General features: G+C 37.5%; 3 protein-coding genes across 5 annotated transcripts; all 3 read right to left on the bottom strand.

Moving 5' to 3' along the window:
- Positions 1-28006: 28006 nt before the first annotated feature.
- Positions 28007-29826, bottom strand: LOC104086453 (HMG1/2-like protein). The gene is made up of 7 exons (XM_009590705.4): positions 29634-29826; positions 29359-29463; positions 29148-29205; positions 28904-28948; positions 28668-28745; positions 28448-28522; positions 28007-28325 (listed from the first exon to the last, which is right to left on the bottom strand). Exons 1-6 carry the CDS (start codon positions 29681-29683, stop codon positions 28448-28450), a joined length of 411 nt encoding a protein of 136 aa, XP_009589000.1. The 5' UTR covers positions 29684-29826; the 3' UTR covers positions 28007-28325.
- A 5315-nt stretch (positions 29827-35141) lies between these two features.
- On the bottom strand, positions 35142-40998 carry LOC104087510 (protein DETOXIFICATION 40-like). Of its 3 annotated transcripts, none has more exons than XM_009592005.4 (7): positions 40506-40992; positions 39399-40030; positions 37014-37070; positions 36677-36915; positions 36409-36527; positions 36239-36325; positions 35142-35375 (listed from the first exon to the last, which is right to left on the bottom strand). In XM_009592005.4, exons 1-7 carry the CDS (start codon positions 40845-40847, stop codon positions 35310-35312), a joined length of 1542 nt encoding a protein of 513 aa, XP_009590300.1. In that variant the 5' UTR covers positions 40848-40992; the 3' UTR covers positions 35142-35309. The 3 variants fall into 3 exon arrangements, with proteins under 3 accessions (XP_009590300.1, XP_033509658.1, XP_033509657.1); XM_033653767.2 differs by lacking the exon at positions 35142-35375 and adding an exon at positions 35382-35587 and having other exon boundaries at positions 39474-40030; positions 40506-40998; XM_033653766.2 differs by lacking the exon at positions 35142-35375 and adding an exon at positions 35382-35587 and having other exon boundaries at positions 40506-40996.
- Positions 40999-57284: 16286 nt separating this feature from the next.
- Positions 57285-61275, bottom strand: LOC104087509 (uncharacterized GPI-anchored protein At1g61900-like). The gene is made up of 8 exons (XM_009592004.4): positions 61107-61275; positions 60038-60223; positions 59344-59928; positions 58844-59089; positions 58693-58704; positions 57990-58133; positions 57798-57848; positions 57285-57512 (listed from the first exon to the last, which is right to left on the bottom strand). The coding sequence occupies exons 1-8, from the start codon at positions 61159-61161 to the stop codon at positions 57442-57444; spliced, it is 1350 nt and encodes a 449-aa protein (XP_009590299.1). The 5' UTR covers positions 61162-61275; the 3' UTR covers positions 57285-57441.
- Between the last annotated feature and the right edge of the window lie 10814 nt (positions 61276-72089).

Here is a 72089-nt window from a genome sequence, read left to right as displayed (position 1 = left end):
AGTACATTCTGAGGGAAATTCATGAAGGCACCTACGAAAATCATTCAGGCGTCGAATCATTGGTTCGAAAGGTAATCAGAACTGGCTATTACTGGATCAATATGGAAAAAGACGCAAAGGAGTCCATACGAAAATGTGATGAGTGCCAGAGACATGCTCTGATGATCCATCGAACCGGGGAGATGTGGCATTCAGTTCTATCACCATGACAATCATGAAGTGGGGAATGGACATCGTTGGCCCCCTTCCATAAGCACTCGGTAAGGTCCAATTTTTACCACATCATATGCCGATTCGGAATACCGGCTGAGATCGTGTGCGACAACGGGAAACAATTCATCGACAGCAAAGTAAGCAAGTTTCTCGAAGACCACATGATCAAAAGGATCCTATCAACACCCAATCACCCTAGTGAGAACGGACAAGCAGAATCGACTAACAAAACCATACTCCAGAACCTAAAAAAGAGGTTAACTGACTCCAAAGGGAAATGGAAGGAAATCCTGCCCGAAGTCTTATGGGCATATCGTATGATCTCGAAGTCCAATATCGGGGCCACCCCATTTTCACTGGTTTACGGCGCCAAAGCTCTGATACCGGTCGAAGTCGGAGAACCAAGTCTCAAGTTCTGATATACAACCAAGGAATCAAACGACGAGGCCATGAATACAAAACTAGATCTAGTAGATGAAAGGTGTGAAACCGCCCTTGTTCGATTGGCCCCCCCAAAAGCTATGGATCAAGAGGTATTACAATTGAAGAGCTAACATTCGACACTTTAATGTCGGGGACTTGGTGTTAAGGAAGGTTACACTAAACACAAAACCTGAACGAAGGGAAATTAGGGCAGAACTGGGAAGGTCCATATCAAATTATTGAGATCTCCTACAAACTCGGTGCAGTGAGCAGCAAGCAACTACCGAACAACTGGAATATAACTCACTTGAAATGATATTACTGTTAAGGTACGACCCCATTCATTTCTTTTATTTTGAACTAACACTTGCAGGTAACAAAAAAGGAATGACATAACTTTTAGGCCTCAAAGCACGCGTTGAACTCTTTTCCCTTGAACCAGTTTTGTCCCAAATATGTTTTCCGACAAGGTTTTCAATGAGGCAACAGTAAATCGTGCTAACTTAGAATTGAAGTCCGGTTACGTACCGATATCGAAGATCACAACAACAGTATTTGAGGCCTCTCTACGATCGGCCCCGAACACCTGGGGGCATTGTCATCGGATAACGATTTTAGCAAGGAAAGAAACTTTATGATTGAATGGTCTCGGCTCGATCGATACGATTTACTGTAAGGGCAAAACGGTCAAATGAACCGTGCCGCACAGACTGCTCGAGCCCTGACGCAAATCTTGTACACATGTGTAGCTATTACGCATAAGAATAAAAAGAAGTCTCTACCTTGCAGATAAGTATCTTGTCCCTTAAGAAATTTCTCTTCTTTCTTAAAGGAATTTCATATATACGATCCCCTAAAGGTATCGAGCCCAAGGGCCTCCTTATTCGGGTTCAAATGATCACTCCCAATCGGGGACTGCGATCCAAAAATAAACTCGGACAACTCTGGCTATCGGAGCCCGGGGGAACAAGACCTATTAGGCAGCGCTCGAACCTTAAAGGCTACGTCCATCCCCATTCGGGGACTGTTATCTTAGGCAAGCCCGTATAATTCGGGGTAAAAAATCCACTGGGCAACACCCGAACTAAAAAGGCTACAATCATGTTTAAATGGATCGGAGACGTCCGAGACCCGTAACAAAAAATAAGGCCTTCATAATTTCATAACCGGTTCTCAAGGCTACCCTCGGCAAACTATAATCTAAAAAATCATAAATACTTTGGGGGGGAAATTCTGGTCATGCTGAACCCCCACGATGCCTTAAATAAAATAATGTCGAATGCAAGGCTTGTTCGAACCTACGAACATGACCTAACTATTTTATGCTAAGGCATTTCGATCTTTGCAAACATAAAGAATAAAGTAAAGGGAAACAAAACTCATAAATTGTCGAAGGGAAAAACAAGCCTTATATTATATATACAATCTTTACAAAGGCCAAATGGCCTTAACAAAAAATATAAAAGTACACAAGTACAAAAAAGTAAAAAACTTCTACAAAGGCGTCTAAATAGCCTAGTCTTCTCCACTCCCGGATCTATCGAAACCCTTGGAATCTTCTTCTTCTTCTTCGGGGTTGGCCAACTTCCCAGCCTTGGCCTCGAGCCCCTTAGCGGTTTTGATATCGATCAATAGATCGAAACCTCGAACATGAATCTCCTCGAGGGCCTCTCTTCATGATTGTCGCTTCTCATATTCAACAACGTCCTTCAAGCGATTTTGGGCCGCCTCGGCATCAGCTTTATATTGGGCCACCATCTCGTCGGCATCAACTTTAACCGCCACGACCGCTGACTTGGCCGTTTCAAGCTCCTTAGCCATAATATCTCGCTCAGAGGCGGCTGAGCTTAGCTAGGACAAGAGCTTTACAACTTTTTTTTCCTGCACCTCGACCTTTTCTTTTGCCGCTCGAAGTTAGGCCTCAGCCGAATCCAGCTGCACCCGAGCAGTCTCATTTTCCGAGGCCAGACTGTCCATCCTTCCCCTCCATTCATCGGTCTCGTCCTTGACAACGTCCATCTTAGCTCGTAGTTGATCGACCCGATCGATTGTTTGTTGGACTTGCGGATTCCTACCATTAGTTGCCAAGTCTATTTCATCGTCACTAACCTCAAAGAATTTTACCTCTTCCACCAGGATGACATGTTATTTCTGAGCTACGTCCAACACGACCCGAAGACTCTTAGCCTCTTCCTCGCATTGCTCACTGAGAAGTTTGTGCATATATCTTTTCTCATTAAGCTCTTTGGATTCGGCCTCGAGGAGACTCAGCTCTTCTCGGTATCTGAGGAAGGTCTTGTGGTGAAGTACCAAGGCATGTGAATACAATGAAAAATATTACGATCATTAAGTAACCAAAGTTCGAAAATGAAAATGTTTGGTAACACCTTACTCGATTCAACGCCTGTTGTGCTTCATTGAACAAGCATAGAGATTCCACCTCGTTCAACTTTTCCTTGTCTTCTTTAGTCACCAGGCACCGGAGGTAACTAGCTACCCCAGTAGGCGCGAAAAAGACCCGAGCGTCCTCCGGAACAGAGATAATGATCGACCGCTTCCGACCGGGATTTACACTTAGGGCAGGGGACCAGTTGACTAATCTCGGTCTCGAACTAGACCCACCTGTCCCCAAGGGTGGACTTTTTCTTGGTACTTCTAAATTACATAATCCGGTGACATCCTCCGTAGCAGTAGAATCCATGCCATCAAAAAGGCTTTAGAGGGGATCGTTCGCTCCTTGGACCCCCTCATTTGAATGCTCCTTCGCTGCCTGAGCTTCACCGAACATTGAGTTCATGAACAAAGGCGATCCTTGTATGTCGATGACATCGAGTGGTACAGAACCGACGTCTTGAGGGTTCTCGACCCTCACTAATGCATTGGACTCATAAGTTTGGGAGGGATTGCCCTCTATCGTCCCTCCTTCGGTTGATGCCCGTTCTTTAGAGATCTCACCGAATATTACTCATGAAAGAGATCTCACCGTGCGAACGGGCCTCCCATCGGCCCTTTGAAAGCTCGCGCCACGAACGCTCAGAATAAGGCCTTTGTAATACGATGCCCTTGACCCACTCCTTGAGTCAAGAAACTGCATTCGGTATCCGAGCAACAGTTGCACCACCACAGAACACCAATAAGAAGAAAGGAAAAGAGCGATAAATTAAATCTTGGGAGCAAAATTATACTTATGTGACATGTTTCACTTCTCAGGGAATGACATGTGCTCGTCCAGGATCAAGTCTGAGGTCCTCACTCGGACGAAACAGCCTTGCCAACCTCGATCCATATCTTAATCGATACTGAAGGACGAGGCTTTACTGGACCGATGGGCGAGCTTGATCAGTCCCCCCGGTAGAGTCAGGGACTGTATAATCGCATGAGGTGATCGATAGTGAAGGGGCACCCTTCGATCTTGCTTACAAAGAAACGGAGGAGGATTACGATCCTCCAGAAAGAAGGGTGAATTTGACCAAGGGTTACCTCGTATCTTTTGCAAAAGTCGATGATAACCGGGTCCAAGGAACCCAGCGTGAAGGGATAAGTGTAAACACTTACAAATCCCTTGACGTGGATGGTTATGGCTTCGTCGGGTTCGGGAATCACCACATGTTTGTCAACCCAGTTGTAATCCTTTTTGACTTCGTCGAGAACATCCTCGGTGATTGAGTAGATGTACCTCGAGACCTCCTCACACCAGCCTGGAACGGAGGAGGGTTTTTCGATTTTAAAATCAGCATTAACCGGGCATCCCCCGAGGATGAACATTTTCAGAGGAGGTTCCGGTACCGGTTCCTCGACAGCAGTACGCGAAACGACTACCTCAGTAGTCGGCCGTGAGGTAGAGGGAGTTTCTTTTTGGGGAACGGATTTTGAATACTTCGCCATTTCTTTGAAAGATGGAGAAAAAATGAGGAAAAAGAAGAAGTTACACTTGATGGTTTGAGATGAAAACGAATGAAAGCTTTTATAAAAGATCTCAAAGTGACCAGAATATATGTGATGACCCAGAAGGCCATCTTATATTTTAGAACTCGAATCTGTGCTTTTAAGCCTTAAAATCTCATTTTTACCCTCCTTGATTTGCGTGCGCAGTCCAGGCAGGTTTCTGAAAAGCTTTTATGTTGAAAACTAATGAAAATAAGAATTTTTATCTTAAAAGTTGATTTTAGTTGACTTCGATCAACATTTTTGGTAAACAGGTCCGGATCTGTGCTTTGACGATCCCGGTAGGTCCGTATCGAATTATGGGACCTAGGCGTATGCCCAGAGTCTAATTCGGAGGTCCCTAACTCAAGTTATGAATTTTTGATGAAAATTAAAAGTCTGAAAATTAATTATTTTTAAGAATTGATTGATGTTTGGCATTGTTAGTACCGGGTCCGTATTTTGGTTTCGGAGCCCGGTACAGGTTCATTATGATATTTAAGACATGTCTGAGAAATTTGGTGAGAAACGGAGTTGATTTGACGTGATTCGGACCATCGGTTGAGAAAATAGTAATTTTAAAGTGTTCTTGTGAATTTCATTCGATTTGGTGCTAAATTCCGAGTTCTAGGTGTTATTTTGGTGATTTGATCATGCGAGCAGGTCCGTATGATATTTTTAGACTTGTGTGCATGTTTTGTTTGGAGCCTCGAGGGCTCGGGTGAGTTTCGGATAGGCCACAGGGTGTTTTGGACTTTGAAAATCTGGTATTTTGCTGCAGCAGGTGTTCTGGCATGTCCTTCTTCGCGTTCGCGAAGGTACTCTCGCGAATGCGAAGAGTAAACTGGGCAGCTGAGGATTTTTTCTTCGCGAATGTGAAGGCTTGGTCACGAACGTGAAGAGATGGGGGTGTTACCCTTCGCGAACGCGTAGTGTTAGGCACTGGGGAGGGGCAGACAACTTTTTCTTCATCGCTAACACGAACAATGACTCGCGAACGCGAAGACCAGGGAAGGGTAGCCTATGCGAACGCAAACACTGTCTCACGAACGCGAAGGCTTGGCAGCCCATACACTTCGCGAACGCGGCAGTACTCTCACGAACGCGATGAACACTATCGCCCAGCACTTAACAGAACCCAAAATTAGGATTTTAGCCAAAAACTCATTTTTCTCAAAAACCAAACAGTGAGATGTGATTTTTGAAGAGTCATTTCTTTCCCAAATTATTGGTAAGTGATTCTAAACCATTTTATTTCAATTACTCATTACATTTCTTGAATTTTCAACCTAAAATCTAGAGTTTTCATGGTAAAATTAGGGGTTAGGGTAGAAACTAGGGATTTCGAGAATTTTGGGATTTAAACCTCAATTTGAGGTTGGATTCCAAAACTAATTACATATTCAGGCTCGGGGGTGAATGGGTAAAAGGATTTTGGTCCGAACCTCGAGTTTTGACCAAGCGGGCCCGGGGTCGATTTTTTGACTTTTTGGAGGAAAATTTGGGAAATTTAATTTATGAAATACAATTGATTCCTTTAGCAATATTGATATTATTGAGTCATTTTTGAATAGATACGAGTGGTTTGGAGGTGAATTCCAAAGGAAAAGCTATGATTGAGAATTAAGTGGCCTTCGGAGCGAGGTAAGTGTCGTGTCTAACTTTGGCTTGAGGGAATAGGCATTGTGTGAGTATTTGCTACGTGTTTTGTTATTGAATACGATGTATAGTTGAGGTGACGAGCATCTATGCGTTGTGGTCGAGTCATAGCATGTGAGTGAAATTCCATTCTTGCAAATTTGTAGTCTTAAATCTTGTTATCCATGCTTATTGTTGTTGTTGAAATGTTGGGAGACTTGTATCCGGTTCCACCAAGGTTGATAAAATTGTGAATATTGATTCGAGGTTAAGATGTTAAATTGTGAAAGTAATCATTGATGAAATATTGATCTCTTTGTGAAACTTCTCTCTATCCATTGTTATTGATTCTGTGAATTGTGAGAAAGAGTGTAAAGCATGAAGGGTGATGCCGTGCATAATTTAATTATATTGTAAGGAAGAGTGTAAAGCACGAAGGGTGATGCCGTGCATAATTTAATTATATTTTGAGGAAGAGTGTAAAGCACGAAGGGTGATACCGTACATAATTTAATTATATTTGTGAGAAAGAGTGTAAAGCACGAAGGGTGATGTCGTGCATGAATTATTTATATTGTGAGGAAGAGAGTAAAAGCATGAAGGGTGATGCCGTACAGCCTTATTTGTTATTTGGTGAGGTTGAGAGTAAAAGCACGAAAGGTGATGTCGTGCAGTTTTTCTTTGTTGTTTTAATTGCTCAATTCGTTTAAGGGATTTTTTTTTTAATTCTGTCTTTTCATTATTCTCACTCGTTATGTTGTATTCCCCCACTGTATGTTCCCTCCCCATTATTTCTGCGTTATTTCTTTATTTACTATTGTTTCCACTAGCATGATTATATTGTTCAGGTTATATGTGGGTGTCTTGTCCTAGCCTCGTCACTACTTCACCGAGGTTAGGCTCGACACTAACCAGTACATGGGGTCGGTTGTACTGATGCTGCACTCTGCACTTTCTGTGCAGACTTTGATACCGGTTCGGGTTGATCGAGAGCTTGCTATTGGTCCGCTGTCCGGAGACTCAAGGTAGATCTGTCGACGTACACAGACCTTGAAGTCCCCGCCTATCTTTTTTGTTCTACTATTTCTTTCATTCAGACAATTGTATTTCTTTTAGATTAGTACTTGTAGTAAATTCTAAAATGCTCGTGAATTGTGACTCCAGATCCGGGTGGTAGTAATTAATATAGTTTTATGATATTCCGCACTTATTATATTTTATCTTAGTTAATTATTGTAAATTACTAAATGGAAATAAGGAATAGGTTTAATGATCGTCTAACGATGGCTTGCCTAGCAAGTGAAATGTTAGGCGTCAACACGGTCCCGTCGGTGGAAAATTTTGGGTCGTGATAGTTGGTATCATAGCATTAGGTTATATAGATCTCACGAGTAACGAGCAAACTTAGTAGAGTCAGAAGGATCGGTACGGAGACGTCTGTACTTATCTCTCAGAGGCTATGAAGTTAGGAACAATATCACCTTTTTCATTCCTTATCGTGCGACATTGATTTTGCTTGAAACCTATATCTCACATTCCTTTGTATCTACTCATGTATGACATTGCGCACTCGATATCAGTTGTTCGCTGATGATTCATGATGCCGCAGATGAACTACGAGGGAGCCAGAGATGCTCAAACAATGCCTCAACATGTGATTACGACTAAAGATGCAGACGTATAAAGGGATCACCCAGTGAATAATGTGGGGGGTGCAACGTACCTTGGCATCTGGTTGATTTATACGAGTTGTGAAGTTTAGTATTGTGGACCATCGGACATGGTGAACTATGACTTCACGCCAAGTGGGAGAGTCCACTATCAATGAATGGATTGCAGGGTCATATGTTACATCAGTTTTGGCCTGAAATGTATATAAGTGGTACTGAAAGGTTCCCCAAAAATTTACACATGTTTAAGGCCTGAGATTTTGTAGAGGATAAAGTTGGTACTTGTGGTATATCCGCCTAATTAATAATCCTATACTTCAGTACCAACGGAGTTAGAGAAATAACTGTAAATTTACAGAAGATCTACTCAGCGTGGACGTCATGGTTGCAGATTTTGGGATACTTCGAAGGAAGTACAGTGGTTGATGAGATTCTGGACTATGTGGTTTGTGCCAAGATTTGTCTGTATAGAGCTCTACTTTTGTGATCGTTGTGTATAAATAGAGGTAAGGGTTACCTCTGAGAAGAATCGAAAAGTATGTTAAGAAATGGGTCAGCTCAACAGTGTTAAGTCAGCATAACAAAAGAAGAAATTAGCCTTGGGAGAGATAATTCTCCACAGGTGTCCGTGGCAAGCCTATGAAGAGGGCAGACCAGCCAATGCAACACTTCCCACTTGGCTCAGTTCTCAGAAATGCTTTTGAAAGAGTTTGTTCCCGAACTCTCCGTAATGCATGGCGCATAGGGTTTGAACGATTGCATCAGGTCACCATGACGGTGTCATAATATGCCATCGGGTTGAATAAGTTAGCCCGTCATATTCCTACTTTGCTTCCTACAGCCAGAGAGCGAGTCCACAGACTCATTAAAGGACTTAATTATGATCCTAAAATTTTGTATGACTGGGGAGCTACAGGCTGATACTTCATTTCCACTAGTGGTAGAAATTTCTAAGATATTATGACGTGTTTGGGGTGAGGAAAAAGGAAACTAAGGAGACCAAGACGTCTCGAGGTTCTGGGGGATTCGGTGGATTCTACTATGCAAGTATAAATCATTATGGCGGGGGCTTGGGTAGTCAGCCAGCCTTGTTCACACATCGGATTAATCGAGTTGCTCCAGTAAGTTCTTTTAATGCACCACTAGCATGAGTTTCCTACAATGGTTATTCCAATTATTTGGCACAGACTCAATATGAGCAACCAAACCCGCAAAAGGGTTGTTATAAATACGGCGATACTAGGCATCATGAGAAAATTGTCCCAAACTTGGGAGAGATATATTTCAGCAAAGCACTCAGGCTACATGCCCCATTGCAGTTACCACACCACCCACACGATCAGTTAGGGGTGGAGGACAGGCGGGTAGAAGGCGTCCTAGAGGTGGAGACCCAGCCGTTGTTATATTTGTTTAATGGTATGGTGGAGGTCGTTACATCAGATGGAGTTGTTATAGGTACGACCTCGATTTAAAATAAAGAAATAATTTCCTTAACTTGATTCGGTTCTGAGTATCAAGACGAGTCGTGCTCCACTTATGAGTGAGCTTCGTAATTATATAATCTACTTATGTGTCTACTTCTGTGGGGAGGTTTTATGGAGATAACTACACCTATCATTCCATGATGGACTCTAATAAGATCTGTGAGGCTAAAGGTTCCTTTCTAGTACTTCTTTCGGTATGTTTTGATGTATTTCCGGATAATTATTTATAAATTGTGAATTATATGCCCTACCGGTATGGGGTTCATTATGTGTTGTGATTTTGTTTAACGAAAGTTATTTAAAAGGAGAAAATGGAAAGTTTCAATTGGCAAGATGTGCATATTACTTGTGATTCAGAACTGAGACCGAGGTCCTCGTATTTTTAAAATAAATTGATATGCTTAAACTGGGCTATGAGTTGTGGTGGAAGTCATATAAGGACGAGATCCTTATGATAAAAAATTCTTGTGTTTAAATTCTCCCTTGTGAAAATTAAATTTATACTATAGTACTAATAGGGAGTCATGCCTGCTAGGCTTATTTGAAATTTTTTTGTATGATATTCTCTGTGCATACTTGCCAAATTCGTGTTGTAATATTGAGTTGTAACATACGAGGTAGGTGCCCTCCCAGGTGGCGTTAAATGTGACTCGTTAATTCGGGTAAATAATTATGAGGTCTTCATGTCTCGCATCTTGTTATTAGTATTGTGAAGGTTTGAAATGAGATTTTTGTTAACATGAAGTTAATTGGCGATTCTGTAATTGATTATGAACAACTATTAAGACCAGATTGACCCAGAAGGGTGCCCCATTTAGATGGTCAGACAAATGTGAGTTGAGCTTTCAGAAGCTCAAGACCACTTTGACTACAACGCTACTGTTGGTATTACCCATAGGTTCAGGATCGTATACGGTATATTGTGACGCCTCTCACATTGGGCTTGGTGCAGTATTTATGCAAGACGGCAAGGTAATTGCATATGCATCACGGCAATTAAAAGTTCACGAGAAGAATTATCATATTCATGACTTAGAACTGGCAGCCATTGTTCATGCGCTGAAGATTTGGAGGCATTACCTCTATGGTGTTTCGTGTGAGTATTTACTGATCATCGTTGCCTTCAGTACATGTTCAAACGAAAAAATCTTAATTTGAGGCAGAAAAGATGGTTGGAGTTGTTGAAAGACTATGATATCACCATTTTGTATCACCCCGAAAAGGCCAATGTGGTGGCCGGTGCTTTGAATAGAAAGGTTGTGAGTATGGAAAGTCTTGCGTGTATTCCGGTTGGTGAGAGGCCATTAGCTGTATATGTTCAGACTTTGGGTAGTCAGTTCGTGAGGCTAGATGTTTTGGAACCCAGTCGGGTTCTAGCTTGCACAGTCGCTCGGTCTTCCTTATATGAGCGCATCAGAGAAAGGCAATATGATGATCTTCAATTACTTGTCCTTAAGGACACTGTGCGACACGGTGATGCCAAACAGGTTGTTGTGGGGGAAGATGGGGTTCTGCGAATGCAAAGTAGTATTTGTGTGCCTAATGTGGATGGGATTCGTGAATTAATTCTTGAAGAGACACACAGTTCCAGGTATTCTATTCATCTAGATACCGTCAAAATGTATCAAGATTTGCGGCAACATTATTGGTGGAGGAGAATGAAAAAGGATATAGTTACACATGTAGCTCGGTGTCTGAATTGTCAGCAAGTTAAGTACGAGCATCAGAGACCTAGTGGTTTGCTTTAGAAGTTAGAAATTCCTGAGTGGAAGTGGGAGCATATCACTGTGGATTTTGTTGTTGGGCTCCCATGGACTCAGAGAAAATTTGACGCAGTTTGGGTCATTGTGAACAGGTTGACCAAGTCAGCACATTTCATTCCAGTGGAAGTTACCTATTCTTCAATGAGGTTAGCTGAAACTTACATTCGTGAGATTGTCCGCCTTCAAGGTGTGCCTGTGTCTATCATTTCTGATCGAGGTACGCAGTTTACCTCTCACTTTTGGAGGGCAATACAGTATGAGTTAGGTACACAGGTTGATTTGAGCACAACATTCCATCCTCAGACGGACGGATAGTCCGAGCGTACTATTTAGATCTTGGAGGATATGCTCCACGCCTGTGTTATTGACTTTGGAGGTTCTTGGGATCAGTTCTTGCTGTTAGCGGAATTTGCCTGCAATAACAGCTACCAGTCGAGCATTCAGGTTGCTCCATATGAGGCATTATACGGAAGGCGATGCCATTCGCCAGTTGGCTGGTTTGAACCGGGAGAGGCTCGGTTATTGGGTACCGATTTGGTATAAGATGCCTTGGATGAGGTCAAGATTATTCAGTATCAACTTCGCACAGCTCAGTCTAGGAAAAAGAGTCATGCCGACCGTAAAGTTCATGATATTGCATTCATGGTTGGAGAAAGAATATTGCATCGGGTATCGCCCATGAAGGGTGTTATGAGATTTGGGAAGAAGGGTAAGTTGAGCCCTAGGTATATTACACCTTTTGAGATTCTGGAGAGAGTGGGAGATGTGGCTTACAAGCTTGCGTTGCCACCTAGTTTAGCAGCTGTTCATTCGGTATTCCATGTGTCCATGCTTCGAAAGTATCATGGTGATCCATCCCATGTGTTAGATTTAAGCTCTGTTTAGTTAGACAAGGATTTGACTTACGAGGAGTAGCCGGTGGCAATTCTAGCCTGCAAGTTCGCCAATTGAGATCAAAGAGTTACCCTTCATTTCTAGTGCAGTTGAGAGGTCTGCCTATTGAGACGGCTACTTGGGAGTCCGAGTTCGATATGCGAAATAGATATCCCCACCTTTTCACCAACCCAGGTACTCTTCTATGTCCGTTCGAGGACGAACGATTGTTTTAGAGTTGGAGAATGTGATGACCCAAAAGGTCATCTTATATTTTAGAACTCGAATCTGCGCTCTTAAGCCTTAAAAATCTCAATTTTACCCTTCTCGATTTGCGTGCGCAGTCCGGATAGGTTTCCGGAAAGCTTTTATGTTAAAAACTAATGAAAATAAGAATTTTTGCCTTAAAAGTTAATTTTAGTTGACCTCGGTCAATATTTTTGGTAAACGGGCCCGGATCCGTGATTTGATGGTCCCGATAGGTCCGTATCAAATTATGGGACCTAGGCGTATGCCCGGAATCGAATTCGGAGGTTCCTAGCTCAAGTTATGAATTTTTGATGAAAATTAAAAGTCTAAAAATTAATTATTTTTAAGAATTGATTGATGTTTGGCATTGTTAGTACCGGGTCCGTATTTTGGTTCCGGAGCCCGGTACAGGTTCATTATGATATTTAAGACTTGTCTGAGAAATTTGGTGAGAAACGGAGTTGATTTGACGTGATTCGGACCTTCGGTTGAGAAAATAGTAATTTTAAAGTGTTCTTGAGAATTTCATTCGATTTGGTGCTAAATTCCGAGTTCTAGATGTTATTTTGGCGATTTGATCACGCGCGCAGATCCGTATGATGTTTTTAGACTTGTGTGCATGGTTGGTTTGGAGTCCCGAGGGCTCGGGTGAGTTTCAGATAGGCAACGATATGTTTTGGACTTTGGAAATCTGGTATTTTGCTGCAACAGGTATTATGGCATGTCCTTCTCCGCGTTCGCGAAGGTACTCTCGCGAACACGAAGAGTAAACTAGGCAGCTGAGGATTTCTTCTTCGTGAAGGCTTGGTCGCGAACGAGAAGCGATGGGGGCGTTACCCTTCGCAAACGCGACAAGCCCATCGCGAACGCGTAGTGTTAGGCACTAGGGAGGGGCAGATAACTTTTTCTTCATCGCGAACGCGAACAACGACTCGCGGACGCGAAGACCAGGGAAGGGTAGCCTACACGAACACGAACACTGTTTCGCAAACGCGAAAGCTTGGTAGCCCATACACTTTGCGAACACGATAGTGCTCTCGCGAACGCGATGAACACTGTCGCCCAGCACTTAACAGAACCCAAAAACGGGATTTTAGCCAAAAACTCATTTTTCTCAAAAATCAAACGGTGAGAGGCGATTTTTCAAGAGTCATTTCTTCCCCAAATTGTTGGTAAGTGATTCTAAACCATTTTCTTTCAATTACCCATTACATTTCCTGAATTTTCAACCTAAAATCTAGAGTTTTCATGGTAGAATTTGGGATTAGGGTAGAAACTAGGGATTTCGGAAATTTGGGAATTTAGACCTCAATTTGAGGTCGGATTCAAAAACTAATTACATATTCGGGCTCGGGGGTAAATAGGTAAAAGGATTTTGGTCCGAACCTCTTGTTTTGACCAAGCAGGCTCGAGGTCGATATTTTGACTTTTTGGAGGAAAATTTGGGAAATTTAATTTATGAAATATAAGTGATTCCTTTAGAAATATTGATATTATTGAGTCATTTTTGAATAGATACGAGTGGTTTGGAGGTGAATTCCAAAGGAAAAGTTGTGATTGAGAATTAAGTGGCCTTCAGAGCGAGGTAAGTGTCGTGTCTTACTTTGGCTTGAGGGAATATGCATTGTGTGAGTATTTGCTACGTGTTTTATTGTTGAATACGATGTATAGTTGAGGTGACGAGCATCTATGCGTTGTGGTCGAGTCATAGCATGCGAGTGAAATTTCATTCTTGCAAATTTGTAGTCTTAAATCTTGTTATCCATGCTTATTGTTGTTGTTGAAATGTTGGGAGACTTGTATCCGGTTCTACCAAGGTTGATAAAATTGTGAATATTGATTCGAGGTTGAGATGTTAAATTGTGAAAGTAATCATTGATGAAATATTGATCTCTTTGTGAAACTTCTCTCTATCCATTGTTATTGATTCGAGGGTGATATCGTGCATAATTTAATTATATTGTAAGGAAGAGTATAAAGCACGAAGGGTGATTCCGTGCATAATTTAATTATATTATGAGGAAGAGTGTAATGCACGAAGGGTGATGTCATGCATAATTTAATTATATTGTGAGGAAGAGTGTAAAACAAGAAGGGTGATGTCGTGCATAATTTAATTATATTTGTGAGGAAGAGTGTAAAGCACGAAGGGTGATGTTATGCATGAATTATTTATATTGTGAGGAAGAGAGTAAAAGCACGAAGGGTGATGTCGTGCAGTCTTATTTGTTATTTGGTGAGGTTGAGAGTAAAAGCATGAAAGGTGATGTCGTGCAGTTTTAATTGCTCAATTCGTTTAAGGAATTTTCTATTTAATTTTGTCTTTTCATTATTCTCACTCTTTATTTTGTATTCCCCCACTGTATGTTCCCTTCCCATTATTTTTGCGTTATTTCTTTATTTACTGTTGTTGCCACTAGCATGATTATACTGTTCAGGTTATATGTGGGTGTCTTGTCCTAGCCTCGTCACTACTTCACCGAGGTTAGGCTCGACACTTACCAGTACATGGGGTCGGTTGTACTGATGCTGCACTCTGCACTTTCTGTGCAGACTTTGATACCGATTCGGGTTGATCGAGATTTTGCTATTGGTCTGCTATCCGAAGACTCAAGGTAGATCTGTTGGCGTTCATAGACCTTGAAGTCCACGCCTATCTTTTCTGTTCTACTGTTTCTTTCATTTAGACAGTTGTATTTCTTTCAGATTATTACTTGTAGTAAATTTTAGAATGCTCATGAATTGTGACTCCAGATCCGGGTGGCAGTAATTAATGCAGTTTTATGATATTCCGCACTTATTATATTTCATCTTAGTTAATTATTGTTAATTACTGAATGGAAATAAGGAATTGGTGCTCTAACGATGGCTTGCCTAGCAAGTGAAATGTTAGGCGCCATCACGGTCCCGTCGGTGAAAAATTTCGAGCCGTGACAATATAAGTGCTTGGAAATATTGAAATTTCTTAGACACGAGGGTAGAAGATTTGATATAAAATTTGAATGAACAAAGGAGAGGGTATTTATAGTTTTCAGTGATGGTTGGCATCCATGAATGGTCGACCGGCAACTGACAAGCGTTTAATGCTTTTAGACTTGACTGACGAGACGTTTCCCCTATTTTGTCATTTCTGTCGCGGGGTTTCGAAGTAAAAATCAGAAGCTCATGTCGTTTCTCGTCGTCTACTCTCCGAAAAATGAGGGGACTATCTGTATACGATCGAAATCGAACTCGCCTACGACATGGAGTGACATGCTCAGAACATGGTTGAAGATCGATCCCAAGTCCTACCGAGCTAGAACCCGGGATCAGAACGTCTGCCTTTGAGACCATTGAGTTCGTGATCCCAGAATCGACCTCAGCCCCGAACGAGCTCGGAGAAATGTTATTAGCATAACCAATAGAAGACCAAAATATTCGTGACCGGTCGGATATTGCGGCGGGAATCTCGGCTCGTATCAATAGAGAACCGGTAATTAGCAAATCAAGGGACTTTTACCTTTTATAGAATTGTACCTAAAGTATGACTCATCTACTATATAAAAGGGATCTGATTACTTGTAAAAGGACATGGTAATACGCATTCCAAAGCAATACATTATTTTTCTCTTTAAGTTCTTATTCTCCTGTCTTGATATCAATCGAAATACGTTCGGCTCAAGGGTGTCTAACCTTCCAAGGCTAAAATTACTCAATTCGTGTGGTTTGCATTTATTTTATCATTATTTATTTCAATTTCAATCTGATTTATCATTTTGTGTCAAGTTAATCCACGTATCCTTAAAACCACTTATAAATTCAATTGTTATCCGATTTTGAGGGTAAATATTTAGTACAAATTAAAATAATTATGTATTAAATAATAAGAATTTTAATAAATTTTAGTTCAATTATTTCTATGCTACAATTGTATGTTTAAAAATAATTATTAAAGCTAATTCTTTGTCACAATCTTTAGTTTTGAAAAATTTATTAGGAAATAATTTAAGGAAACAGATTTTGTTACATTTGCCAAGGTATTAAAACTAACATTATCCATTGACATTCTTCATTAAGCAATTTTTTATCTAGCTATAAGCATTTAAAATTAGAGGAGCAATCTGTATGCTAAGGGTATTATGAAAAAAGTTATCCAATTTATAACTAACATTTTTTTTTTTACTATTTAGCCGGGTCTATCAGTGTCACGACCCGAAATTTTCACCTTTGGAACCGTGATGGCGCCTAATATTTCACTTACTAGGCAAGCCAACCTTAGAATAATATTTATCCATTTTTTTAAACAAATCAAATTAAATGAAAGTTAATTACTGAAATAAAGTGCGGAAGACCATAACAACCGAATCATCCAAATACATCCCTAAATCTGGTGTCACAATTGCACGAGCTACTAGAATAATACAAATAGAAGTCTGAATAAAAATTCAAGTTGTTTGAAAGATAATACACAGCTAAGATAAAGTAGAAGGAGACTTCAGAATTGCGGACGTTCTGCAGTTATACCCCAAGTTTCTTCTAGGTAGCTGAATCCGAGCAAGTCTATGGTACGCCGCTCGAACCAACTCCAAAATCTGCACAAGAAGTGCAGAGTGTAGTATAAGTACAACTGACCCCATGTACTCCGTAAGTGTCGAGCCTAATCTCGACGAAGTAGTGACGAGGTTATGACAAGACACATACGTAAACAATATGTATAAGTATATACAAATGCGAAGCAATAATGAACACAATAATTAACAATTTACAAATTTGAGAGGGAACATGTGAAGGGGAATGATATAAATATCTCAGCATGAGAAGTATCACATAGCAGCCAATTAATTCATCAACAATAAAATAAGTAGTTGATAATAAAAAAATACCACGGCACCACCCTTCGTGTTTTTACTATCATTCTTCCCATGAAATGATAAATAAATAATATGAACGGCAAGACATCAACCTTTGCGCTTTTACACTCTTCCTCACAAATGACAATAATAATATAATTAGTATAAATGTCACGACATCACCCTTCGTACTTTTACACTCTTCCTTACCATAAAAATTATAATATAAATTCGAAAGAGTATTTTAAATGCGGGGATATATACTTATCAATAAATTCATTAAAAGAATATCGATCTCACCTTCCAAAATATTCAACAATAATTTCATGAAATATGATCAAATAAACAATAATAAACTTAAGCAAGAATATCTTAGTTAAATAGGTAATTATTTAATGAACAAATTTCACCCGCCTGATTTGACTCAACCACAACACGTAAGTACTCTTCACCTCATATATACAGTGTACCCGCACATTAAATCACGTAGCAAATAGACAAACAAGTCCTACTCCCTCAAGTCAAGGTTAACAACGACACTTACTTCGATTTGCAAGCAACTCAAGATTACAATAAACCTTTACCTCGCGAATTGATATCTGAACGCCTCGAATCTAGTCACAATTAATTTGATTCAGTCAATACAAATCATAGGAATTTATTGCATATGAAAATACTAATTTTTCAACAAAATTTGAAATTTAACTCAAAAATTGCTCGTAGGGCCCACGTCTCGAAATTTGACAAAAGTTACAAAATATGAACATCCATTCAACCACGAGTTCAACCATATACATTTTACCAAATTCCGACATCAACTCGACCTTAAAGTCCCCAAATCTTATTTTCAAATCATTATGCTCAAATCCTCGAATTTCACCTCAAAAACACATAATCTAGTCGGAATAACCGATGATAATTTAATATTATTGGCTAACAATGATCATAAGTGACTTACCTCAAGTTTTTCCGTGACTTCTCGCTCAAATATCGCCTCAACCCGTGTTGAAAATGTCCAAAAATAAGAAAATCTCGGACCCCTCTGTTTTTGTACACTGCACAGAGGTTCCGCTTATGCGGAATTTTTAACTGTATCTGTGGTTCCGCTTTTGTGGTGAAGCTTCCGCTTCTGCGACTGCCTTTGCTTCTGCGGACAAGGAGTCCGCTTCTGCGATAAAGTGTCTGCTTCTACGACGAGGCTGTCCCTTACCTTTTTCTGCTTCTGCGATGTGTGTGCCGCTTCTGCGGTCGCGCTTCTGCGAGGCATCGTCTGCTTCTGTGAGGCATCGTCTGCTTCTACGAGGCATCGTCTGCTTCTGCGTACCTCACGCCTATGCAATGTAAGGCTCGCTTCTGCAAGCTCACACCTGCGAGCTAAATTTCGCAGGTGCGATTGCACCAGAAGGCCAAAATTTCTAGCATGTGTTTAAATCTTCAAGCATTTAAGCTTCTTGTTTTCGTCAAATGGCGATAATTCAAAATAGGGACTTTCAAATTTGATTCTAGGCATACGCCCAAGTCCCAAATCACGATGCGGACCCACCTAGACTGTCTAAACATCGATCCGGGTCCGTTTGCTAAAAATGTTGATCGAAGTCAACTCAGTTGAGTTTTAAAGCATTATTTCCCATTTTTATCAATTTTTCACATAAAAGTTTTTCGAAAAAATATACGGATTGCGCACGCAAGTCGGGGAATGCTAAATGGTGATATTTCAGGTCTCGAAACTCAAAAATGAATATTAAATTTAAAGATGACTTATCACGTCATCACATTTTCCACCTCTAAAACAAACGTTCGTCCTCGAACTAATTTAGAAAAAGTACGTAGGCTGGTGAAAGGGTGTGGATATCTACTCCGCATGTCTGACTCGGGCTCCCATGTAGATGCTTTAACCTACTGACCTCTCTATTGCACTCGAACTGATGGATAACTCTTAGACCTCAACTGTCGGACCTGCCGGACTAGAATAGCTACCGGCTCCTCCTCATAAGTCAAATCCTTGTCCAATTGGACTGAGCTGAAATCTAACATATGGGACGGCTCACCATGATATTTTCGGAGCATAGACACATAGAACACCGGATGAACTGTTGATAAACTAGGTGGTAGTGCAAGCCTGTAGGCTAATTCACACACCCTTTCAAGAATTTCAAAGGGTCCGATATACCTAGGGCTCAACTTGCCCTTCTTTCCGAACCTCATTACACCCTTCATAGGTGAAACCCGGAGCAATACTATTTCTCCAACCATGAATGCAACATCACAAACTTTACGGTCGGCATAACTCTTTTGCCTAGACTGAGTTGTGCGAAGTCGATCCTGAATACCCTTGACCTTATCCAAGGCATCCTGTACCAAATCGGTACCCAACAACCGAGCCTGTCCCCGTTCAAACCCGCCAACTGGCGAACGACATCACCTCCCATATAATGCTTCATATGGAGCCATCTGAATGCTCGACTGGTAGTTGTTATTATAGGCAAACTCCACAAGTGGCAAGAACTGATCCCAAGAACCTCCAAAGTCTATAACACAAGCACGAAGCATATCTTCCAATATCTGAATAGTGCGTTCGGATTATCCATCCGTCTAAGGATGAAATATTGTACTCAATGCAACCCGCGTGCCCAACTCACATTGTACAACCCTCCAGAAGTGCGAGGTGAGTTGTGTACCTCAATCAGAAATAATAGACACTGGCACACCGTGAAAACGGACAATCTCACGGATGTAAATCTCCGCTAACCGCTCTGAAGAATAGGTAACTGCTACTGGAATGAAATGTGCTGACTTGGTCAAACTGTCCACAATGACCCATACTGCGTCGAACTTTCTTTGAGTCCGTGGGAGCCCAATAATTAAATTCATAGTGATACGCTCCTACTTCCTCTCAGGAATTTCTAACTTCTCAAGCAATCCACCTGGTCTCTGTTGCTCATACTTGACTTGCTGAAAATTTAAACACTGAGCTACATTTGCAACTATATCCTTTTAAACACCAAGTTACATATGCAACTATATCCTTCTTTATTCTCCTCCACCAATAATGTTTCCACAAATCGTGATATATTTTGGCGGTACCCGGATGAATAGAATACCGGGAACTGTGGGCCTCCTCAAGAATTAATTCACGAAGTCCATCCACATTAGGCACATAAATACGACCCTGCATCCGCAGAACTCCATCTTCCCCCACAACAACTTGTTTGGAACCACTGTGCCACATTGTGTCCTTAAGGACAAGCAAATGAGGATCATCATATTACCGCTCTCTGATGCGCTCATATAAAGAAGACTGAGTGACTGTGAAAGCTAGAACCTGACTGGGATCTGAAATATCTAACCTCACGAACTGATTGGCCAAAGTTTGAATATATGCGGCTAGTGGCCTTTCACCAACCAGAATATATGCAAGGATGCCCATACTCACAGCCTTTCTACTCAAAGCATCGACCACCACATTGGCCTTCCGGCATAATACAAGATGGTGATATCATAGTCTTTCAACAGCTCCAACCATCTCCTCTGCCTCAAATTGAGATCTGTTTGTTTGAACAGATACTGTAGACTACGATGATCAGTGAATACCTCACACGAGACACCGTAAAGGTAGTGCCTCCAAATCTTCAGCGCATGAACAATGCCTGCCAATTCTAAGTCATGAATAGGGTAATTCTGTTCATGAACCTTTAACTGTCGCGACGCATATGCAATCACTCTACCATCTTGCATTAATACTGCACCAAGCCCAATGCGAGATGCATCACAATACACAGTATAAGATCCTGAACCAATAGGCAAAACCAATACTAGAGCCGTATTTAAAGCAATCTTAAGCTTCTGAAAGCTCAACTCTCACTCGTCTGACCATCTGAATGGGGCACCCTTCTGGGTCAATTTGGTCAATAGAGATGCTATAGATGAAAACACCTCCACAAACCGGCGATAATAACCTGCCAAACCCAGGAAACTCCGGATCTCTGTAGCTGAAGTAGGTTTACGCCAATTCTAAACTGCCTCAATCTTCTTAGGATCCACTTTTATGCCTTCTGCCAATACAACATGCCCCAAAAAGGCAACTGAGTCTAACAAAATTCGCATTTTGAAAACTTGGAATATAAATGATTATTTTTCAAAGTCTGAAGTACAATTCGAAGATGTTGTTCATGCTCCTCTTGACTGCTAGAGTAAATCAAAATATCATCAATGAATACAACCACAAAAGAGTCGAAATATGGCTTGAATACCCGGTTCATCAAATCCATAAATGCTGTTGGGGCATTTGTTAGTCCAAATGACATCACTAGGAATTCGTAATGCCCATATTGAGTCCGAAAAGCTATCTTAGGGACATCGGATGCCCTAATCTTCAACTGATGGTAACCAGACCTCAAATCAATCTTTGAAAACATCTTGGCACCCTGGAGCTGATCGAATAAGTCATCAATTCTTGGCAACGGATACTTATTCTTGATAGTAGCCTTGTTCAACTGTCGATAATCTATACGCATCCGCATTGAACCATCTTTCTTCTTTACAAATAACACTAGTGCACCCCAAGGCGAGACGCTAGGTCTAATGAACCACTGATCAAGCAAGTCTTGTAACTGCTCCTTCAATTCCTTTAGCTCCGGCGGGGCCATACGGTGTGGTAGAATATAAATGGGTTGGGTGCCCGGAGCTAAATCAATACTAAAGTCAATATCTCTGTCGGGTGGTATCCCCGACAAATCTGCAGGAAATTCATCTGGAAACTCACGGACAACTAGGACTGAATCCATAGAAGGAACATCCGCACTAGAATCGTAAATATGCGCCAAATAAGCTAGACAACCCTTCTCAACTATACGTCGAGCCTTTACATAAGAGATAACCCTACTGGTAGAAATGGCCAGGAATCCCTTTCCACTTTAACTGAGGTAACCTCGACATGGCTAAGGTCACTGTTTTGGCGTGACAATCCAATATAGCATGATAAGGTGACAGCCAATCCATACCCAAGATAACATCAAAATCTACCATATCAAGGAGTAGAAGATCCATGCTAGTCTCAAGACTCTTAATAGTAACCATACACGAACGATAGACATGATATGCTACAACAGAATCTCCCACCGATGTTGACACACACACAAAAACACTCAGAGAATCACGAGGCACAACCAGATATGAAGCAAAATAGGAAGAAACATAGGAATACGTAGATCCCAGATCAAATAGAACTAAAGCATCTCTATAGAAAACTGGAACAATACCTGTGATCACGGCATCGGAAGACTCGGCCTTAGTCCTAACTGGAAAAGCATAAAATCGGGGTTGGGCCCCACCGCTCGGAGCTACATCTCTGGGACGGCCTCTGACTGGCTGACCTCCACCTCTAACAACCTGACCTCTACCTCTAATGACCTGACCTCCACCTATAGTTGTATGTCCCCTACCTCTAGCTGGATGAGCGGGCAGTGAAGCAACCGGTGTCGAGACCATAGCACGAGAACCCTGCTGCTGTGAGCTGCCCGGTGACCGAGGGCAAAATCTAGCAATGTGCCTTTGATCACCACAAGTATAACAGGACCTCGACTGTTGTGACTGTTGACCTTGTCGACCTGAGTAACCACCCTGAAAACTCTGGAGCAGAGGTGCACTAATAGGAGCTGGTGGTGCACTGTAGGCTAGCTGGTCGGAATGAGACATATGAGGGCCGCGACCACCTGAAGCACTGTGGGATGCCTGGAGCGATGAATGAAATGTCCTAGGAGGATGACCTCTACCAAAATTACCCCTTCCTCCAGACGAGGTACCACTGAACCTACCGAACTGAGGAGGCATCTTATCAGACCCCTACCATCTCTCCTGTGTAAGAACCATCTCGATCCTCCTAGCAACATTAGCAGCCGCCTGAAAGGAAATCTCACTTCTGGTCTCCTTGGCCATCTGAAGCCTGATATGGTGAGTCAGTCCATCAATAAAACTCCATTATACTCACCAAACAGACTAGAGTGTCCTGAAGTACTGGAGTAGCTATGAATCCTTCCGGGACCTGAATTGGTCCAACATGTACAGTCTGAGCTGGAACCTCCGCTTCCAAATCCAGTAGAGGTTCTACAACAGGTGTTGTTGCTCGATCTCTAGACTGAGCTCCACCTCTACCTCTAGCTCTGACATAACCTCGGCCTCTACCCCTGGTCATAGTTGCCATCGGGGGCTTTGGCTCCTATCCGTCGGTAGATGTATTACGTGTTCTCGCAATTTGCGACAGAATAAGAACATAATGGTTCAATCATCAATGATAGAATAAAAATCGCACGACAGAATAAGAATGAAGTAATATTGTTCCTAAACTTCATAGCCTCTCAGAGATAAGTGCAGACGTCTCCGTACCGATCTCTCAGACTCTGCTAAGCTTGCTCGTGACTCGTGAGACCAAAGTAACCTAGTACTCTGATACCAACTGTCACGACCCAAAATTCTCACCTTCGGGACCGTGATGACCCCTAATATTTCACTTGCTAGACAAGCCAATATTAGAATAATGTTTATCCATTTTTTAAAAAATAAATCAAATTAAACGGAAGTTAATTACTGAAATAAAGTGCGGAAGACCAACAACTGAATTATCCAAATACTTTCCCGAATCTGGTATCACAAGTGAACGAGCTACTAGAATAATACAAATAAAGGTCTGAATAAAAATTCAAGTTGTTTGAAAGATAATACACAGCTAAGATAAAGTAGAAGGGGACTTCAGAACTGCAGACGTTGTGCAGTTATACCTCAAGTCTCCTTTGGGTAGCTGAATCTGAGCAAGTATATGGTACGCCGCTCGAACCAACTCCAAAATCTGCACAAGAAGTGCAGAGTGTAGTATAAGTACAACCGACCCCATGTACTCCGTAAGTGTCGAGCCTAATCTCGACGAAATAGTGACGAGGCTATGACAAGATACATACATAAACAACTTGTACAAGTATATACAAATGCGAAGCAACAATGAACACAATAATTAACAATTTACAAATTTGAGAGGGAACATGCGAAGGGGAATGATATAAAAATCTCAGCAGGAGAAGTATCACGTAGCAGCCAATTAATTCATCAACAATAAAATAAGTAGTTGATAATATGAAAATGGCACGGCACCACCCTTCATTCTTTTACTCTCATTCTTTTCATGAAATGATAAATAAATAATATGAACGGCACGACATCACCTTTCATGCTTTTACACTCTTCCTCACCATGACAATAATAATATAATTAGTATAAATAGCATGGCATCACCCTTCGTGCTTTTACACTCTTCCTTACCATGAAAATGATAATATAAATTCGGAAGAGTATTTTAAATGCGTGGATCTATACTTATCAATCAATTTATTACCAGAATACCGACCTCACCTTCCAAATTCAACAATAATTAAATTATGAACAATTTCATGAAAAATGATCAAATAAACAATAATAAACTTAAGCAAGAATATCTTAATTAAATAGGTAATTATTCAAAATGAACAAATTCCACCAGCATGATTTGACTCAACCACAACGCATAAGTACTCGTCACCTCACATATACATTGTACTCGCACATTAAATTATGTAAAAAATAGACAAACAAGTTCTACTCCCTCAAATCAAGGTTAACCACGACACTTACCTCAATTTGTAAGCAACTCAAGATTTCAATAATCCCTTGCCTCGCGAACTAGTGTCCAAACATCTCGAATCTAGTCACAATTAATTCGATTCAGTCAATACAAATCATAGGAATTTATTCCATATGAAAATACTAGTTTTCTAACAAAATCCAAAATTTAACTCAAACATTGCCCATGGGGACCACGTCTCGAAATCTGATAAAAGTTACAAAATATGAAAGCACATTCAACCACGAGTCCAACCATATAATGTTTACCAAATTCCGACAACAACTCGACCATCAAATTCCCAAATCTTATTTTTAAATTCTTAGGCCAAAATCCTCGAATTTCACCTCAAAAATGCGTAATCTAGTCGGAATAATCGATGATAATTTAATATTATTGACTAACAATGATCACAAGTGACTTACCTCAAGTTTTCCCGTGAATTCTCGCTCAAATATCGCCTCAACTCGTGTTGGAAATGTCCAAAAATGAGAAAATCTCGGACCCCTCTGTTTTTGTACACTGACCAGAGGTTCTGCTTCTGCGGAACTTTTAACCGCATCTGCGGTTCCGCTGTTGCGGTAAAGCTTCCGCTTCTGCAGATAAGGAGTCCGCTTCTGCAATAAAGTGTCTGCTTCTGCGACGAGGCTGCCCATTCCCCTTTTCTGCTTATGCGTTGTGTGTTCCGCTTCTGCGAGGCATCGTCCGCTTCTGCGTACCTCACACTTCTGCGATGCAAGGCTCGCTTCTGCGAGCTAAATTCTGCAGGTGCGATTGCACCAGAAAGTCAAAATTTCCAACAACTATTTAAGTCCAAGTTTCGATGTGTTAACCATCTGAAACTCACCCGAGGCCCCCGGGACCTCAACCAAATATACCAACAAGTCCTAAAATATCTTACGAACTTAGTCAAAGCCTCAAATTACTTCAAACAATGCTAAAAATATAAATCATACCCCGATTCAAGCCTAATGAAACTAATAAATTTTAACTTCTATATTCGATGCCGAAACCTATCAAATCAAGTTTGATTGACCTCAAATTTTGCACACTAGTCATAAATGAAATAACGGACCTATGAAAATTTTCAGAATTGGATTCCAACCCCGATATCAATAAAAGTCAATTTGTGGTCAAACTTTAAAATCTTTAAGCCTTTAAGCTTCTAGTTTTCGTCAAATGGCGATAATTCAAGCTAGGGACTTCCGAATTTGATTTCGGGCATACGCCCAAGTCCCAAATCACGATACAAACTCTCTAGGATTGTCAAAACACCGATCCAGATCCGTTTGCTAAAAATATTGATCGAAATCAACTCAATTGAGTTTTAAAGCATTATTTCTTATTTTTATCAAATTTTCACATAAAAGCTTTCCGGAAAAATATACGGACTGCGCACGCAAGTCGAGCAATGCTAAATGGTGCTATTCGAGGTCTCAGAACACATAAATGAATATTAAATATAAAGATAACCTATCGTGTCATCACAATTCAAAAAATATTATCTCTACCTTCGTAAGGTAGGATAAGGTCTGCGTACACCTCACCCTCCTCAAACTTCACTTTTACACTATTATTGTTGTTTTGTTGTTTATATTTTTACTATTTCCTTTTTTCGTAGCAAATTTAATACAAGTAGACTGTCCCACAAGAAATGTAAATGTTAAACATCATTCTCATTATAATATATTGTGTTATAATTATTGTAGTATAACGTATTCGTTAAATAAAGTTTTTTTAGACCGTTGAAACATTCTTGGTTGAAAACTATACGTGGTCCTAGACTCCGATTCAGGTATTAGTTTCAAATTCGTCTACTAGTAATGGTTGACTAGCTGCTAAAAAGGAATGTTTAATTACCCTTCGTAATAGTAGGTACGTGATGTAAATGGCTTTAGTCCGGTGATAGCGAAATCATTACTATTTTAATTACGCCAATATCAGCTTATCTTTTGTTATGGTTGTGTAATTTCATTCATGGGAAATCCAGAGAGGTGGCTGAAACATGGCTTTCATCCAATAGTACCGTTACGTCAAAAGTATTCTTATTTTTTTGTTATGGTAGTGTAATTTCTATCTCTTGGTCTTCGCTCAATTCCACATAAGATGATTCGATTTTTTTCTTTTCTTTTTCATCTATGATGAGACTTCATCCATCACTTTCAGGGAACGTTCCCCTCTCTTTCCTTTTTTGGCCTTATTGATAGCAGTAAAATGCCAAGAAAAGGGGTTTCTACTCGATCTAGTCAGTGATTAACCAAGTGGCTAAGTTAGCGTTTAGAAATAAATTTGGTTGAAGCTTAAAAAAAAATTAGAGCTAAGTTAAAAAATAATTTTGGAAAGTGACATGCATTTTACCCGGAAAAAAGTTAAAATTTTGTGAATGGTAGAAATTTTTTTATCTAAACAAGTGTTTGGAACTTGAAAATTTTTCTTCAAATTTATTCAAAAACTGATCAAATTCCATGAACAAATAATGTTTTCAAACTTTTTTTGAAACAAAGTAAAAAAGAAATCTACATACAAATGGGAGCTAAATAATATATGCACATAGTTGAGACTTCTATTAGGAGCACTATATATTTTCCAAATTGCGACTTCTTACTTACATATACATTACCTCCTCTTTCTCTTCAGGAAGCAAAAAAAAAAATAAGGAGCAGTTACGCATGGGTTAACACTTTAATCTGCCCCTACTTTGGATGTGCATTTTCGCTTTAAAAGTTGTTTAATTAGGGGGGGGCCAACAGAACAGGAAGGAACAGCAGAAGTCATATGCATATAAACAAGTGGAAAGAGTATAATCCTTAATTTAATTAAAGCTGGTTATTCCATTTAGCATCTAATCGCTGCTTCAACTTATTCCACAATAAAGGAAAAAAGAAAATTAGCCAAAAGCAAAAGTTCCTTTTAAGTCTTGATCGTTCTAAAGGAATCTGGACAAGTACTCTGTATACGCATACCACGTCCAATACTTCAAAAGACGCTTCAAAGTTTTTACTTTTAATTTCATCTTTGTTTCTCCACTAGCATTATTTTATGTTAGAGAAAAGAATCTAAAATCAATAGTTAGAGACTAATAAGATATTAATCATTTGACTGATTAATTAGTAAGTAATAGTTACGATTTCAAAATAGATCAAATAAGCAACTGTTGTACCTTTGGCCTACAAATTTTGCAAACACGTGTAGACTTAAATTAATGGGTAGAAATAAGAATCAAGCGACTAAGCATTTCACTGAATTTACAAAATAGCATGAAAACTCAAATAAGACTATAATTTGCTAAAGGATCTTCACAAGAAATTACTGCATTGCAATAACGGTATACATCACAGATTGGACTAAAACCAGAGCATGTATCAAGTACTAAACGCAATTTTTTCTTAATAACCAGAATCAAAAGTATACTCAATCCATAATCTGCTTTGCATTGCAGTACAAAATGGTGAACATGAGCATAAGCTGATAATAGGACTTGCAACAGAAGAAATATACTAATACTAGAGTTATAACTAGCTATAACTATGTATTAACACTTGATTAGCTATATGAATTTCCCAGTAGCTTTCACTTGCCAGATCAGCATTGGAGCAAAAGAACTATGTAGCACTCTGCATACAAATTTTGGAAGAAAATGTCAGTTTTAAAAACAAATTGGAGACAAGTCGAATCACAAAAATTGAATTCAATTTATATAAGTGAACACTAAAAAAGGACTGGTATCCTCTGGTACCTAAGAGCTAGCTTGCTGCTCAGCATCATCTTGCACCTCAGAATCCTCAGATTTTGCTGCTTCCCCAGTAACAGTCTGCCACAATTAAGCAATTGAGAACCAACAGTAAAATTGCTCCGTTAGTGTCATATAGTTAGTTCAACACCAAGTGGATACTCATTCGCATCAACTACCACAGAAACAGAGAGATATTGTTTTAAATGAATATGAGTAACACAACCTTGTTGTTATGCTCTTCCTTTGATTTCTCATACTCAGCCTTCAACTTAGCAGCTTTTCCCACATAGGGAGCTTTCTCCTAAGGACAATAAATAAAGATAATCAGGTACCACAAAATCTTCTCCAAAAAAAAAAAAATTAGATGCAAATTTGCCATAACCACAGAGAAAATCATTAGACAACAGTAATGTATATTGAGATTTATCTCTCAAGTTTGTGCATGAAATCTGGTCTTACAGATTCAGACATTGCCTTCCATTTCTCACCGCCAGCTTTCCCGACCTTAAATGAATACAAATACGAATGAGTAAGAAAATTGTTCATAGAAGACATATATGACTGAAGATGCATAGAAATTATAATGAACTCTTAATAGAAAATTGAAGCAACAGCACAGCACACTCTTAGTACAGCAATAGGAACTAAATAACATCAGAAACATTGATTTGAATCTAAAATGCAATAAACAGAGTCATCTTACCACAGCAACAGATTTATTATCAGGAAAATTCTCCTTGTAGCTCTTGCGAAAATCAGCCCTGTTTCATAGTTCAGTATCATGACAGAACATAATTCAGTACCAAACTGAAGGTTACAAATAAAAAACAAGTGAAATTGCTACTAAAAACGTTGAAACTTCAGTGCGAAAGGAGATATATACTGAGTATAAAACTACAGCAAAAAAATCTCACATAAAAATGAAGAATGCAGTAGGAGGACGCTTTGGAGCTCCAGCGGTTTTGATTGCTTTCTCCTTCTTTTTCAAGTCCGCTTCAGCCTTGCGTTTCTTCATTGTCCTGTTTTCAAATATTGCAGAGCAGATTCAGAAGCTAAAACACGAGAGGCTCACAGTTCAAAAGCATACCGTAAAAAAATGAGAGAGAGAGAGAGAGAGAGAACAAAATGCTTCAAATTAAAAGCTTCGAGACACGAAATAGACTGAAAATAAACGAAATGGAGAGTATACTCAGTGTCGAGCTTCTTGTGAGCAACGGAAGCAATCTTAGTTCCCTTCATAGTTTCCTCTTAGTTGAAATTGCAGAGAATGGGAGATAGTTTGAACTTTCAAAATCAGAGATTGGAAAAAGCAGAAGAGCTCTGAGAACGTGATCAGAAGTGTGAGTGAATAATGGGATGGGGAAGTCCTGGGTTGTTATTTATAGCCTATAGGGAGTGGAGAGGAAGGCCAATTCGAAAAAATAATTCCTTCGTCCTTTTTGGCGGGAAGATGAATGCTGAAAAAACGTGAACGCGAATGGCAGTTGCAGTCTGCAGAGTGAGAAGGTTACTCGAGCGTTTAGGATTTGTATTTTTACTCGCTGTAAATTAGTTAACACGTGTGTAAATACGCAACGGTGAAAATTACTCTATTCTATAGCGAGTGGTCTTTGGTGGCACTGAGGAATCGTGATCAGGAAGTTTCATAATTCTGGGCTCAAAAGCCTACCCTCCTTATTGGACTATTTCCTTTTGCCTGGGCCTTTGCCGACCTCAATACTTACTAGGCCCATACTTCGATCTTCAAGTTAAAATAGCACGGGCTAGCCAGTTTTCGAACTGTTAATTGAAAAATAATCAGCGTTTGCAAAGTTATTAAAAAATAGTCACTATTTTGCTGCAACACGGAAAGTTCCAGCATAATATACTGAAGATTGGAGCACGTGTGTATGAACTTCCAGCACACGAAAAATTCCAACATGATATACTGGAGATTGGAGCACCTGTGTATGAACTTCCAACATATTATGCTGGAATTCCAGCATATTATGAAATTTCACATGTAAAAAATTCGAACTTCAGCATATAATGCTGGAATATTTTTCGGATTTTGAATAGTGTTTTTATTTAGATTTATCTTTACATGAAAAGTGGCTAAATTTTAATTACTTTTGAAATTATAGCTATTTTTCAATTACCACTTGTAAATCTGGCTATTTTTGAATTTCACCCAATCTTCAATGCTCCTAGGCCCACCCAACTCGGTTGATCAATGCACATGAACTAGGGGTGTTTTTGTCGGTCAGGTCGATATGATTTTTTTATATTTCGGTTCCGTAATTTGGCACTCATTTCTAAAATGCTATACTAATATCATATCTAATTAAATTCAGTATAGTTTAATTTTTTTCCTTTCAATTAGGGTTTATTAGATTGGTAATTTTAGTTTATCGGTATGGATTAAAAAAATCGTATCTTTCTTTTTTGTTTAAGATGTAAGGAGAAATTTTGGACTAACATTAAATCAAAGAAAATGCCATCTAAAACTTTCAATTTTCCACAGAGTGAGTTAGAGCCTTAGAGGAAAAGCATGTGTGATTATGTATACAACAACAACAATAACAAACCTAGTGTAATCTCACATGTGGGGTATGAAAAGGGGAATATATGTGTAGACCTTACCTCTACCTTGTGAAGATAGAAAGGTTGTTTTCGATAGACATCCGGCTCAAAGAATAATGAAAATAAAGTAACAAATGGTAGCAACAACAATGGAATAGGAGCAAATGGCACAATATGTAATACTAAAGAACGAGGAATAAAAAAAATACCAAAAATAGTACTAGTACTACTGGTAAGACTGAGAGGCACTAACGAGTACATGTCAACCTTCTACCTTTCTCGATCTCCACCCTTTCATATCGAGGGTCATGTCCTCGGTAAGATGGAGCAATAATATGTCCTGCCTAATAACCTCACTCCAGTATTTCTTTGGCCTACCCATACCCTTCCTTATACACGATATGGGCAACCTCTCACATCTCCTATCCGGGATATTTATGTCTCTCCTCTACACGTGCCCGAGCCATCACAGCTTTGATTCCCGCAATTTGTCCTCCACCGAGGCAACACTTCAACACCTACTTTTTCCCTAATAATTGTGTTCCTAATCTTGTCTTTTCCGGTATATCTACACATGTATCTCAATATCCTCATTTCATCTGCCATGTGTCTTCTCAACATCCTCGATTATGTATGAACTTTTGAAATAGACTACCATAGCTCTGAAATCAATATAGGAATCTGAAGAGCAATGCAAAATAAAATAAAGCTTCCTCAAGTGATAATGATCAGACTTGGATTAGATCTTTTATAGAAAATAAAAACTCAAAGATAATTTAAAATTTAATTTTAATTTCTCATCTCCATATTGATTCATTTGGGATTCTTCAAGCACTAACATGAGAATTTCACTAAGAATAAAGGAAGTAAAAGGCCTTGTATATCTATGTTATTTATACTATATTAAAATTACGAAAGCCCTTAGCAAAATGTTGTTCACCTTTTTTGCCCCTTAAAAATAGTTTTCACATTGGACAAGATTGTAATTAATTATTTTTCTAATATTTAGAATTTTAAAATAAAATAAAAAAATATTAAATTTTTACTTATTTGATCTATGTAGAACTCCTACTAATATTTAAGAGTTTGAGATTGAGTAAGATTTTACCTCAAAATTTTCTATAAATTAGGCCAAGTAATAACACCTCACTTTTAAGTTCCTTTCACGTTAAGTTATGGATTCCAACAAGAAAATAGGACCGAAATCTATAGTTATTTCTTTAAAGAAATAATTTTATAAGGTAAAATTTTAATGAAATTTAAAATTCTAAATATTATGAATTTCTACCTAATTAAAATAAGAAAAGATTTAATAATTTTTAAATTTAATTTTAAAGTTACAAATATTAGAAAATATCTAAATGTGAAATTAATTTATAAAGAGTAAAAAAGATGAACGATATTTTGCTAAAAATAAAAAATTTAAAATAAAATAATATTATTTAAAATATGTGTTTGCATTATAATATAAAACTTAACGAAATTTGCAAGTTCTAAAATGATAGATGTGTTAATCATGAATAATGTAAAAACTCAAACATTTAGGTACTTAAATTAGATCATAAAAAATATCTAACTAAATTTAACTTTAGGTAAACTAATATTAATTAAAACTTCAAAAGGTAAAAGGAACTTTCCAAGTTATAAATGCTTGGATAAAATTATTGCTAAATTTAAATATTTAAAGCTTAGATGAGCTAATATGAATTTGAGTCAACAAAATAATTATTTCCTTTAAGGTTGAGAGAAAATAATTAATGTCTAAATTAATTAACTAATTAGCAATTAAAAGTATCCAATTCAATTTCTTTCCAAATTAATTATATAAGTAAAAAATATTTTTCAAGTTGAAAAACTACTAGGCTACATAAAATTGTTTTTATAAGAAGAGCATTGGTAGTTAACGATATAAAAAAAAAAAAAGCAAAATAGTTACTATAGTATTAAAGTCAAATTGGTAAAAATATAAACTTAAATCAATAATAATAAAAAAGTAGTAGATAAAATGCATTCTAAAATGGATGAATTGGTACTAATTTTTTGTTTCTTTTCACATTCATTTCAATACATGATAGCTCCCTATATTTTTTTATATTGAATTATTTTGGTAAAATATTAATGCAACATTAGTAATTATTTTCAAATCTCTAAAATACCAAACGATTTAACTTTTTAATTTATTTTATTTGAAAAGATTTTTGTGATTTATTTGTTTTCAGTATTAGGTAAAAGAAAATAAGTTTAAAATAATCATAAGACGTATAAGGACTTTTGTAGAGCAAGTTTTTTTCCATTGAGTTAGCTAAATGAGATTAACATTCATTATTTTTAAAATTGTGTACCCCTTAATATAAATACACGTACAAAGCGCGTATCCTAAGACTAGTAATCTAAAATATGTGTAATGTAAGTTAGTAAGTATTTTGATATGGTATTGGTAATTTAGTATATTTTTTTCAAATACCAAACGTTAATGAAATTTATACCAAATACTAAATACCAAATATCAAAATTTTCTATTTCAGTTTGATAATTTGGTATTTACCAATTTATGCACGCGAGGAACTTGATCAAGTTACTGTCAGAGTGGATGTTAGCTCGGGGACTGAGAGGGAGATTATTAGAACTACTTATACCTCTCCTTAATGAGGTACAAGATTCGATTTTCATTTGATCTTTCCTTTTGTCTTCCACTTATTATAGGTGCTGACAAAAAATTGAAAATGAGAATTCTTTTCGTTTTAAAATGTTTGGCATAATTCTTTTCTTTTTCATCTAATTCAAATAATATTGATGTCTCTAGATACTTACAAGTTAGTTTATTTTTACTTCCTCATATTACTATACTTGTTTGGCTCCTTTAACTACAAAAACAAATTGTTTAGTATAATAATACTTTTGGTATTCTTTATTAAACTTTGTATCAAATTGAGCTTGCCTAACAACCTGGAATAGAGGAAGTACTTTTCAGTTCATCCATTTGCGAGGCTGTGACATAATTGTGCCCATATTTCTTTCTTTATGTCCCACAATTTTGTCTATATCTACTACTAAGGAAGGAGTTGTTTGATTATTATAAGAAAAAATTCAGTAACTTTAGTGAGATAAATAAAAAGTTGAGTGATCATCCATAAAATTATGTCTTTTTTAAAATCATTTTTCTTTAGATTAAGACTTTCTTCATATGGAGTTTTATGAATTAAAGAATATTTTAGCTCGCTTGTTAATATGACCCATTTGGTCGTGTGATGACAAGGATGATGGATTTTAACTAACTTAAAAACTATTCCTTTTCTATTTTCCTATAAAAGAAAAGGCCTCCACATTTTGGGTGTGTTTGGCATTAAGGAAAATATTTTTCTAGAAAATATTTTCATGTAAAATGAGTAGTTTTATAACTTATTTTCTCTTTTTTAGTTAGTTAGTGAAAAAAAAATTTCGAAAAATATTTTTTAGTGTTTGGTTAGAGAGTAGAATATTTTTTATACTACTCTCTTCACCCCCACATACCCCTCCTCCCTCCCCCCCCCCCCAAGTCCCTATGTTTCCTTGCTCCCCCTCCCAAATATCCAACGTTTTCAGGACTCTATTTTCTTTAAGAATTTAATTATTTTTCTAAAAATTCACTCAAACCCAAAGGAACTAATGTGCTGCTTTACTTTTTTACGCAAAAATAATGTTGAAATTTGTGCTCCATAACTAAAAAAAAAATACTCTTTTTTTGGTTGAAAAAGAAAGTACTCTTTCTACAACATGAAAATAAAGTACTTATTTTATTGAAATAAAAAAAAAATATTTTTTCTACTTAATGAAAAGAAAATACTCATTTTGTTGAAACGAAAAAAATACTTTTTTTTATATCATGAAAAGAAAATACTTTTTATGTTGAAATGAAAGAAAGTATTTTTTTTTTAAATGAAAAAAATAGTTTTTTATACCACGAAAAAGAAATACTCATTTGTTGAAATGAAAAAAAAAGTATTTATAACATAAAAAGAAAGTATTATTAATAATATTTTTATTTAGGGTGAGGATAGGGTGAGTAGGTGGGGTGCATAGGTGGGGTTGGGATAGGGGTTGGGTGGGTGTGGGATATGGGTGTGGGGAGTGGTGGGGATGGGGATAGGGCGGGGAAGGTTGAGAAAGAGTTTTGTTTTCCTTTCTCTTGAAGAGATAACTATCATCTACGACTTACGCCATTTAACAATTTCTCATGGCCAATTTAAAACATGATAATCATCGAAAAAATATGTCTCCTATTTGGTCACTTTTTTGCAAATGTAACCTTACATTAAAGCTTCTCCTACTCCTTTGGAACTGGTCCTTTATTGTCTTCCCACTTATTCAACCTCCCTTGAGCTGCTTCAACCTGCAATTGATGAAATGTACTCACATTTAATTAGTTCAAGGAAAAGAATGCTTATGTTCTATACTTTCTAATGATATTTGCTTTCTTGCCATTACTATTTACCAGATACCCCTTACTCAAGTTCTTGGTAATGGGCAGCTCAGTACACGAGGCATTCCGTATTCACGCAGGATCGGGAAAGGGCCGCACCCAAGGGGTGTGATGTAGGCGGTCTATACTGATGCAAACATCTGTGGTTAATTTCACGACTCGAACTCGTAATCAAATGGCGGAGCCAAAAATTTTACAATGGGGATTCGAAATATTAAAAAGCAAACGTACGAACAAGCCAAGGGATAACAACATCTACTATCTATGCATAAAAAATAATTTTAATCTTATATATACATTGTAATTTTTTGGCGAAAGAGATTCGGATGAACCCCTTCTGCCACCCTAGTTCCGTCCGTATCGTGATGTATAGATCAGACAATTTTTATTGTTGCTATAAAACTACCATTCTTTTTATTCACCGCTAATGACTGCCCATAAAGTTAGAAGTTTCCAAAATTGGTGTCAGATTCAAGCTGTCCTCATAATACAAATTATTCTCTATCTATAAAGACTTCTCTACATGAAAAACAAATGAAGTTGCATTTTCACTGATAAAACGCATTTGGGAAATGTAATGCAGGATAAACAGCTCCACAAAAATTTGTCTAGCATTATACAAACATTATCTAAGAGTGTGGACGTACACAAAAATACAAGAAAGCAGAAAACTTTTGACTAAATACTGACTATGGAATCTGCTTCTAACGAGATAATACGATTACAAAACGCCACAAGGAAAAAGAAAAAAGAAAAAGGTAAGAGAGGTTTACCTCTTTGTTCCAATCAGTTCGAAAGGTGACCCATACCAAAATCACTGTTTGCATAAGTGTACCGCCCATCATTCCTGACCAGATACCCTGTATACACAAATAAAAATATCATTATTAGAATGGACTAGCAAATTTATTTTACAAAGTTAGTAGAAAATGCTGAAAACTACCTTAGCACCCAGTTTGAAGTAGAATCCGAGAAGAGAACCCAATGGGACTCCCACAATATAATAGCAGCCGACGTTAACATAGGCCACAAACGTTTGCCATCCACAGCCAACAGCCACACCTATATAACATTTGCAAATACATAAACTTTAATCTAATATGTGTACCCCAGAACAAAAATAATGTCAAATCACGTTGTAAAACAAGTAATCTGAATCTAATATTCAAGAAATTACAGAGTAAGAAGGTTAATTAAACTCTTTTAATTACCAGATAAGACAGGCTGAATTCCATTAAGTAAAAGGGTGAGAGCAAGCAGAGGACAGAGATCTGAGACAGCTTCAGCCACAACTTCACCTCCAGTGAAAGCATAGCTAATGACGTGACGAAATGCAAGAATAGTAATTGCAGCAATCACAGAGATGATACAAGCGCATACTGTGACCACAATAACAGAAAATGCTGCTGATTTTGGATGCCCTGCTCCTAATTCATTGCTCACTCTCACACTGTTCACCATCATTTAACATTTTAAATATGTCAATTAACTATGGTTTTACTAGCATATTTCTAGACTTTAAATGATTGAAAACTAAAACTGACCGACCTTGCTGCTGCATTGAGTCCAACTGATATCATGAAAACCCAACCAGAAATTGTCATGCTTTTGTTGTTTTCCACCAAAATAAAGGAAAAAAACAATAAGGTTAGCTAATTGAAAATAGTCACGAAAATGAATTTCTCTAACAACAGCAAATATAAGTGCCATTACTTCCAGACTCATGGTGCTAATGACCAAATAAGTTTGAAATAGGTAGACTTTTAGAACTTTTACTTCTTTTAATCAAAATATTCATGTCTAAATGTGTATGATTTATGATAGTCAAACTATCTTTAATTTCCTCTATGGTTTTCATATAGTTCATCAACTTTTTAAGATTAGAATTATTAAACTTATAAATCATAGAAGTACAATATATCATATATTTTGAAAATCTTAGATCTTATTACTCCTGTATGTTGACTCTCCAAATATATACTCCACTTTTACCAATTTATTTTTAACTAATTTGTTCATTGAGGGTCAATTTAACTAGTTCTAAAGCTGGATAGAATATAAGGTAGTCTATATTTTAAAATTAAAATTTGGATATTTAAATACTACTCACTCCGTTTCAAATTAGACGAGATACTTTCTTTTTTAGTCTGTTCCAAAATAAATGACACATTTTTAAATTTGGAAATAATTCAACTTTAAACTCTTCATTTTACCCATTTTACCCTTAATGAGAAGTTTTTATAATCACAAAAATATCATGGCCCCACAAAACTTTTATCCCTTAAGCTTTAAGACCACAAGTTTCAAAAATTTTATTTTTTTTTCTTAAATTCCGTGCCGAGTCAAACTACCTCATTTAAATTGAAACGGATATAATAACATATAAAAGCAAATATAAATTGCGATCAAATCATCCATGCATCTAAAGTTCAGACTTGCTTAAATCAAATGTGACAAGAAAGAGACACGGTAAATAAACCTAGAAATTTTCAATTGAATAAGCAAAGTCCAAAAAGGTGCGCGCTATTTTAAGTTTTAACAATACGACAAAGATTGCAGTGACATGGGGCTGCTTTTTATTACATTATGCTGCAGCCGACAGAGTTCTGGGTAGTACAGGTCTTTTAAAAAGGCATGTTTTTGGCCTTTGTGGGCTCAAAATGTGGAGTATATCAACTTTGTAGTTGTGGCAATTAGTCCCGTTTTCATCTCATAAGCTACGATTTACTCCAAGTTTTGGCCACAATGATAATTTTGTTTTTCTTGTTTACTCCAGTAGTGAGGATTTACAGAGAGGAAAGAAAGATTGAAATTAGCTAAATAAGTTTTGAGTTTTTCCATAGCATGGAAAGCAGTTACTGTATCAACCATTGCTCCCTATTATATTAAGTGGGCGTTTCCAAAAAAAAAAAAGAAATTTTTAATTAAAAATAATATTTGAAAATTAAAATTGTGTTTGGACATGAATATAGTTTTAGATTGTTTTTGAAATTTTGTGAGTGATTTGAGTGGAAATTTTGACAAATAATTTTTTGGAATTTTTTAAATTTTTGAATTTTTTTAATTTTCAAGTAAAAATTAAAAATTTTATGGTTAAATACTAATTTCGAAAAAAATAAAAAAAAAATCGAAAAAAATAAAAAAAATCTTATGTCCAAACGGACAGTAAATATAGACTGCCAATGTGTAGGCCTTTCTTCACTATTAGAATATAGATAAACTGCAATACATTAGCCATTTTTATCCATTAAAATATAGATAAACTGACACCAATTTTCTGTATCACTAGAATATAGTGAAATACCGTCACAAGTGTCAGCCGTCTTTCTTTATTACTACAACACAGAATGTCAGCCATTTTTGTCTATTACAACATAGACGCAGATCTCATATGTTTGTCCATTAGGATAATAAAAGCAAAACTAAAATAAAACAAAGAAAGTCGACTGACCAGAGCACAGCTTTCCATACAAAAGTTAGATCAAATCAATGTTTAACTATTTTTTGTGGTTACAGCTAGAAATTTTGGCTTATGGCGGGGGTCTAATAATGTTTGGCAAAGAATCTTAAATTAAAAGTACTTTTTAAAGAAAAACAGTTTGAATTGACTAATTAAGCCAACCTTTTAAAAGTATTTTTAAGTGTTTTTTTTTTTAAAAACACTTTTTTCAAAAAATATATTTTTGGTTATTTTTTCTATTCTACTCAAAAATAATTTTTTTTTCTTTTAAAAGTTTGATAAAAAAAAAAAAAATGACCAAAAAGAAGCTTGGTCAAGAACCAAAACCCTCCAATTAAATTTAAATCAATGACAGAAAAACCAAAGACCTTTGTCCACACTCAAATAGTCATTATAGCAGAACAATTAATGCTCAAGAACGAGATATAGAGGGGGATGTGGGAATATTATTAATTAGGAGATATTTGTCTTACCAAATAGAAAGCGAATCCAAAGCCAATTCTGGATTTTCAAGAAGGCCAGCTAGAAGAACAAGAACCTGAAAATACCACGTCTCTAAGCATAGCATCACCGCTGAAGCTGCTGATAACTTGAAGAATCCGTACAACCCAGAAAATGCCTTCAAACTGAACCCATTCCACGTTTGCTTACATTTCTCACTCTTCAAAATATATACAAATTGAGCTATCACTATGATCCACCACGACAAACTCAATACTAATGACGCCCCTAATAACCCGAGACCAATCTTGTAAACTGCAACCCAACTCATCACTAAATGCAACACCAAAGTCGCAGCAGAAATGTAGGCACTTGGTATCACAATGCTCTGCGCTTGAAGGAATTTCTGAATTGGGAAATTCACAGCGTAGGCAAAAATTTGTGGTATTAAACCATATACAAATAAGGCTGCTGCTGATGCAATTTCTGGTGATTCGCCTAGAAATATTAAAATTGGCTTGCAGAAAATGTAGACTAAAGTTAGTAACACCCCTGTTAGAGTGAGAAGAATTGTTGATCTTTGAAGATATACTCCTAGCATATCGTATTTTCTCGCTCCATATGCCTGACCACATAGTGTTTCAACTGCACTTCCCATCCCCAACTGTTCAAACAATAACAAACAAAATTAAATCTTTAAATACAGTACAAATACTAACTATACATAGCCCATATAGGACTAATAAGGTAAAAATGACAGGATGCATAAAAGTCTACTAAAATTTCAACAAATAGCATATATGAACTCCTATAAAAAAAAAAAGGCAAGCCGATGCACTAAGCTCTCGCTATGCGCGGGATCCGGGGACGACTCAGACCATAAGGGTCTATTGTACGCAGCCTTACCCTACATTTCTGCAAGAGACTGTTTACACGGCTCGAACCCGTTCTTGGTCACATGACAGCAACTTTACCAGTTACGGCAATACTCCCTTATATATATGAACTCATAATTTAAAAAATAATAATAATGAGTTAATGATAAAAACTTTAAAGGCCGAGCCCACGGAGTTTGAATCATGGATCTGTCGAGAACGTTAGAAAACAAAACCATAGACAAGAAATATTATGGATCATACCAAGAGGCCATAGGCAAAGATTTGAATGCCAGTGTTACCCAGAGAAGCAGCTGCAAGTTCAAGATTACCAAGGTGGCCAGAGAAGATTTGCGTAGACATGGACATGAGGTAATTAATCATGTAAACCATTACAGCAGGAGCAGCAAGGAAGAAAAGGAGTTTCGTTTCGATCCACGTGGCAAGTCGGAGGCGACTCCATAGAGGTAATGAAGTGTCCAAGAGTACTGTCTCTAGCTCACTGTTGGATTCAAGATTTTGCTCTGTAGATAACTGGGGTGATAAAGCTGATACCCCGTTGTTTTCAAGAAATGGTTGGTTGACTTCGTTCTTAGAGGAAGTCATAGTGGTGGGTTGGTGGCTGCAGCCGTAGACGGTGGCAGCAGCTGGAGCTGTGAAGTGAAGAATTTAAAGTGGAAAAAGAGAGCGAAGTTTTGGAAGTTGGTTAGAATGGTGTGTGTGTGTGTGTTTTATAGACGATTGGAGATGTAAAGAAATCTTACATGCTACAACCAGCTGTCACAGTTGCATCTTTTCAACTTATAGGAATAATCATGTACACGAATTTGTTTTGCTAATATAATATCTGTAGTAACTAACTGTATACAGTAAAAGTGAGTTGGCAATTCAAAAAAGAAAATTGATAAATTTCTTTACACTCGTGTCAATTTATTTAAACAAAAACATTATTAATATGAGGAACTAAAATAAGAAATTTTATAACAATAAATTAGGTAGGTGTAGTTATTTTCCCAAAAGATTTAGCATTATAACTTAACCATTTCAAGGGTAGGTTATTATTGATCATAAATAACTGGTACACTTTTTATAGAAAGTTATTTTTCCCTAAATGGTTCAGAATGCTAACCAAAATTATTCCTAGTTGGTCATAACCAAAATTTCATGGTAGTCATTTAATTTTGTATTCATTACGCAAAAGTCATTTTTTTTCTTTTTTTTACGTAAAAATCATTCAATTTTGTGTTCATTAATCAAAAGTCACTTTTCTTTCTTTTGTTACACAAAAATTATTTTACTTTGCTCTATTTATCACAAAAATCACCTTGGCAAAATTTTATAATACTTTTATTGAAAAGTCTATTATATCCTTGATATTATAAATCCTCTCATTTATGTAATATCTTCTATATTATATAATATATAATATATTTTTACATAGATATTTTACTTACAAATAAAATAAATTTAAATTATTTTATTTATTATTTTTATAATATATCCATGCATTTAATTTTTTCATGGCACTCAATTTGTTTAATCATATTCAAACATGAACATATTTTAAATATAAAAATGATAAAAAAATATTTATTTTTTAATACTTATTTAAAATAATAAAAAACATATTTGTTTAACAAATAATAGTTTTTTATAGTCAATAAAAATTTTAAAAGAAGTTTCAAAGATATTTGTGTTTAATATTAAATTTTTTAAAGCTTTATCTGTTAATATTATTTATTTGAAAGTATTAATATGATGTGTCATTTTGCTAAATGTGGGTATTTTATTTATTAAATTAATCAGTATGGCTTGGCTGATAAATCAATGAGCTTTGATTTTTTAATTTTCATTAAACATATTTCATTAAGCATGATTAAGTGGACTTGAGATTTGTTCACGGTAATGTTATTGACAAATTTAATAATGTTACTTATATATCTTGAAAATTAATATTAAGAACAATTAAATGTACGAATATATTATAAAAATAATAAATAAAATAATATTAAGTTATTTTAATTTTAAGTAAAATAGTTGGGTAAAAGTATATTATATATCATATAATATATAAGGTATTACATAAATGAAAGGATTTATAATGTCAAGGGCATAATAGACTTTTTCAGGTGAAAGGTTTGTAAAATCTGGTCAAAGTGATTATTGTGATAACTAGAGCATAGTAAAATAATTTTCGTGCAACAAAAGAAAAAAAAGTGACTTTTGGATAACGAACACAAAGTTGAATGAACTTTACGTAATAAAAGAAAGAAAAATGACTTTTGGGTAATAAACATAAAGTTGAATGACCACCCATGAAAGTTACTCTAAATTATTTGTCATTTTAGAAGTTCAAGACAAAATTAATTATTTTTTTCTATTTTACCCTTAGTAGTAATTGTTTTTTGAAGATGGAAATGACTTATAAATAGAATAGATATTCAACGAAGATAGATTATATCTTATAAGACATAAATAAGGTTAAAATAGCCAAAAATCTATTCTAATTAATGTTTCTTAAGGGCGGTGTAAAAGAGTAATATGAGAGATAATTTGAGAGGGAGGGAGTATGTACTAGTAATAAAGACTCTTTTCCAATTTTATGAAACAACATTTGACGACTGAGTACATAACTTAAATTGTTAATTCAATATATACTAAATCCAAAATTTCAATTTATCTAGGAAATTTTGTCAATCTAAATGATGTAGTGTACCATTTCCTTTAAAACGTCAAAACAACCAATTAATTATATTTTAAGACTTCGATTAATTTTATACTTGTTTTTGCTTGATTCGTTATATGTGTTTTTAATAGATGAAAGTAACATTTTGCTCAATGTTGCCAAAAGGAGCAGGTGGGAGATTCTCTGCACGGCAGTGGGGGATTCCCGTAAAGCTCACCAATTTGATGTGTTTTTATTTTTGGTTTATAACAAATTAACGTTGTTAATCTTTATAGATAATGATGAATAGTATTTGCAGTGATTCTTTTCAGAAAAATTAGGGTCACGGGTTCAGCTCTGTTTGGATGTAGGTAAGGTGTACTAATCGCTTTTTCTCTTAATGTGACTAACTTTGTACTTATCATTGATATGTATTCATTGCTTGATCTATAATTGAATAACTTCGTAATTCTCTCTGACAAATGACTGTAATTAAAAAAGAAACTTGTAAAGTAGCATAAAAGCGTATGTCTTAATGCAACATGTCTTGAATTCGTATGTCTACTTGTATTGCTAGCTGCTAGAAAGTGCAGAGACACTCTGTTTTGGACAATATAAATGTATACGGTTAAAATCGAGTCCATCCGATTTTACTATTTAATCAAGACCGGGAGAATTGTATCGAAAGACGGCCTCGTAACGGAACAGACTAAATCACGAGGACTAGGTACCAAGTTCAGAACTGAGGTACCTGTCGAGATCGAGGCTAGTAGCGATCGAAACCAAACGAGACAGACATCGAGCAAGATCGAAGATAGCACAATAACAGAAAGGCAAAATATCTGTGACTGGTCGAGGATCACGGCGTAAACCTCGATGACTGATCGAGGATCATGGCGTAAATCTCGGAACGGATCAAATCAGAAACGGTTAATTAGCTAATCATGAGATTTTCTTCTGTAATTAGAATTATACCATAAGTAGAACTCCTCTACTATATAAAGAGGAGTATTAACCATTTGTAAGACACATTGTTCTCGCATAAAAAAAGCCAATATAATGCTCTCTCTTTAGCTTATACTCTCTTGTTCATCAGCTTGCTTTATTCTTAATTGTTTTGGTATCAGGCATCCTAGCTCGAGGGTCGAATTCCGTTTCAACACTGGTTCGCTTTACTTTATAGTTCATTTCTGTCATTAATCTTCATATTTATCTATTGGTATTAAGTGAAATCACGTATCCTTAAAACCTCATTATAAGTTTAATTGTTATCCAATTTTAAGGGTAAACAGTTTGGAGCCCACCGTGGGGCTAAGGATAATAGTGATTGATTAATACTAATTTCGATAACACACACTACTTTACACTTGTTCTCGTAAGAATCTTTGTTTTCAGGATAAACATGTCAAACTCACAAGTAACACCTATACATGGTGACAACGGCCTCGGATTTCACGGGAAAAATGACAATATAGCCGCTCCAGGAATCGAGGTGCCTCAGGCTGACCTCGAGGAAGCACCAATTGCAAATCCCGGCGATGTCAGTTCACATGTCGCCCTAAATGAAAATTTGGGCGTTGATCCCGAAGGTAGCGTACGCAGGAAAGTTCGATCAGGTGGTCGAGGTACGTAGGGCGAAGAAGACGATAGAGTTAGCCTCCAATTAATATTCGAAATATTACAGGCTCAACAAGCCGCTATAGCACAACTACAAAATCAGCACCGAACACCGAGTAGGATCGAACCAGAAGTCGTCCACAGGACCAAGCCTGTGCCGGAAAGGTCGAACGCCAACGAATCGGGGACTGACCCCGCCATTATGAAAATACCCGAGGAGCTCACTAAATGGATTGAATTAGGAGAAAAGAAAATCGAGACAAATGACAAGAAAATAAAGACATACAACTCCCGGGTTGACCAAATACCGGGGGCACCGCCGATTCTAAAAGGTATGGATTCAAAGAAATTCGTACAGAAGCCTTTCCCTCCAAGTGCGGCACCGAAACCCGTTCCGAAAAAATTTCGAATGCCAGAAATTCCTAAGTATAATAGGACCACCGACCCTAATGAGCATGTCACTTCTTATACGTGCGCAATAAAAGAGAATGACTTGGAAGACGATGAGATTGAATCTGTTTTACTGAAGAAATTTGGAGAAACCTTGTCGAAAGGAGTTATGATATGATACCACAATTTGCCGCCTAATTCTATTGATTCCTTCACCATGCTTGCAGACTCCTTCGTAAAGGCACATGCCAGAGCAATAAAGGTTGCAACTAGGAAGTCAGACCTCTTCAAGGTGAAACAAAAAGACAACGAAATGCTGAGGGAATTCGTATCTCGGTTCCAGATGGAACGCATGGAACTACCACCAGTCATAGACGATTGGGTTGTTCAAGCCTTTACTCAGGGTTTGAACGAACGAAGTTCGGTGGCATCACGACAACTAAAGTAGAATTTAATTGAATATCCAGCGGTAACCTGGGCCGATGTACATAATCGGTACCAGTCAAAGATCATGGTCGGGGATGATCAATTGGGGACCCCTTCCGGTTCCGTTTATCCAAATAGGACCGTCGACAGAACTCAAAGGGATATCGATAGAGAACCTCGGTCAAATAGAGATCGGTATCAACCATACAATGCAGATCGTAGGAACAGCGGCTCAAGAAGCAAACCCATCCTAAATGATCGAAGGAATGATCGAGGACAGAGCTCTCGAGCGCTCATGAGCAAACGTGGCCTCGATAAACATGTTGGTCCCATAGAAGCACCACGATTATCGGAATACAACTTCAGCATCGACGCATCAGGTATTGTGTCAGCCATTGGGAGAATTACAGAAACTAGATGGCCCAGACCCCTACAAACCGATCCATCCCAAAGAAACCCCAATCAAATATGAAAATACCATGGTACACATGATCATAAAACCAAAGACTACAGGCAACTAAGGGAGGAGGTGACCCGTCTATTCAACGAGGGCCACCTTCGCGAATTCTTGAGCGACCGAGCTAAAAACCATTTCAGAGACATAGATGCAAATAGGAAAAATGAGTAGCAAGAACCTCAGCACGTAATTCAAATGATCGTTGGTGGGGTCGATATTCCACAAGGGACTGTGTTCAAATGCACTAAAGTATCAATCACCAGGGAAAAATGAACTCGTGACTATGTGCCAGAAGGCACTTTATCATTCAATGATGAGGAAGCAAAAGGGATCTCACAGCCCCATAATGATACTTTGGTAATGTCTATCTTTATGAATAAAATTCAGATTAAACATGTTTTAATTTATCCAGGAAGCTCGGCCAATATTATTCGATCAAGGGTCGTAGATCAGCTCGGCCTGTAAGATCAGATCGTACCCGCAACTCGGATTCTCAATGGCTTCAACATGGCGAGTGAAAAAACTAAAGGTGAAATCATCCTACCAGTAAATATAGCCGAAACTATTCAAGATCAAAGTTCCATGTGATCGAGGGCGATATGAGATACAACGTACTGCTCGAAAGACCCTGGGTTCACAACATGAGGGCGGTCCCCTCAACCCTTCACCAAATGCTAAAGTTCCCAACACCAGAGGGAGTAGAAACAGTGTATGGGGAACATCATGATGCCAAAGAGATGTTCGCAGTCGACGAAGTAATACCGGTATCGGCACTTTCGTCAACAAAGGGGTTGGAGTCCAAAGGAGAACAGGAAGTTAAATAGCAATCACAACCACCAGCCTCGACTCAGTCGGAGAAGCAGGAAACGGACGAGGGCGATGAATACTGGACCCCTCGATCCTTCATAATCCCCAAGGATTCCGACGCCACCAAATCGATAGTCGAAGAGCTGGAGCAAGTCATATTGATCGAGTATCTACCCGATCGAAAGGTATACTTGGGTACGGGGTTAACCCCCGAACTCAGGGAAAAACTCATTAAATTTCTTATCAATAATATGGATTGATTTGCTTGGTCCCACCTAGATATGACAGGAATCTCGTCGGAGATCACTACACATCGACTGAGCTTGGACCCGGAGTTCCGCCCGGTAAAACAAAAGAGAAGGCCTAAGTCCGATGTAAAACATGCATTTATCAAGGACGAGGTAACCAAATTTCTCAAAATAGGATCCATTCGGGAAGTAAAATATTCCGAATGGTTAGAAAACGTAGTCGTAGTCCCTAAAAAGGGAAATAAACTTAGAATGTGCGTAGACTATAAAGATTTAAACAAAGCATGTCCTAAAGACTCTTTTTCTCTGCCGAATATTGATCGCATGATCGATGCCACGGCCGGCCATGAGATCCTTAGTTTTCTCGATGCCTACTAAGCCCGAACTTTCGGGCCGTTTTGCCAAATAGGCCGTCGAGATTAGTGTGTATGATATCGAGTATTGACCCCGAATGGCCATCAAGTCTCAAATCTTAGCGGACTTTGTGGCCGACTTGACGCCAGCCTTCGTACCTGAGGTCGAAAAGGAACTATTATTAAAGTCGGGTACATCATCGGGGGTGTGGAGCCTCTTCACAGATGGCGCTTCGAACGTGAAAGGGTCCGGGTTAGGCATCGTTTTAAAGCCGCCCACGGGTAATACAATTAGACAAGCTATCAAAACTTCCAAGTTAACTAACAATGAGGCCGAGTATGAGGCCATGATTGCAAGTCTCGAGATAGCTAAAGGTTTGGGAGCAGAGGTCGTCGAGGCCAAATGTGACTCCCTACTTGTGGTAAACCAAGTCACCAGAACCTTCTAGGTTCGAGAAGATCGAATGCAGAGGTACTTGGAAAAATTAAAGGTGACTCTACATCGGTTTAAAGAATAGACGCTACAACATGTACCTCGAGAACAAAACAGCGAAGCCGATGCCCTTGCAAATTTGGGGTCATCAGTTGAAGACTATGCGATTAGCTCGGGGACTGTCGTACAACTTTCAAGGTTAGTAATCAAAGAATGCCACGCCGAAATCAACTCCACAAGTCTGACCTGGGATTGGAGGAAAAAATACATCGAGTACCTAAAGAACGGGAAGCTTCCATCGGACCCTAAGGAATCGAGGACTCTACGTACGAAGGCCGCACGATTCACATTGGCCGAAGATGGAACACTCTATAAGGATGTTCGATGGACCATTGGCAATATGTTTGGGACCATGAGATACCGAATACGTCCTACGAGAAACCCATGAGGGCACCTGCGGAAATCATTCCAGTGCTGAATCATTGGTTCACAAAGTCATCAAAGAAGGATACTATTTGGCCGATATGGAAAAGGATACAAAAGAGTTTGTTCGAAAGTGCGACAAATGTCAAAGGTATGCGCCGATGATTCACCAACCCGGAGAGTAACTCTACTCAGTCTTATCCCCATAGCCAATCATGAAATGGGGAATGGATATCGTCGGCCCTCTACCATCGGCCCCAGGTAAAGCTAAATTTATTTTGTTTATGACTGACTATTTTTCTAAGTGGGTTGAAGCACAGGCTTTCGAGAAAATTAGAGAGAAAGAAGTCATAGATTTCATCTAGGACCACATTATATGCCGATTCGGGATGCCTGCCGAGATCGTATGGGACAATGGAAAGCAATTAGTCGGCAGCAAAGTGAAAAATTTTCTCGAAGATCACAAAATAAAAAGGATCATGTCAACACCATATCATCCTAGTGGGAACGGACAGGCTGAATCGGCAAACAAGACCATCATTCAAAATCTAAAGAAAAGATTGAACGACGCTAAGGGAAAATGGAGAGAAATATTGCCCGAAGTCCTTTGGGTATATTGAACAACACCAAAATCCAGTATAGGGGCAACACCATTCTTTTTATTATATGGCGTCGAAGCTCTGATCCCGGTTAAAGTCGGGGAACCCAGCGTCAGCTTTTGATATGCAACGGAAGAGTCAAATCACGAGGTTATGAATACAAGCCTCGAATTGCTAGATGAAAAGCGGGACGACGCTCTCATTCGAATGGCCACACAGAAACAGCGGATCGAAAGGTACTACAATCGAAGAGCCATTCTTCGACACTTTAAAATTGGAGACTTGCTTCTGAGGAAGGTCACCCTCAATACTCGAGACCCAAATGAAGGAAAACTTGGCTCGAGCTGGGAAGGACCGTATCAGGTCCTCGATATCATCAGAAAGGGATCCTACAAACTTGGCACGATGAATGGCGAATAATTACCAAACAATTGGAACATATCACTCCTCAAACGATATTACTGCTAAGGTATGACCTTCTCAACTTTCGTTTATATTTTATACTAACCATTTGCAGGTGTTTAATCGAAGACATCAAAAGTTTCTTCAAACACAACGTCCTTAGGTCTGAAAGCACGCGTTGCACTCTTTTTTCCTTAGACCGGTTTTTGTCTCAAACGGGTTTTTCCGGCAAGGATTTTAACGAGGCAACCATTGTTCGTTCTAACTTAGAGCAATTCAACAGTATCTGAGGCTCCTTTACAATCAACCTCGAATACTGGGGGCATTACCCTTGGATAGTTACAAGGAAAATGCTTTGTGCCGATAGGGTCTCGATAGGTAAATTTTGTAAGGGTCAAATAGTTGAACGAACCATGCCCATGTAGATTATTCGAGCCCTAATGGCAAACATATACGCATGTTAATCTATTGAAAAAAGTATTTTTCCTTCTCAGATATTTCATGCCTTCGAGAAATATTTACTTTACAATGTCGTGTTTGTGATCTATTGTGGAAACTGGCTTAAGGGTTGGTCACAACTAAAGTTCGAACATTTGACCCTGCACTCGGGGACTACCATCAGAAAAATCGACATGATCGAATTACTAAACCTTGAGATCGTAAGACCTTAAAAAGGCAACCCTCGATTTTATAGGCCACGGCTACCCCACTCGGGGACTGATACTTCGAACAAGTTCGAAGTATAACAGGGTAACAAGCCCCAAAGACGAGTCCCAAGCTAAAGGCTACGGGCAAATTAACACGGTTCAGAGACGTCCGATTTCCGTTATAAAACATGCCTTCGAATATTTTCATAAACAAGTTAAAAAGGCTACCCTCAGCTGAATTACTAAGGGTCTCGATAATATCGACCCTCAAAAACCCTAATAGTCGTCCGAACTCTCGAACAAATTCTTTATTTTATGTTAAGGCATTACGAAACAAAGGGTTGATATTAGGGCTTTCAAGGGTCGATATTATTTTATGCTAAGGCATTACGAAACAAAGGGTCTTGATAATATCAACCCTTGAAAACTCTAATGGGTACGGAATCGTTCGAACTCTCGAGCAAATCCCTTAGTTCATGCTAAGGCACAACAGATTTTATATGATCAAATAATAAACTTTTCAAGCCGAAAAGGGGGAGAAAGCCATTCTTTTTACTATGGCCGTATCGGCCAAATTCAATAGCCTAAAGGGTCATTTTATTTTTGAGTTCGAGAAATTATCCTCACTCAATTAAAACCTAAGGGTCACCCTACTCCGAGTTCGAGCAAGTACTCATTCGATTATAAAAACTACATTAGTCCGACTTCGATCAAATTGCCTAAGCCTCGAACTTATGAACAAAATTTTCATAAGGCATGAATGAAACAAAATTTTCACCAGGCAGAAAATGAAATAAAGAAAAATCGGAAAGGAAAGAGATCTTTATATATATAAGAATATTTACAAGGTCCGATCAGGATCCTACACAAAAAATCAAAAGTGAAAAATTCTAAGGTTCCTAATTTTCTCCGGGGGCAGCTTCTTCTCCATCGAGGTCCTCCCCTCTCTCGAACCCGCTCTTGCTCTCGGCATCATCATCATCATCAGAGGAGGCCAGCGCTCCAAAATCAGCTTCAAGCTCTCTAGCCTTTATTATCTCGTTAGTAAGATCGAAACCTCGAGCGTGGATCTCCTCGAGGGTTTCCCTCCGAGATTGGCATTTGGCGAGTTCAGCAATCCAATATGCTTGAGTTTGAGCGGTCTCGGCTGCCTCTCTCGCTTGGACTTGAGCGGCTTCAGCATCGGCTCGGTAGACGGCCACGATCGCCTCTGCCTCGGTCTTTGCCTTTTCGGCTTCAGACTTGGCCTTTGCAAGTTCGGAAGCCAACCGAGCCTCGAGCTCCTCTATTTTCTTTGCCTGAATTGAGCTTTTCTCCTTTATGCCTCGAAGTTGACTTTCGGCCGATGACAATTGGGATAAAGCAGTCTCTTTTTCTGCATCAAAGCGGTTCATACCTTCTTTCCACCCCAAGGTCTCCGCCTGCATCATATTGACCTCCTCGCGGAGCTGCTCGATCCTCTCGACCTTCTGCTGCAGTTGTGAGATTGAAATGTTAGCCACCATTACCGAATCGAGCCCATGAGCTTTTAAGATTTTCATTACCTGCTCGATCAGGTCGGTCTGATCTTGGTGAGCCCTAGCCAACTCGGCTCGGATGTCCTTGGTCTCCTATTTTTTTCCCACAGAGAAGTCTAAGGGAATTTCTCTCCTCCGTGAGCCCTCGAAGGTTGGCCTCATACTGACTCAGCTCAGCTCGAGAGCGAGAAAATGCTTTCCGATGAAGCGCTGAGGCCTACACAGAAAGAAGAAAAGAAGTTAAACATGAAGAGAAAAATGAACACAAGGGTAATACCAACAAGTGGAGTTAAGGCTTACCCGATTAAGAGCTTGCTGTGCTTCGTTGAAAAGGCTCGATGCCTCGCCCGAGTCCTTCCTCGAAACCTCCAAGTCGCTCAGGTCGGTAGCATCTTCGACCCCAATAAAGTAATCACGGAAGAGATCCTCCCTTCTATGGGCTCCTTTGATGGAGAGGGTCTTCAAGGCCCGAGCCTCTTGAATCATCTCCTCAGAAAACGAGGCGAGCATCCAATTTCTATTGCCCCAGGTGGATCACTTGGGGCGTTCTCTCCATCTCGAGGGGCCTCGAGACCAGCCCCTACAGTCGTACCTACCGTTGGCTCATTATGGTGGGAGGCATCTTCAATCCTCGATGACTTCGCCCAAGTCTCTTCCCGAGACCCCCTCATCTCGAGACGGAGCCTCTGCAGCCTTCACCGATTCAGTAGTGGCCTTTGGGGCCTCGGTGCTCATTTCTACTCAGGCCACCAACCCAGAGTCATCTTCTTCCTCTTCTTCGTCTTCCTCCCTTAGATGCCGAACAAATTCTTCGGTCAGAAGGATGATGTTTCTTCTTCGGCTTACGGGCCTTCTTCTTCTTAGGTTCTGGATCCTCGGAGGTTGAGGTCTTTTTCCTCTTTTTGTCCTTCACCAGTTTCGGTGTCGGGATCAAAGTCTCCTCCTCACCAGATAAGGGCCTCATGACAGCATCTTTACCAAGGCATGCATGAAAGGAAATTAAGTAAGAAACGCTTTAACAAAATCATCAAAGACATGGAAAAGAGGCTTACCATGAGTTTTGGCCTCCCATCGTCCCTTTGATAAATTGCGCCATGAGCGCTCGGCATACGTAGAGGTCGAGTCCAGGTCCCGAATCTAGCTCTTGAGGTTAGGAATTGCACCGGGCATCCAAGCGACCGCTACATCACGGAAAAGGATATCGATGAGAAGAAGCAAAGGAGCAAAACACTAAATAGGAGCTAACAGTGGGATTGTACTTACACTTCATATTCCATTTCTCGGGAAATGGCATCTTCTCGGCCCGGATTAGGTCGGAAATCCTCACTCTAATGAATCGGCCCATCTAGTCTCAGTCTTTGTCCTTCTATATGCTCGAGAACAGCACTTTGGTAGCCCAGCGTTGGAATTTTATTAACCCGCCTCGATAGAGGCGGGGGCTGTACAACCTGATGAGGTGGTCGAGGGTGAAAGACATCCCCTCGACTTTGCTCACGAAGAATCGGAGCAGAATAACAATTCGCCAAAAGGAAGGATGGACTTGGCCTAGGGTTATTTGATATTGACGACAAAAATCAACGACGACAGGGTCGATGGGGCCCGGCGTGAAAGGGTAAGTGTAAACACTTAGAAACCCTTCAACATGGGGTGGTGATGTCCTCTTCAGGGGTCGGGATCATCACTTCTTTGTCCTCCTAGTTGCAGTCTTTATTTACCTGCTTAAGGTATCCCTTGGTTATCGAGCATATATACCTCGACATTGGCTCGCATCAACCAGGAATCGACGAGGCTTTATCAATTTTAAAGTCGGAAGTGAGGACGTACCCCCGGGAACACACTCCTCAGGGCGCGGCTCCATCGGTGTTTTGTCGCCGGCCGGCCGCAATGAAGAAGCGTTTTCCTTTTGAGGAACAATTTTTGACGTTTTCGCCATTTGGACTTGAAGTTAAAAATAGATGGAGATGATAAGATTTGGTATTCTAAGAAGAGGTTAGGAGTAAAAATCGTAGATTTGCAGATGAAAAACTTAGAAGATTTAAAAAGCTTTGGAGATTGGAAATTTGAAAGTAAAAGTTCGAAATGGTGAAGAGAGGGGCTATTTATAGATTTCACAACGACGGTTCAAAATTGGCGGTGGCGGACCATCGACTGACGCGCATTTAATGCCTTGGTAACTGTACAGACGGGACGTTTCGGTCACTTCCGTCGCTTACGTCACAAGGATGACGTCATGACAGGTCGAGGTAGAAAAATCGAAGGCTCAATTCGTTTCTTGTCATTACACTCCAAAAAAATGAGGGGACTATCTGTATACGGTTTAAACGAGCCCATCCGATTTTACTATTTGACCGAGACCGGGAGAATTGCATCAAAGGACGACCTCGTAACAGAACAGACTAAATCACGAGGACTAGGTACTAAGTTCAGAACCGAGGTACCTATCGAGATCGAGGCTAGTAGCGATCGAAGCCAAACGAGACAGACATCGAGCAAGATCGAAGATAGCACAATAACAGAAAGGCGAGATATCCGTGACTGGTCGAGGATCACGGCGTAAACTTCGGTGACTAGTCGAGGATTATGGTGTAAATCTCGAAACGAATCAAATCAGAAATGGTTAATTAGCTAATTATGGGATTTTCTTCTGCAATTAGAGTTATACCATAAGTAGAACTCCTCTACTATATAAAGGGGAGTATTAACCATTTGTAAGACACATTGTTCTCGCATAAAAAAGACAATATAACGCTCTCTCTTTAACTTATACTATCTTGTTCATCAACTTGCTTTATTCTTAACTGTTTTGGTATCAATCAATTCGAGGGCATCCTAGCCCGAGGGTCGAATTCCATTTCAACACTGGTTCACTTTACTTTATAGTTCATTTCTGTCATTAATTGTCATATTTATCTATTGGTGTTAAGTAAAATCACGTATCCTTAGAACCTCATTATAAGTTTAATTGTTATTCAATTTTAAGGGTAAACAATAAAATATTTACTTAAAAAAAGAATTGTACGCCTAAAGCTGGTAGAATCTAATAGGGATGTGATGAGATGCTGAAATAAGGGCGTGTTGTATTTTTTCTGATAATCGTAAGTATTAAGTAGTGAAAATAATGTTTGACATTTTATTAAGTTAACTTCCAAATGGGAAAAAAATCAGAAATAGTCAGATTTACAACTGGTAATTGAAAAATAGTCATAGTTTCAAAAGTAATTGAAATTTAGCCACTTTTTCATGTTAAAAATAAAATTTGAACAAAAACACCATTAAAAGTACGGAAAAATTCCAGCATAATATGCTGGAGCTCGAATTTTTAACATATGAGACTCCAGCATAATGTGCTAGAATTTCACAATGTGCTGGAATTCCAAAATAATATGCTGAAAGTTTATACGCAGGAGCTCCATAATCCAGCATATTATGCTGAAACTTTCCATGTGCTGGAGTTCCAACATAATATGATGGAAGTTTACACGCAGGAGCTCCATAATCCAGCATATTATGATGGAACTTTTAGTGTTTCGGCAAAAATAATGGTTATTTTTCAATGACTTTGCAAACGCTGACTATTTTTAAATTACCAATCCGAAAACTGGTACCCGTACTATTTTCACCTTCCAAATTATGGCATTGGCTTTTGGCTGCTGGTGTAATGATTTTTCCTTCAACTGATCAAAAAGTGGCCTGAATTGACGAGCAGCTGGCCAACGAGCTAGTAAAAATTACCAAATAATTCTCTAATTCTTTTGGTCTATAAACCAGAACTTTGTCACTGTTATGGAAACGGACAACTGAAAAAAGAGTTTTAGTTTACTGATCAACAATACTACAAAAGTAACAGATTAAACTCATAATAAACCACGTATATGGTATATAACTATATACAATCATCGCCTATCCAAAGTTTTGATGGGAAACATGTATGAACAACGAAAGAAAATAACCCGGATCACTTGCATGTAATATAGACAATACATAATCACAAATTTTAATCAAACATAAAATTGATATTTATCTCTTGAAGCGTGACCGCAATCGCGAAAACAGCATTCAAGTAAGAGCGAAAATTGTCCACGAGATCATCCTCCAGTTCCACAGTCTTCTGCTGTGTGACCTGAATAATGCCCGTAATTAACGAAATTCGTGTGGGCGAATTTCTCTTGGGAAAACCATGTAGTAAAAACCACCGCCTCCTTATGGAATAAGACATCTTTATATAGCCACATGTTTTAGGGTTTAAAGCCTTTTCCTAAACATGTCGGGTCTTCCTTTTCCACCAAGAAATATGATTTCATTTAATTCCTAGTTATTCGGGTACAGTAGGGACCGCAGTATTTAATTAACAACGTTTCCTACTATGAACTTAATTCGAAATATCCGAATTAATACTACCATAATAAATTATGAATTATTCCACTAAAAATTCGTAACTGCACTCATCAGTTCAATTTCAAAATTCTTGCATTAAACATTATTTAACTCCCCATGTTAAGATTCAAATACTAATCAAATAAATTAAATTACTAACAATTTAATTCATTAATTATTTTCTTTAGACTTTCGCTTAACTTATTTTATGTGACGGATACAAAATCCACCTGCAGGGTTTACACATGAAAACTTATAAGTTTTCATAAATGTGTATCATCAATCTCTAGACCGAGACATGGTCTCCCTCAACTAACTATTACTTCGTCAATGTATATCATCATTGTCCAATTTACCAGGCATATTGACCTACAAAAGAATCTCGCCTTTTAATAAATCAAAACAATAAATAATATACACAATTAATAATAATTATAGCAAGATTAAAAGTATAAGTGTGTTTAGTGGCAAGAGAAGTTATTTTATTAAGTCACTATAAAATTCTTATCTCTACTTGGTCCGTTCAATACATACAAAATATATTAGCACAAGAAGTCGGAATTAAACCATTCCCATAGTCAAGATAAATTATATTTAATCTTGTGCTACAATCATTCCTGATGCACTACTAGAAATTCGGTAAAAATCGACCAAAACAATCGACCAACTTTGGTCGGTAATGGCCAATAACCGTCCAAAACGCGACCATTTACGTGTGGACGGTATTTTAAGAGTCGGAAAGGTATACCGACCAACTTTGGTCGATCAATTAAATTCAGAAAACAAATATTGCAAAAAAGAAAACCGACCAAAGTTGGTCAGTATTTTAATTATGTAATCAAAAGATTCACCATCTGGGAATCGAACCGGGGTCTGTACTGTGGCAGGATATCATTCTACCACTAGACCATTGGTGCTTTTTGTTTTAAGATTGTCTTTTATTTGATTTATACTCTTTAATTGTATTTTCGCACGAAAATAACCGACCAAAGTTGATCGGTTTTATTAAAAAATAAAATTACCGACCAAAGTTGGTCGGTTTTTTAAAATGACCGGCCGAATTAACCGATCAACTTTGGTCGGTTTTTTTAATATTAATTTTTATTTGTTTTAATTGAAAAACCGACCAAAGTTAGTCGGTTTCTTGAAAAATAAATTTCGCGGGACTCAAAAATAGTTTCCCGCATTTTTGTGCCAAAGAAAACCGACCAAAGTTGGTCGGTTTCGTAAAAAAAATAAAAAAATAAAAAATTTTGAAAAACCGTTGGCCGGTTTTTCGACCGAACAAAGTTGGTCGGTTTTTGCCGAATTTCTAGTAGTGATGGTTTGTCCAATTCCATCATTAGATTGTGAATATGATCTTTATATTTATAAGAACCGATGATTTAATTTTTCGTGTATAAGTTAAACTCTATACACTAAATCATCTACTATATAAGTAAAAGATACAAACAAATATATGATCTATTTAAAACTTTATTAAAATTGAATAAACAATTGTTCCATAATAAATGCTATATCCAAACCAAAATCCATGGTTAATAGTATATATCCCAACAATCTCTTACTTAGGCTTTTAACCATGACAATTATTAGAATATACTATGTCTAAACGCATGGTTAATAGTATATACCGTAACAAGTTTCTCTGTACAATTTTTATTGCGACAAACAAAAGAAAAAGAAAAAGAGAATAATGAATGATAGATAAATGATGCTGTAAATGCAGCAAATTTGAGCTACTTGTGCTAACATTTTCTTTCTGAACATCCAGATAGAATCGTATATAAATATACGGTATAGCATATTTCTTGTGATGAAAATTCAAGTAATCCAGAAGAGTTAGATGAGCAACTGGAAGACCATTGATAAAGCAAATATCAGGGTATACACCATATCTTTGATGCTGACTCCTGAAATGCAATAAAAGTTTGTAGATTTAGATATCCCGTTTAGTTAGCCCGTTTTAAATATTGTCAGATACTAATAAATTTGAAGGAAATAAGTTTCTTCATTAGAAAATTTATGACACCAAAAGAAACAGAATAGATTAGTGACATTCTAATTCTACCCGGTGTGAATCCGAATTAATCGAGTCAGTGAGTTTCAGGATATTGGGATGCCTAAGGCCAAAAAGAAAAGAGGTAGTAACAACTAATTTATTTAGAGAATACAAGGCTCTAGCTATTAACCCATACCTATACTGAACTGAGAGGATGTTGCCTTGGGAAGTTCTGGAAGTGCAACAGCTGCAAAATCATTTTGTTGTTTGACAAATGGATAATCAGAAGGAGAGGAAAATGGAAGTTCTAAGATTTTTGCAATTGTAAAGAAAGCTAATTATATTTCTATCTTTTTAAAAGTTTTGTGAAGGGAAAAGTTGTACATACTCTTGTTGCAGGTAGAAGCAGCACCAGAATATGCTGAGGACCAAGGAGCTGCCACATTATCATTAAGATCACAAATGAAGCCAATTCCTGAACTCTGGTCATATGTTAAATCTGTAGGCAAGCTGGGCAAGAGGCATCCCGATTCTACAGTAAATTAAAACCAAAAAAATTCAGTCGAACATGAGAATGAATGACAGTGAAATGAGAAGTTTCTACTCAACAATTGCAATTCTCATTAGACATAAATATCATTCAACTATTGAGCAGAAAGAAATACTAAAGAAATCAGAGAAGCATCATTCATTCATGTTGCTTTTCCTAGCTAAGAGTGTCATATCATGCATTCCATGTGCTAAACAATGTTGTACCCAATTAAAAACGACGATATTAAACTACATGCCTCACACTATATAGTGTATATAAGCAATAAATCATATGTTTTCGATTAAAAAGTTCAACATGTCAAAAAAACCAACTCCAGATTGATCAAGTGTGTCCCATACTTCTGGAGGATCAAGATAAAACAAGTAATCTAGATCCTATCAGATATATCAATTTACTTGCATTTATCTTCTCTTTTAAGTGAAAAAATATAAGTAGATTATGGGGTGCCATTTCATGGGGTCAATATAGAGAAGCTGTTGGGAATATATAATAAAGTATCTAGTTGATACAAAGACAGACCTAAAATTCAATTCATTACCTTTAGCATCGACTGTTGATCAGCATGTGGTGAATGAAATCCAGGGTTCCGCAGCAGTAAGAACAAATTGAACGCCCAAACAATGACAATAATCTAATCAGTACCAAGAGAAAATCATTGCAGGATGAAATAATACAGCAAAGGCACTAACCTTGAAGAGAAAAATCCTTGAGATTTACATGGCAAAGGTCAAAAACATTGCTAGTAATATTAGCTTCTTGCAACTTCTTGCCAAGCAATGTAGCACAATTTAAAGCTTGCAGATTTGTAATGAAGCTCTGTTGTTGCAAGCGCGACAAGTAACTATCCATTGCATTGCAGCAGGATGTCTGATTACTCGTTACCTCTCCACATTCTTTAGTAATGTCCTTTATATCAGGAAACACCAATGGACAGGCTACCAGCGTAAACAAACGAATAGTTCAGAAACAAAAATAGGCCTAATTTTATCATCTCAAAATATATGTATCCAAATTAAAGATGACACATTATGCATGGCCTTGGTCAAAAAATTTCGAGGCCAGAGTTAAATTGTAATAAATTTCAAATTATGCAGATTTGATATTCAACATGTAGATTCTATTAAAGAGGCAAAATTACAAAGTTTCCAAGTTCTCAACAGTTTTTCATCCAATTTAATATTTGACTTACATTTGTTAATGTCACAGCTTGAAAGTGCTCTGATGATTCTATTAGCTAAAGAAGGATTAAATTTGCTGGCCAGCCATCGCAATACAATGCTCGTACAGTCACTCATAAGACTTGATTTCTCAGGCAAAATAAGGGAGCCACTGAATCTTGCTAAAGTTTCAGCTGCAGCAGATATAGCATTCTGGCAAACTTGGTTGCAGCACTCAATAGTTGGATCTATTTTTTCACAAGCAACCAGCAAAGCTGATGTATTTAAACTGTTTTCGATTTCGTTAACATCTATAACAGGACAAGAGGATTCTGTAAGATTGGACGGATCCACAGAACAAATCTCAAGAAGCTTCTTACTAGCACCTTGACTTTCAAGAATCTGTTCAACATCCGAAAGGCAGTGCGTAGCATGAGTCAAGTTCAGAGCGAGCCTTTGTGACTGTATACTAGCCTGCCCTACAAGAACCACTAGGCTGGCATCAAATTGAGGACAACATATCACATTAGCAAGATATGGAGCAAGTGAAGACCAGCAATTAGTCGCTGTTGTTCTCAAAATACTGTCTGCAGCTGAAAAATTGAATGCACAATGTCCTGAAAAGTTAAAAACAGCACCATTCATCAGTAACCAGCTTATATCAACTCACTGGAATTTTTTAGTAAACAATCCCTATGAGGTATTGTCAGTCTATATGTTGCATACCTGATAACTTTGGCACACCAGTATATGTAAATGGCATCAATGGTGAAGGTGCTTGCATCGGCAACATAGATTCTGGAGCAATGCTAGGTGAGATGTTTGGAGAGGTATCATAATGAGTTCTACTCAATATATCAGAGGACAGAATATCACTATCTTGCTTGCACAGAGATCCATGAATTCCTGAAACTGAGACACAGTTCATAGAGATCATATAAATGATTGAACATCAGTCAGAAGAAATCTATCATGGCTAATTGAATCGAAAAGGCTGTGAGTTCAATTAGTGATGCACATCGAGGTGTTGTTTTCCATCCAACACGGAGGTCATCATGTTGGCGTCTTAAATATAAACAACTTGCTTATGCACAAATGCTATTAATGCACCAAATGTTGAAGTGACCTGCATTATTAGTTACTCACGTCGCTTACACTGATCACTCTAGGTCTACCTTATCACATCTGTATATTAGTTCCAAAATAGTTTAACAGTCACAATGTAGAACAAGAGCGCAGCATATGAGGGTTCAGACACGTACTACACTCATAAATTTCTAAGAAGAAATAAGATACGAAGTACTAGAAGAAATTCTCTAGACTTATTTTGCCACCTCCTCCTCCAAGAGCACAAGATTTGTTTGCTGAACTCATCTTGATTTAGAGAAAGCCTTCTTTAGAACAGATAGGAATCCTAGTTCTGAACGTGGGAAATATGATCAACTTTGACTTGCAAAATCCAATACCAAACACTGCATCTAATTAAAACAAGAAAGGGAAAGAAGAAAACAAAAGCCACTAAACCAAGTATGCTCCTTTATCTCGTTATCACCAATTCCAAATATCAAGAAAGCACCACTCGGTGTTAATTCAAGAACACAATGCATGCCATCCATTTTCAAAACTTTACATCCCAATTATGTATGGCTGATGACTCTAGAAAGGTTAGACTGACTCAAATTCTTATTAAGTACAATTCATTACATTGCATCAAGATAATTTCTTCCTTAATTAAGCAATTCAACATCGATCTAATCAAGCATTGAACAATGGCTAATCAATGAAAACCACTTACAGAAAAGCAACACTAGAGAGACTTGAATCAGGAGAAATTGAGACTCTGTGCTCATTTTTCAAGTTTTGATCGCTGACATTAATGGCAAAGAATGCGTGTGTATATATGTAAACACTGAACACATATGTATTACGTTACTGGTATTTCATAGTATGAACATACATATATAGATAGTACTATGTATTTTGTACGCTTAATTAACTAATAATTAGTCTGGGTATTTTCAAGATTAGTGAATACAGCTAAAAGAGTGGACTTTTGTTGCAGTGAAATACGTACTGCTGCGCTGGTTTCAAAAGTTCACACACAGAGAGAGAGAGGAGTAGAGGAGGCTAATTAACTAGCTGGGCGTGCTCTCGCTTTCAAATGAAGATTAGACTCACGTGCCGGACATTCTGCCATAAAAGGTAGCTTAAACTGATTGGATTGCTTGAGGAGAAGAACCTGTGTTTCCTCCATATATAGCATCTTTCGTCTGATTTCCGTCCCGTGCGTAATTAAGGAACTGTCCTTTTTTTCTTTATTATTTATAAATCTTATATATATTACGTACTTATTAATTTTTGTGATCTATAGTACCTTTTTATGTAGGTTTAGTTTAAATATGTAATGCTCCAAACCTTAATTTGAATATTTTATATCTGAAATGACATTGAGAATTAATTAAGTTGTTTGACTACTACATCTTTGTAAAATGGAATGGAGGGAATACGATAACTTCTCGGAAATATTTTTCTTTTATTAAGTTTCTTAGAATAATGATGAGTGTTTATGAAATTCGAACATATCATAATGAGTCGATGGGTAATATATTACATCGAATATGCATAACATGACTAAGTTGCAGATACAACCCGTAAAGCAAACAATTAACCATTAAGTAGGAAGATCTAATAGGCATGTGTCTAAAAATGAAGATAAAATTAAATCTTATAACTGCAAATTCTTTTGGATGAAAAATTATATTAGCCCAATAAAATAAAAGCTAATTGATTATCCGACTCGAAATCATATATGGAGTGTTGTGACCCTCTTATTATTATGATTTTCCATAGAAGATACTCCACAAAAAAACCAAATTACGTATAGTGCTTGTGCAAACGTTATTCAGATAGCTACAGCGATCGAAAAGGATTTATCCATTAACGTTCTTGGACAGATAATACACACATAACTATACTGGACTGACACGGATTGTTTCATAACAATGCTATTTTGGACGGCTAAATTCTGTTTGCAAACACTATATCCCTTAATCGTGCTTGCTGCCAGCGGCGTATTTAGTTCTTAGGATATGAGTTTACGTGAACCCATATTTTTCTCCCTAAATTATGTATAATAATATTATATTTCTTTAAAATTCACAAAAATATGTGTGTGCACCCATGCTCAAAGACTTCTATGGTATAATAATTATTGGGTGCACCTCTACGAGTAAAATTGACGGTTCAAATCCACTTCAGACGATCTTATTTTTGGTACGGAGTATAGATATATACGTGAAAATCACTAAAATTTTAAAAAGAATATAATTTTGAATCTATAATTTCAAAAGCGTAGTGGTTCATAGTAAGAGTCTAAAGTTAAACACGTCAAATATAAATTTTAGATCAATCTCTTCACATTAGAGCACTCATTCTCTTGAAATTCTGAATCCGCCTCTACTTGCTGCTCTACATTGAACTCGTTTAGTGGCTTTCGAATGGAGTCTTTCCTAATTACTTCATAAAGTATAATGTTAGAAATCGATCGAATCCAGGATACTCAATATGAAGCGACGTAATTGGCTGCAAGTTCTGGAAATATCAAACCATTTGATAGAGTCAATTCAGACATAAAGCAGTGCGTGTCCCTGCTTGCTGATTATGCATGCTGTTTTTTTTTTGTTTTTTTTTTTAACTAATCAAAACTTTTATTAACGAGTGGAAAGAGCTGCTACATTTTGGGAATGGGGTCATTCACCTGACCCTTTCGTATCTTTGTTAGCTTGGTGCACATGCTCTGTTGCTAGTTACTACAAAGAAAATACATAGACTACTATCTAGCAGGACACCTTAAGGTGGTTCAAAATATATCTCTGAAATTTTCCTTTGTCTGATTCGAAAGGACGCCATTTTCCATCTATCCAGCTGGTGCAACCCTCTGATTTGTCTCGGCAATCCAGTAAAGTCCGAAAATACAATGGCCTGCTTGTGGAGATGGCTTGTTGATGCTAGTTTGTTTGCGACTTTATTCGCTTCTCTGTAGCAATGCTTTACTGCTGCTCCTTTTTCACTTACAATCTGCTTGATTTTATTCACAATTTGCAACAGCCTCCATAGTGTGCTTGATTCTTTATTGACCGCAGAAACTAACACCTTTGAATCAGCTTCCACTATTATTTTATCCAATCCTCTCGATATACAATGTTATAGTCCCAAGAGCATGGTATGCCCTTCCGCCCAATTGCTCGTCCCTTGACCTAAGTATACTGAGTACTCCATGACAAGTGTTCCATTGCAGTCTCTAATTACTCCACCAGCTCCACAAGCCCCTTCCACACAACTTCCATCACTGTTAAGCTTGTAGTAAAAAGGAGGAGGTCTAGACCACTTTACCACTTTGTACATTCTATGAGTAATAGGTTGGTCAACAATTCTTTGCAGCTTTTCCCATGTTGTTTCCATCTGTAACTGTCCGAATTTCTGTTGAACCAAACATGAGAGATTGAAAGAGATTATAGCCATAGATCTTGGGATAGAAGGGAGCTCAGAGCCGTACTTGCTGGCACACCTTGACCTCCACAATTCCCACATAATTATTTGAGGCAATATCTTGGCTATAAAAGAAGCTACTATATTCAAAACTCTGAGGTTCCACCAGGAGTGAAGTAATTGTAACAAGTGAGTATCCCTGCAAGAAATATCAAATGGAGCACAAAAATTAGACCATATTGTTTTTGCAAAAGTTCCTAAGCAGAATAAATATTCGGTCGTTTCAGGGGTTGGTGATCTGCAACAGTAACATCTTTCCACCAAAGAAATACCCATCCTGGATACTCTCTCACCCGTAGATAGTCTATCATGAATTGCTCTCCATGTGAGAAAGGCCATTTTAAAAGGGACTGACTTATGCCAAATCCTAATATCCATAGTAGAAGGTCCCCTTCTGTGTCTAAATATGTTCTATGCTGATGATGTCGTGAAGGTTCCTCTACTATCTGGTACCCATATTGGTTTGCCCGGCTTGTCAGGACATAGGACCAAATTCATATTTTGCACGATATTCTTTAAGGATTCTGGCCAAGTCAATCCAGTGTTGTTCTCATTCCATTCACCATTTACGAAGACGTCCCTCAACTTTATGTCTTTGGGTCTCGCTTCATCTCCCAGATACTTGCAAAGTGGTCCTAGTGAAGTCCAATTATCATACCAGAACGATACTTCACCATTTCCCACTAACCATATCATGTGCTCCTCTACTTTATGTTTGATCTTACACATCTGTTTCCAACTATGTGATGTCCCCGTGCTACGTTTTTTGGCTACATGGTGGTACCTGCTGCAGTATTTGGCTAGCATAAAGTCCCTCTACATAGAGTTGCCCATTCTTAGATTCCACCATATCTTGGATGAGAGTGCTTTACATATATCTTGTAAGCTCCTGAAATTCGCACCCCCCTCCGCACATGGATAACATAAATTAGACCATGAAACCCAGGGGTGTCTAACTGTGCCATTTGTAGAACTCCAAAAAAAATTTGCCAGTAATTCCTCTATTTGAACAAGAACACCCTTAGGAGGTTGTAAGGCTGAAACGGGTGCACAGGGAGGGCAAGAAAAATATGTCTGATCAAAGTAGCTTTACCCCCTGGAGACAATAACCTAGAGTGCCAGCCTCTTATCCTGCTAGTTACTTTAGTGATCATCTCTGAGTAATATGCAATCCGTTGCCTTCCAACAAACAAAGGGCAACCTAAGTATTTGATTGGAAAGTTTTGTTGTTGCATTCCCGTCCATCGCTGCATGCTGTTAAAAGGCGAAAAAATATGTAAAACTGAACGTCATGCATCTAGAAAAAGCTTATGGTACCATCAGCATTATTATTATTGATAGTAGCACTAATATTACTTATTATAGATCATGTTTAAAGGTTTGGTTCGACAACAAGTACTTATACATGGATTATAGTACAGGAATTAATTAATAATACGGGGATTAATAGTACATAAATATTTCTTGGTGGATATTTGGCTCATTACACTAAAATTGAGTATACAAAGTATCAACTAAATTTTCTTCACTTTTAAATAAAAATAGTGAATTTACAATTATGTCCTTGGATATTTGATCTTCATAGGCTTTTAAAAAAAAGACAAATGGTAGTTTTGTCCTTTTGATATTTTATCCATATACAACTTATACATGAATTAGTTATTCCATATTGGTAGTGAATTAAGGTAATACATCAATTGGTGCATAAAATAATACATGGATTAGTTATCCAACATTTGAAATCACAACCAAATAATGTATTAACTCATACAAATTTTTATACGATGATTAATTACCTTATATATCATACCAAACGACTCTTTAGTGTCTCCGTCTCGAGTCAAATAATTATTTATTGAAGACCCATTTGGTTCGGTGCACCGCAATTCAAATTGCCGTCCTTCGGCCACTGGCTTATTTCCGGCTTCGAAATGTCCCCCTTTTATAGGTCATTGTTCAGAATTTGTACGTATTTTAAAAAGTTAGTGTAAATAAACTATCCCTTCGAACAATGTTAGATTCGTGTCTAATTTGTTCATTTAATTTTCAATTTGCTCACGAAATATTAGACTGTGATCTTCCGTTTGCAATAATTTATAAAATTTACGCCGTAATCATAACGTTTTTCATAATATTTTCGGTCTGATAAAAAAAGGATCTTTAAACTATGGTTTAAAAGGTTCATCAATTAAAAAAAAAACATTTATAAAACAGCTTATACAAAAGAGGATAACCGGCGAAAAGTTCACGTTATTTCCTTGGTGATGCAACAATTAATTGTATTATTGTGACCAGCTTCACATGCAAGAAGAAAGAAGCTTCCAAAATCTCGCAAGAAAGTAGTAGTATTATGCTGAGCTTAAATAGATACTTCCTACGTCTCATATTATCTGTCATGATTTTCTTGTACCTGTCCCTTAAGAATAATTAATTAGAATGAGATTTTGACTACTTTACCCTTATTCATGTCTTAATATTTAATCTTTCTTCATTGAAATTGAACAAAGTTAGGTATTTCTAGTCTCTAAGGATAACTATTACTAAGGATAAAAAGGAAAAAGATAATCAATTTTGTTTTGAATTTCTAAAATGACAAATAATTGAGACAAATATTTTTAGTAACTACGACTGATTGAGTAATAATTAGAAAAGAGAAAGAGTGAGATGTATGTACCTAATCCCCATGTGAAGTTGCCTTTAAACAAAAACTTCTTCTCACGCGGTTGATGCCCCTAATATTTCAACTGCGCCCTTCAGTCACGGGAATTCTTTCAATTTTACGTTGCATTATTGCAATTTATACATTTGTATTTGCTTCACATGCCCCTAATTTCAAATCTTTGAATATAATGTCATGGCCGTACTAAGCAACCTCAAACCATGTATTTTCATTTTATGCTAAAATTAGTTGGGCAGCATCAAAATTGAATCTTGATCTTTGGCTATTAATTAAGATTGCATATCTTATCTCTGAAGATTTTGAAATATATGACTTGTAGGTTAAATCTTTAGATTTTAAATGTCATAAGCACAAATTGATTAAGATTTCTATGGTAATTGGAAGAATCTTAGGTGCTCTTAATTTATGAAGAGGTGGTTAGATGCCATTTTGTCCTTTTCCTGTGTGGTACGTGGCAAAAGGAATGCAAACTATTGACCACAAGAAGAAAATTTTGGGGGGGGGGGGGGGGGGGGGGGAGGGGGAGGAGGCTATTGGTATATGCTTAAATTGATTAAATTGAATTTAGGACCATTAGATTAGAGGACTTAATTATTATAAAGATTTGAAGAAATATCATCATAGTAATAATCAAGCAATAAATTATATTTATGATTAACATAAAAGAAAAAAAATCAAATATGAAAATTGTAAGATCCTTATAGTTTTTTGTCACTTCCATCTTGCCATTTTGACGAGCCTTCGTTAACATTCCATGATCCACAAGGAGACATGAAAATAGGACGAAGTGCACAAAGAACCATTCTTAGGGATGCTGTTTAGGAATTAGTCAATATCTATTTTGTCCTAAAAATTTAAATTAAAATCTCATATACAAGATATTTTTGTCCCGAAAAATTAAACTGGCAAACTGAAATTGAGAATACATTGATTAAATCCTAAATAGAAGCCCTTTAGAGTAGCTACCTGATGTCATTTCTACGTGAAAATACGCCATACATCTAAAAGTCCTCGTATTTCTGCCTTGATCTAGATATATGGGTATAATTACCAACTTATATAGAGGGTACATCGATCTAAAACAATATGGAGCAGCTCTTTTATAACTTTTTACATTTCATTGGAGATAAATAATTGGGATTGTTACACAAATAACCCGCCAGATTCAATATTTACTTTTTTTAGCCGGCTATTTGGGTATCTAAATAATTCAAAGCATGAGAAAACAAATTATCGTGTTGTCACTCAGAACTTGTACGTCAATGGAAAATGTGGCCAACTCAATTAGAAAGTTTTGGAACAACTCCTTTAGTAGCCAATAGTTGCAGATTTCTACCTAAACCTAGCTATTGTCCATACATAAATTTAAATTAATATCGTTAAATTAATGCAGTCTAATTAATTTGTCTGTTAATACACTAATCCCGGAAGATGAAAATATATAGTACTCTGCGTCTTAATACATAACCTAAAGTATATAAAGTTTTTTGGACTGACACAAACAATTCTAATTTGTTGAATTAAATATCCTACATTTATAATAAAGATATCTCTACACAGGTGGTGATTTTGATCAACTGCAACCGCCGCAGGCTGATACCTATATTTTATTTATTGTTCTTCTTCGACCAACCTTTTAACATGTGTTTGTTATATGATGCTAACAAAACCGCATTTCTTACTTGATTTTAAGTGAATATTCGCTCACTTTTATATACTAAACAAATCTCTCTTTCTCTTTCTATTAATTTATTAAGGAGTCTTATTTGGTAGTTCTAAGGGCGGAACTAGTGTGTTGTTCGAATTTAATAATTTTAGTTCAAACTTTATATTTATTTTAAAAAATTAATTAAATATATATATGAATTACTATTAATTTAAAATTTAGTAACTAAAATGACTAAAATTCTGAATTCATAAACTTCAAATCTTGGCTCCGTATCAAAAAAATGTATAAAGCATTGTGTTTGTTCTTCCAAAAACAAGGCGAAATAACCGGCAACTCCATGTGCTCCTTCCCTTCTCCATCTCTTTATATTTCAAGATTCTAACCTCCACTACCCCTTCTTCTCTTCAAATAAACTCTTATAGTCAATCTTTTTTTTTTCTTTCTAAATATCTCCAAAAAACCAAATGGGAAATTGCATGAAAAATAGTAAAGCTGATATTCTAGTTCATGCTGAACAGAAAGTTGAGACACCAATTGAGGAAGCAGAAAAGGCAAAGGAACAAAGCATTAATAAGAGAAGAAAGACAGTTAGATTTAGAGTAGATGAAGACAAAGAAGAGGGTCAAGAAATGATGAAAAAAGACGTGGTCAGAATTAGACTAGTGGTGACACAAGAAGAGTTGAAGCAAATATTGAATGGGCAGTTTAATTATTCCTCAGCAGATGAATTCTTACGGAAAATGAAGTCAGAAAGTAGAGGTAGAAGAATAAGAAGCAGCAGCAGAAGATTATTTCAAGATGGATTTTCTGAAAAAATGAGAAGTAGCACAAGTTGGAGGCCAACCCTTGAGTGTATTCCAGAGGACCACTAATATTGTTCTGAATATCTCCTCCTATTTTTCTTCTTCTTTATCTTGTTGTGGTAACAGATTTAGAGGTTGTTAATATTTGGTTATATCCTTCGGGATCAGCACAGTCTAAAGGTTAGTTTTTTCTTTAATTCTTTATTATTATTTTTTGTGGGGGTTGGGGTGGGGGCGATTCCTTGATATAATCAGAATTTTGTTGATGTTAATATCAGATATTATGCGAAACTGATACATGTATATGGATTATGTACATCAAGATCGTATTACTCAAAGTTAGTTCAGCCGATTCACTTAAAACTCATTATTTTCAACTCGATCAATTCATAAGTATTATGCAAAAAATTCTATATATGCAAAAAATTCTATATATATATATATATATATATATATATATATATATATATATATTTGACTCATTCTAAACCGATTAATTATCCATTCTCAATTCGCTTCTCGATATTATTATTGCTTACCCTAAAAATTGAGTAACAATTAAACTTATATTGTGGTTTTAAGGATATGTGATTTAAACGAGTACCAATTGATAAACAACGAATTAAATAGATAAATTAGACAATAAAATAAATCAAACCGGTCTGCAAACAATGCCTCGACCTCGATTCGAGATAGTCTCGAGGTTAGTTAATAAGAACAGTAGAGGATGGAACAAACAGCGATGAACGGTAAGTAAAACAAAGAAAGCAGCGTATGTGTATATTCTTATAAGTGAATAATGATTGTCCTCCCTACAAGTGAATGGTATCCCTCTTTATATAATAGAGGAATCCTAAATAAGGTACAACTCTAATAACGGAAGTAGATCCCATGATTGGCACTAATAACCGCTTTGATTTGATCTATTTCGGGATTTCTGCCGTGATCTTCGACTGGTTACTGATATCTCGTCATTCCATTATTATGCCTTACTCGAAGTCAGTCATGCTTGATCTCGATTGTTGTTGGCCTCGATCTCAATGAACACTTCGATCTCCAGGCTTGATGTTCTATCTTCGAGCTCGAGCCTGATCTATTATGAGATTACCCTCGAGGCAACTCCCATGTCAACGAAATCGGGTATGCCCGATTTCGACCGTATACAAATAGTCCCCTCATTTTTTGGAGTATAACGAGAAGAAACGAATTCGAGACTTCGATTTAATACCTCGATCAATTATGACGTCAACATCGTGACGTAAGCGACATAAGCGATTGAAGCGTCGCGTCTGCACAGTTCCCAAGGTCATTAATTAACGCCAGTTGATGGTCGGTCACCGGTGCTTTCAAACCATCAAAGCGGCTATTATAAATAGACCACCTTCATAATCTTCTCAAACTTTACTTTCAAAGTTCTTCTAATCTTCAAAAGCTCTTCTATTCTCTTGATGTTTGGCATATTTCGATATGTGTTGATGTTACTTTACCCATATTTTAACCGCTTCTTGATGTTATTTGATCTTTAAAATGCCCAACATGGCTTAATTATTAGTTTTATGACTAATTAAATTGTGTGCGGTGAATTAGGGTATTTGGAGTGCAAAAATATGAAGACAATGTGCTCTAGGGAGAGGAAGAGAGATTGGATGCGTCGCATCCAATCTAGAAAAAGATCAGATTTCGTGTACCCTTAGCAGTAAAGTCGGCCCATAGCATCCGCCATAGCATCCGCACCTGGGAAAAGCTGAGATAGAGGAATAAGGGGTGGATGCGTCGCATCCACCCTCGCATGCAAAGCTGAGAAATAGAGGACGAGGTGGATGCGTCGCATCCACCCTCGCATGTGAAGCTGAGAAATGGAGGACGAGGTGGATGCATCGCATCCACCTTAGCATCAATCCCTGAAGCTGATTTGGACTAGAAATAGGAGAGCTTTGGCCCACGACTTTTGTACGCAATATATAAGCAAAAAACGCCTCCTTTAGGTGATCTAACATATTGGGAAGGGAAAAAAAGCCACGACAAAGCTGTGGAGGCTGGAATTCATCAAGTTCTATCTTTTTCCCACCAAACTTAGTAATTTTTATGTTTCTTTGTATGATTTGTTATTTGGCTACCATGTCTAGATGGAGCTAAACTTCACATTCTAGGGTTGTGGTTCTTTCATGACTATTGTTATTCGGATATTGATTTTGACTTCTTGATTTATCATATTAGTTTATTTATTCAATCTTGCACTTAATTATTTAATTGCTTGATCACCAATTGAATATTATCTATGAATCTAGAATTGAACTCGAAAGTGGAAATTCTATATTGCATATAGGATTGAGTAGGGCAAGTTCTTGAACTCGGGCATCGGGGAACGGATTCGTGGTTAGGATAGACATATACCTAATTGCCTTGCTTGGTTGATTTACAGGAATTACACATGCGTTCTTGTTGATTCTAACTCCATAGGCATATAGGCGTTAGGTTAGCTTGAATAGGTGAGTAAGAACTCGATAGATTCTTATGAGCAATATTAACCTTGTCAACCAATAAGCTAGATAAATTAGTCGGTCAATTCAATTTAAGAATACAATATGATTGTTAGATAGCTCATAACCCTAGATCGTTTTCATTACATTGATATCATAAAAAATCTGCTCTTTCTCTGTTCAAAGTTCATTATTTATATTTTTTTATTTAATTAGTTTAGAATAAAATATTTTTAGGTTTAATTCTTGTTTAGATAATTAGGATAGTCTAATTTAGTTAATAGTTAATCATAAGTCTTCGTGGGTTCGACATCCGACTTTTAGTCACTTTATTACTTGACGACCGCGTATACTTGCATGAGTGTGTTTGGTCGCAATAAGTTTTTGGCCCCGTTGCCGGGGACTTAGAATTAGCTATCTTTCTAGATTAGACTTTTACTTTTAACTTTATATTTTTTTTCTTTTTGTAAATATTTTTAATTTTATAACAATTTGATCTTTCTCTTAGTGTGTTTCTAGTTCTTTCAACATGACATCTGGGATGAAATATCCGGAGGTAAGGTTATTGATGAAGATGCTTGGTTGACGGAAGACTTTT

The sequence above is a fragment of the Nicotiana tomentosiformis genome, chromosome 7, assembly GCF_000390325.3.
Source record: "Nicotiana tomentosiformis chromosome 7, ASM39032v3, whole genome shotgun sequence".
NCBI lineage: Eukaryota > Viridiplantae > Streptophyta > Magnoliopsida > Solanales > Solanaceae > Nicotiana > Nicotiana tomentosiformis.
This window is presented reverse-complemented; position numbering and strand designations above follow the sequence as displayed.

Coding starts and splice junctions, on each gene's coding strand:
- LOC104086453 (XM_009590705.4), bottom strand. CDS start 29,683: ATGAAGGGAACTAAGATTGCTTCCGTTGCTCACAAGAAGCTCGACACT. Junction 29,464..29,633: donor CACAAGAAGCTCGACACTGA/GTATACTCTCCA, acceptor ATTTGAAAACAG/GACAATGAAGAAACGCAAGG. Junction 29,206..29,358: donor ACTGCATTCTTCATTTTTAT/GTGAGATTTTTT, acceptor ACTATGAAACAG/GGCTGATTTTCGCAAGAGCT.
- LOC104087510 (XM_033653766.2), bottom strand. CDS start 40,847: ATGACTTCCTCTAAGAACGAAGTCAACCAACCATTTCTTGAAAACAAC. Junction 36,916..37,013: donor GGACTCAATGCAGCAGCAAG/GTCGGTCAGTTT, acceptor GATGGTGAACAG/TGTGAGAGTGAGCAATGAAT. Junction 35,588..36,238: donor GAACTGATTGGAACAAAGAG/GTAAACCTCTCT, acceptor GCATCAGTATAG/ACCGCCTACATCACACCCCT.
- LOC104087509 (XM_009592004.4), bottom strand. CDS start 61,161: ATGAGCACAGAGTCTCAATTTCTCCTGATTCAAGTCTCTCTAGTGTTG. Junction 59,929..60,037: donor TGGTGTGCCAAAGTTATCAG/GTATGCAACATA, acceptor TTAACTTTTCAG/GACATTGTGCATTCAATTTT. Junction 57,849..57,989: donor TGCTTCTACCTGCAACAAGA/GTATGTACAACT, acceptor ATGATTTTGCAG/CTGTTGCACTTCCAGAACTT.